This window comes from Microtus oregoni, unplaced genomic scaffold (genome assembly GCF_018167655.1).
Source record: "Microtus oregoni isolate MIOR12 unplaced genomic scaffold, Mior012 000025F_ref0000491, whole genome shotgun sequence".
NCBI lineage: Eukaryota > Metazoa > Chordata > Mammalia > Rodentia > Cricetidae > Microtus > Microtus oregoni.
Window position 1 is genome coordinate 10,208,059 of NW_024543084.1, and position 70,976 is coordinate 10,279,034.

General features: G+C 47.6%; 1 protein-coding gene, 1 long non-coding RNA gene and 2 other non-coding genes across 5 annotated transcripts; 1 reads left to right on the forward strand and 3 right to left on the reverse strand.

Moving 5' to 3' along the window:
- The first annotated feature begins 29,225 nt into the window (after positions 1–29,225).
- Dipk1b (divergent protein kinase domain 1B) lies at positions 29,226–36,934 on the forward strand. Of its 2 annotated transcripts, none has more exons than XM_041674795.1 (5): positions 29,226–29,616; positions 32,932–33,069; positions 35,208–35,315; positions 35,409–35,585; positions 35,999–36,934. In XM_041674795.1, the coding sequence occupies exons 1-5, from the start codon at positions 29,554–29,556 to the stop codon at positions 36,806–36,808; spliced, it is 1,296 nt and encodes a 431-aa protein (XP_041530729.1). In that variant the 5' UTR covers positions 29,226–29,553; the 3' UTR covers positions 36,809–36,934. The 2 variants fall into 2 exon arrangements, with proteins under 2 accessions (XP_041530729.1, XP_041530730.1); XM_041674796.1 differs by having other exon boundaries at positions 29,227–29,616; positions 32,935–33,069.
- Positions 36,935–37,451: 517 nt separating this feature from the next.
- On the reverse strand, positions 37,452–39,978 carry LOC121462993. Its single transcript, XR_005976381.1, has 4 exons — positions 39,732–39,978; positions 39,278–39,451; positions 38,145–38,214; positions 37,452–37,741 (listed from the first exon to the last, which is right to left on the reverse strand). It is a non-coding gene; the product is annotated as an uncharacterized LOC121462993 (long non-coding RNA).
- LOC121463196 lies at positions 37,938–38,080 on the reverse strand. Its single transcript, XR_005976414.1, has one exon. It is a non-coding gene; the product is annotated as a small nucleolar RNA SNORA43 (small nucleolar RNA).
- On the reverse strand, positions 39,085–39,216 carry LOC121463198. Its single transcript, XR_005976415.1, has one exon. It is a non-coding gene; the product is annotated as a small nucleolar RNA SNORA17 (small nucleolar RNA).
- Positions 39,979–70,976: the final 30,998 nt, after the last annotated feature.

Genomic DNA, 70,976 nt, shown 5'->3' on the forward strand with positions numbered 1-70,976 from the left:
AGTTAAATTCCACGTGGATTCATGACATAAAGGACCCAGGGAGATTCTAACCAGAGGATACACGCGTGTGTGTGCGTGCATACACACTCATTCACTCACACTCACACATACACACACTATGTTGGTTAGGAAGTGAATTCATGACTTAACGGACCCAGGGAGATTCTAACCAGAGGGGATACACACACACGCACACATACACACATACCATGTTAGTTAGGAAGTGAATTTATGACTTAAAGGACTCAGGGAGTTTCTAACCAGAGGACACACACACACGCACACACACACATACCATGTTGGTTTTAGGAAGTGGATTCATGACTTAAAGGACCCAGGGAGATTCTAACCAGAGGACACACACACCCCATGTTGGTTTTAGAAGCCCAGGCAGGCACAGATGAGGGCAGGTGTCTGGATGGAGAAGGAAGCTGTCTAGCCTCAGCTATACAAGCTGTGTGCTGTTCTAGCCTAGGGCTTGTCAACAACATGGAGGAAGAACACAGCAGTCCCAGAGCCAGCAGGCTCACTTGTCTGGTCTTTGACCGGCACCACACCCTGGTACCATGGAGGCCTCAACCTCAGAGTCCTAAGTGGAAGCCAATGAGCCAGGTCCTCTCCTGGTTAAGATGTGAGAGGCAAGGTCCAGGAGCTCAACCCTCACGCCACCTTGCCCCGCCCCTCCTAAGCAAGTTCAAGAGTCAGTGCTGGGCTGCAGCATCTTCCTCCTGCTGCTCCCTCCCTAGTTTCTGAGAAGCACCTTCAGTCTTCAGGGTGGCCTGTGCAGTGTCTAGGAAGCTCGCTGGAGTGAACAAAGGAAAGCCAGACCTGGTCTGGCTTGGTTTCAGATGAGCACACATTATTTTTTTTTGGTGTGTGTGTTTTTTTTTTTAAGATTTATTTATTTATTATGTATACAACATTCTGCCTCGATGTATGCCCGCACGCCAGAGGAGGGTGCCAGATCTCAGTACAGATGGTTGTGAGCCACCATGTGGTTGCTGGGAATTGAACTCAGGACCTCTGGAAGAGCAGCCAGTGCTCTTAACCTCTGAGCCATCTCTCCAGCCCTGAGCACACATTATTGTGTTTATCTAAATTCAAATCCCAGCCTGTACTTACCTGGTGACCCCTTGGTTGGAGTCTGAGCTGGGGCAAAAGGCATAGCACACTGTCCTCTATCGGATAGGTGTAGGAGGACAGCAGGCACAGAGTACACCCCCCTCGTCGTCCCCATCCCCCCCCCGCCCCCCCGTCCTCCAGGGCCCAGTGGGCCTGGACTCTCTCCATGTCCAGAAACAGAGGGGCATCCAGGGTTCAGCAGTACCTTGCAGTGAGTGGGCTTGGGTTCTTGGTGACTGCCCTGGAGCTGCTGAGGCAGTGACTAGCGGTCACTATGTAGATCAGGCTGGGTTCGAATTCATAGAGTCCAGGCAGCTCTGTCTATCTAATGAAGCTACAGGGGTGGCTCCAATGGTTTTGGGTGCACTGGGCTGCAGAAGGCCTCTCCTCTAACCCTTGGGTGTACTTTATTTCCCGACTCGACTCTTTACCCTACACATGGGGTTCTTAGCTGCTTGTGAGCAGCTCAAGCACCCTGCCTGTGGACAGAAAGCCCATCCTGATGTTCACACAGGGGAGGATAAAACACTGCTGCCTAGGGCAGTGCCCTCCACCTCTGCCCTCCCTCAGTCTGCTCTGGGGACACTGAGCATGACCTCTGCCCTAGTTTTTACAGCTCCTAGGAGTCACTTTCTCTCCTCCCCCTCTTTCCTCCTTCCTTGCCTTTACCCCACATGGCCAGTGCTCCCCTGAGGAGGCCAGAACTGTGGTGTGTCTTTAGGAGTCCTGGGTCTCTACCTCCACAAAACAGCAAGAGTGCCCCCCGACCACACAGGTGCCAAAGTGGGCAAATCTTCAACTCTAGGTGGCCATTTTTCTTCCCCCCTCACTTCCTTTTTTCTTTTTCTTTGAGACAGGGTCTCTCTATGTGGCTGGCTTAGAATTCACTATGTAGACCAGGCTGGCCTGGAACTCACAGAGATCCTCCTGTCTCTGCCTCACAAGTGCTGGGATTAAAGGTGTGCACTACCACTGCCCAGCCTTTTTCTTTGATTTTAAGAGATGAAACATTTCCATCATCCATTCTGGGTTTGAATACAGCTTAAAATCACTAAGGCCCCTGGCATCAAGCCAGGTTATTCCCTGCCACGCTCCACAGGTGACTGTGTGTGCCTCTGAGATGCTGTGCAGTACCCCTGTGCCTGGGTATCTGGTGGACAAGGCACTCTGTCTAGGATCCACACCCAGTCTGAAGACCTGGGTCCATTCCTCTAAATGGTTGGTAAGAACAACTCTCCAGTTACTGTGTCCCTCAGATAGGCATCTCTACAACCCTATGGGGGGGGGGGGGTGTCAGGAACCTCAGTAGATCTCGTGACCTCTGTCCTAGCCCTAAGTACCTGGGGGAGAAAGTTGAGTGGCCCCTTCTCCTAAGTCTTGCTGGCGTGGGGGGCGGGGGTGTGTGGCATCTCACAGTGCCAGCCTGCTGCTTAGGGATGGTGTTCACCACCTTAGTGGAATTTGCCTAGTCCAGGTTTGCTGGTCTCGAGCTCCCAAGGATACTGGCTCCCTGGTAGCCAAGCAGTCCTGGCTCAATAGTGGGCTCAAGAATCAGTCTCATAAGATTGTTAGACCCAGGGCTCTGCATATGACTCCAGGCAGCTGCTACCTGCTGCCTGTGAGTCCTGGTCTCCTTATCTGCACAACTGTAGGCTAGTAGATCTGAGTCTGATCACTTTTCTGTAAGCGGCTTTCCCAGTCACAAGAGGTCAGTCTCTTAGCTACACTCAATGGTCAGATTCCTATAAGGACTAACAGGGGAGGCCTATAGGCTTATTCTCCAGGGATTGCATTCTTTCTTAGTTCCTTTCCTTTCCTTCTTATTTGTTTGTCTGTCTATTTATTTTTTGAGGTAGGATCTCATTATGTAGCTCTGGCTGCCCCAGAACTGTCACTATATAGACCAAGCTGGCCTCAAACACACAGAGATCTGCCTGTCTGCCTCTGTTTACCTTTGTTGACATTAAAGGTGTGCACCACCATGCTAAGCTGTCCAAGGCTTTCTTGCCTGCTTCCTGGCCCAAAGGTCCTGTGTATTCCCCTGACCTGTATTAAAAAGTTGTTCAGCGCTGGGCGGTGGTGGTGCATGCCTTTAATCTCAGTACTCGGGAGGTAGAAGACAGCCTGGTCTACAGAACTAGTTCCAGGGCAGCCAGAGCTGTCTGGAACACCCCAGAAACAAGCAAGCAAACAAAAAAATTAATTAATTAATAGTTGTTCAACTGGACATGATGGCTCACACCTTTAATAACATTATTTGGGAGGCAGAAGAGGCAGACAAATCTCTGTGGGCTCAAGGTCAGCCTGGTCTGCAGGTGAGTTCCAGGTCAGCCAGGGCTACATAGTGAGACCTTGTCTCATAAACAAAAACAACCTGTTTGGGGGGTTAGGGCTGCAGTTCCACTGGTTAGGGCATGAAGCCCTGGCTTTGATTCCCAGAACTGCAGTAACAAGATGTGATGGGACACATTGGAGATGTGGAGGCAGGAAGATTAGAAGTTCAAAATCATTCCTGGCTACACAGAAAGTTTGAGACCAGCCTGGGATACATGAGGCCATGTCTCAAATTGAACCTTTTTAATAGGACTAACCATGTGTTTGCTTCCACTCCTGGAGTGTCAGGCATTCATGACTGAAATGAGCATGCTCATGAAATGAATGTTTGTCTTTGACTTGGGGACATCGGTCCTGGGACCTGTGCTGGCATGACTGTGCCCTGTGTGAGCACAGGGGGCCTGACTTCTGGATGGGCTCTTAGCACTTTTCATCTTCCTCCCTGGTCCTGAGCCTGTCAGTGTTATAGATCACTAGAGCCATGATTGACTTTTTTGGGGGGAGGGGGTTTGAGACAAGCGTTCTCTGTAGCTTTGGTGCCTGTCCTGGAACTAGCGCTTGTAGATCAGGCTGGCCTCGAACTCACGGAGATCTGCCTGCCTCTGCCTCCCGAGTGCTGGGATTAAAGGCATGAGCCACCACTGCCCAGATCCATGATTGACTTTTAAGAAATACTGTCATTTAGCAGAGGCTTGTCCCTCACGGTGCTAAGGACTGCCCCCAGTGTGATGGTCTGGGCCAGGTACCAAGGGTCCCTTCTATTATTCCTCCATCTGGGCCAGGACATCATTTTGGTGCAGAGAGACAAAGAAGAGGGGTTGGGGAAAGAGACAGGAGAGATACTGAGACCCCCTGTGTCTCAGGACGCTTGCTGATCACTCCTAGGACTGAAATGACATCTTTCTGCTGAGGACCTCAACTTGGTTGCCTTCCTCCCCCAATCCCCCTCCCCAAACCACCATCCATACCTACCCATTGTTTCCTGTGGCTTCTCCATGACTTACTGATTAGAATTCCGAGAACAAGAAAAAATTCCTGTTTGCTGCTGGGACTCAGGAGCAGGCCAGACTAGAGCTACTCTTCTCCCTGTTCTTCACAACCCTTCCACAGGCTGGTCTTGTGGTCCTCAGCCATTCCTAGCCTTCCTAGACACTCCCACTGCCTGCTGGGAAAAGGTGGACCCCTGATTTCCAGCTCCTGCCACGGCTAAGAGACCAGTACATCTCTGCAGAAGGTACCCTGGTTTGAAGGATGCTGGGGTACAGAGGACTGGAATGGTTTGTCTCAAGGGATGGAGACAGGCCAGCTGGCAACTGCTGCATACAGCCCACCACCAGAAACCCAGGCCCTGCAGAGGTACCTAAGGGCCTGGAGAGCTGGGTTATCTGATCCCTCCTCTCCTGCCTACTTCCCTTTCCTCTCCTCTGCTTCTGCCTCCTCCCTCTCTTCCCCCCTCATCTTTTCCTCCCCACCCTTGCATTCTTATGCTCCATGACTTCTGCCCCCAGAGACAAAATCCAGATCCCTTATCTTCTAGACTCGGTTTCACAGGGTTCTGATCACCTGCCAGTGCCTTATTACCAATGCACCCCTGTTGCCTCCACACCCTGTATTCTGGCCTGGGGTGACTGATCATGGGCTAGTCCTCAGCTGCCTTCTTGGCAGGGAGACTCTCACCTTGATCAGGCAGGGACACCTAGTAAGTTGACAATATGTGTCTGCCATCCATCGCAGAGTTCTTGTCTCTCTGTGCTACAGTGAAGCCATCTGACCTGATCTCCTTGCTACCCTGTGAGGTTCTGCCTGCTCATCTTCCTGGCCCAGCTGCTGAGTTATAGAAAGAGTGAGTGAATGAATGAATGAGTGAGTGAGTGAATGAGTGAGTGAGTGAATGAATGAATGAGTGAACAGATGAGGGAAGCCAAGGAACAGTGCTGATGCTTCCGGGACTAGAAGGTCAGAGGATCTTCCAAGGTCACTCACCAAGCCCATGTTGCCACCCAACTGTTTCCTTGCCAGGGCAGCATGCTCCGATTAAACACACAGAGAGGCTGCTGCCACTCAGGACCAGCACATGCCCCTGTCCACGCAACACACAACTCTGTTCCAAAGGGACAGAGGTCACTTATGAATGACTATGACCCCTAACATGGATTCAGATTGCTCTGAGCATTTCGGCATGGAGGAGGAAATGTCACATTTGTTGTTGCAGAATAGAAGAAAGTGGCTGTTGTAAGTGGCTATTGGAAGTGGCCAAAGACAGCCCGAGGTGATTTGGCTTCTCAGTCTGGCACATTCCAGCTCTCCACAGTCACGAACTTCAACAGAGTCTTCTCTTCTCCCTGTGTGTGTGTGTGCCCGTGTACACGTATGAGTGCATGTGTGTGTGTGCACATACAGAGGCCAAGGAAGATGTTAACATAAGTAAATTATAGATAATAATGGGTTTCATTATGAAATTGCTGTGCTGGTTGAGTTCAACTTGGCACAAGCCAGGAACATCTGGGAAGAGGGACTCTCAACTGAGAAAATTCCTCCGTCAGGATGGCCTGTAGACAAGTTTGTGTAGCATTTTCTTTTCTTTTCTTTTTTCTTTTTGTTTTTTTGAGACAGGATTTCTCTGTAGTTTGGAGCCTGTCCTGGAACTCTTGTAAACCAGGCTGGCCTCGAACTCACAGAGGTCCGCCTGCCTCTGCCTCCTGAGTGCTGGGATTAAAGGTGTGCACCACCACCACTTGGCTTGTGCAGCATTTTCTTAATTAATGATTGAGGTAGGAGGGCCCAGCCCCACTATGGGTGGGGCAACCCCTGGACAGGAGGTCCTGGTTTATATAAAAACAACAACAAAACAGGCTGAGCAAGCCGCGGAGAGCAAGTCAGTAAGCAGCATTCCTCCATGACTTCTGCTTTAGCTTCTTCCTCCAGGTTCTTGCCTTGAGTTCCTGCCTCTGCTTCCCTTTCTGACGGGCTGTAAGCTGTGAGATGAAATAGCACCTTTCCTCCCCAGGTTGCCTTTGGTTGTGGTGTTCTGTCACAGCAACAGAAACACTCCCCATTACCCTCTCCGGTCCCCACTCTCTTTCCTGTTGCATCCTTTTTCTCTTCCCAAGCAGACTCACTTCTGCATTCATGCCTGCACGTAAATTCTCATGGAGGGGTGGAGCTCTAGAAGCTCCCTCTACCTTTTTTTTTTTTTTTTTTTTTTGGCACAGTCTCCTACTGAACCTCAAGTTCGGCAATTTGGCAAACTTGGCTGGCTAGAGAGTCCCAGGGATCCTCCTGTCTCTTCTTTCCCAGTGCTGGCATTAAAGGCATGTGCCCCACTCCTGGTTATTTCCGTGGGTGCTGGAGATCTAGGCTCAGGTCTTCTAACCTGGGTGGCAAGCAGTTTTTAACACTTTCTCTCTCTCTCTCTCTCTCTCTCTCTCTCTCTCTCCCTCCTTCTCTCCCTCTCTCCCTCTCTCCCTCCTCCCCCTCTCTCCCTCTCCCTCTCCCTCTCTCCTTTCTTTTTATTTTTTTTCGAGATAAGGTTTATCTGTGTAACAGCCCTAGCTGTCCCGGAACTTGCTCTGTAGACCAGTCTGACCTTAAATTCACAGAGATCCACCTGCCTCTGCCTCCTGAGTGCTAGGACTAAAGGCACAAGCCACCACTGCCTGGTGCTTTTTACTTTTTCAACTGAGCCAGCTCTTCAGTTCCTCTTCGTGTGTGTGTGTGTGTGTGTGTGTGTGTGTGTGTGTGTGTGTTATGTGTAGCACTGGAGCCCAGGTAATGAGGAAGGGAACTGGAGGCTCCAGGTCCATTGGGAAGGCCAGAATTGGGATATCTTGCATGCCCTGTTGGATGGAAGGCCTCCAAGTGAGAGGTCCCAGCTAGGACTTCTAGGGGCAGAGATATTCGTGGGTGAAGTGGCCCCAACAGTGTCTAAAGGTAGTATCTGAGGCAGGTGAGACCATGCCTTACATACAGGTTGGGGAGAGGAGGTGTGCTCTGAGCCTGTGGTCAGAGATCCAGAACACGGTCCCACTGGGTGTGAGCCGAGCAGCTCCTGGACCATGCTCCAAAGTCAGCTGTGATCTTGATGGACTGGACAGGGTTGCCTGGAGTCAAATAGTTTTTTGAGACAAAGCCCAATTGTGTAGCTTCAAACTGTCAACAGTTCTCCTGCCCCAGGCTCTTGAGTTCTGAGATTACAGGTGTGTGTCAGCATGCCCATCTCAAAACACAGCTTGTAATTCTTGCTTTAGAATTTGTGGCTCTCCAAGAATAAGGTTATGGCCCTCCCTGTTCTGTTACAAACACACAAACAACACCTACAAAACCGAAGTCAAAGAAAGGGGAAGCCAGCTCTAACTCCTGCATCCAGGAGTCTGAGACAGGAAGATGGCGACTTTGAGGCCATCTACAGAAGGAGAGCGCATCTCAAGTGCAGCCCTGGGGGAAGGGAGAGTAGGGTCCACTCTGTGCAGTTGCACATCCATAGTAAACTGTCTGCAATGTCCTACGCCTGGGGCCACTGCGACACCACTTGTCAGATTGTGGAATTACAGGTGACTTGATCCTTTTTTTTTTTTTTTTTTGTTTCCAGACAGGGTTTCTCTGTGTCCTGGAACTCACTCTGTAGACCAGACTGGCTTCGAACTTACAGAGATCCTCCTGCCTCTGCCTCTCGAGTGCTGGGTTTAAAGACGTGTGTCATAAAAAAAATTGAGGTCCACTTCGCAAAAACATAAGTGACATTAGAATCCTATTACACTTATTTATTTGCTTGTGAATGCATATATATGTGAATGTGTATATGTGTGAATGTGTATATGTGTGAATGTGTATGTGTGTGAATGTGTATATGTGTGAATGTATATATGTGTGGGCATACATGTGACAGCACCCTGTGGAAGTGAGAAGGCAACTTGCCAGTGTTCTTGCCTTCTGTGGGTTCTAGGGATGAAGTTCACCTCACCAGTCCAATTTTCATAAAAGTGACACTTTGGAGTGTCACTCGGTGGAGATCAAGAACTGACATCGCTTTGCTGCTGAGCGCTGTCCTCTCAAATGATGGCCATTGTCATCCTCATCACAGTGGCTGTAGTCACTTGCATCAGGCTTGTTGACCTTCTCTCATGGAAGGAGGGAGCAGAGAGGGTCCCTCCCTCCTGCGTCTCCCTGCCAGCTGTGTAATTCTGCCCCAGCTGCATGTGGTATGGGGTGGTGCTAGAACCTGTGGACTGAGGAAAGTTAACCAAAGAGGTAACATTCCATCTATGCAGCTATGAAGATGTATCATTATCCTGGAGCCTTTCTAGCCAGTCATGTGACTACTTGGGGGTGTGTCACCTGCGAGTCTATGAGCATGCCTAATAAACTCAGTGGTTCACCAAGCCAGGCTTGGGTGCAGTGGCTACTTTGGTCTGTCCTGATGCTGATTGCTCATGTCCGCAGGAAAAGTTCACGCGACACACCGCAGTCTGCACCCACTAGGCACCCCTCTTCCTGACATTGTCCCAGTGCCTGGTGCCTGCCAGCCTGTCTTGTATCTGGTTCTGCCCATCCTGGACATTTCACAGCAATGGAATCCCACAGCACCTGACCTTTTATGTCGAGCTTCTTTCCTTCAAAGTGGCCTTTGTGCGGCCCACTGGTGTGTGACGCGTGCCAGTGTGCCAACCTTTCCGTGGCTGAACCACATTCCACTGCAGGTACAGACAGAGCACTCCTTATTCGTCACACGACGCTTGGTGGACAACGAGCCTGATTTCACAGTGGGAGGAAGTGGCGGGGAGTTGAGGAAGGCCACCGGTCCAAGTCTTCCACCCTCAGCTCCGGCTCCCATCACCTCCACTTGCCCCTCATCAGCATCATCCCACCAAAGGCACTAGAATTTGTGAGAAAGTCAGAGGCTAAAACTGCACTGGGCCGGGTGGCGGTGGTGGCAGCAGTGGTGGCGCACGCCTTTAATCCCACCACTCAGGAGGCAGAGACAGGTGGATCTCTGTGAGTTTGAGGCCAGCCTGGTCTATAGAGCGAGTTCCGGGACAGCCAGAGCTACACAGAGAAACCCTGTCTCAAAAAAACCAACCAACCAACCAACCAAAAACAACAACAACAACAAAAGACCCACACAAAAAACAAACTCTAAAAACACCCCACAAAAGATTTAGTTTATTATATATGTATGTGATATATATACATTATATATATATAACATATATACATATATATGCAACAAATTCCTGGAACTGGAGTTATGGATGGTTGTGAACTCCTGATATGATGTTGAGAACCAAACTCAGGTCCTCTGCAAGGACAGCAAATGCTCTTAACCACTGAGTGCCCCTCCAGTCCACTCCTGATTTGTTTGATTGTTTTTTTTTATGTTTGTTTTTTTGAGACAGTTTCACTGTGTAGCTATGGCTGTCCTGGAACTCACTACAGAGACCAGGCTGGCCTCAAACCCACAGAGATCACCCGCCTCTGTCTTTATTCCCAAGTGCTGGGATTAAAGGGTATGTCACTGCTCCTGTTTCCACCCTCAGTTCTATAAGCAATGTTTAGAGAGAACCGTGGGTCTGATGCCTGCCAGGCAAGCGCTCTACCACTGAGCTCCACCCCAGACCCAGATGGAGCTCTTCATGGTCAGGGGACAGGGACACCTGATTACCCCAGGCTGCCTCCTTGCATAAAAGCAGAAGGAACTTTTTATTCAGAAAGGGCTGTTTGGGAAATATCTGGATATAACATAAGTTATATCACTATAATCTTGATTTCTAGCTGAGACAAACACCTCCAGAGTTTCCTTGTTGGCCAGGAGTGTTGGAGTAGACATTCCATTTTGGCTTTTAGCCTAGCCTGCAGGGCTCAGTGCAGGATCCTAGACCCAAACAATGGCCTTGTTTTAATTTAGCAGGAGGAAGGGCTCTAAGCCAGGGCCTGAGTCACCATAGGTGGGGCCACCTCACAACCCTCTTCATTTACCACCCATGGTTCTTTCAGTGAACTGAGACAGGATTCCCCCCTCGCCCCCCCTTTTTTGAGACAAGTTTGTTTATAGTTCAGGCTGGCCTGGAACTCAGATATCTACCTACCTACCCACCTCCCAAGTGCTGGAATTAAAGGTGTGTTCCACCATGCCCTGCAGACTTTGGGTCTTCCTGCTCCCACCTACCGAGTGCTGAGATTACGGGTGTGCACCTGACAGTGGCCTCATAATCATAAATTTAAGGAAAAGACAAAACTTTGGACAATAGTAAATATGCAGAACCATTTAACTCAATCTTTTTTTTTCTTTTTTTAACTTTTATTGATTCTCTGTGGATTTCACAACATGCAACCTGATCCCATTTATCTCCCTGTCCCCTCGCATTCACCCTCTGCCCCTGCAACCTCCCCCAAAACAAAACCAAATTTAAAAGAAAACCCAAGAATCCAAACAAAACAAAAAGAGAATCCTGTGGAAGCTGTAGCCCATTGAGTCACACAGTCTACCCTTTGGTCCATTCATCTTTTCTTGCAAGTGTTTATTGCTATGAGTCATTGGTCTAACTCGAGGCCTCTGGCTTCTGCTACACCACCTCCACCGATAATGAGCTCTCACTGGGGCTCCTCTTGGCTGTCTTGTTGTTGTCCTGTGTCATGGAGATTCTGCTGTTTTGAATCTGTAGGTTCTGAAAAGTTTTTACGTCCCAATAAACCTCTCTGCTGCCGCAATAATCCAAATCAGACCAAGTCAAACCGGACTAGAAAAAGGCCATGTTTAATGGATACTAGTGCTCCTGGGTGGCCTTCCAGGCCCTCAGAGAGGAGATGGAAAAGGAAGACCTGGAAAACCACGTGTTTGTTTTCTGGGGTGCGGTTTAAATACCCCGTGGGAGTGGTCTTGAGCATCTCTGGGGAGGGCTTTCTTGGAGGTGGAGTCTGGACTGAGACAACTCCCAGGGGAGGGGGTTTGGGGTAGAACTTTCCACTCAAATATTCCAGACTTTTTTTGATATATGGATGCCAGGAGCTAAGGTGAAGCCTTAACTCAAACATTCCAGACTCTTTGGGTATATGGAGGCCAGGGGCTGGGGCGACACTTCCAACCAAACAGGTTGGTCCCCTTCACCTGCTCTAGCAGTTCCTAGATGAAGTAGATGGTCAGGTGGGTCAACTCATAGCCCTGATTCTGGGCCTGGTTGGTATCTGTGTTGGTCAGTCTGCCAGCTTTGAGCTCTCCAGCACTGCCCCCAGCTAGCTCCCCCAATGCAGCCTGCAGCAACCAGTGGGGCCAGTTCTGCTCTCAGGTCCACAGATTCCAAACTCACACCACCAGGGTTTTGCCCAGGTGAGGTAGCCATCCCTCTCTCCAGATTGCTGGGGGCGGGGCAGATGAGGGGAGGGATCAACTCTCCTGGTTCACCTGTGCAGCTGACAACAGGGTCAGCTCTAGTGTGCTGTCCAGCCTGGGTGCAGGGCCCACTCTCCTGTATGCTGCAAGTGATGAGGAGCAGGGCTAGTTTTCCCACTCCCCTGACCCCAGGGCCAGCTCTCTTGCCTGCTGTAGGTAGCAAGGGGTGAAATGAGGATGGCAGCTTTTCCTCACCTATGCCACCACATAGCAGACGAGGGGGTGGGGTCAGTTCTGTTACTCTCACACCCTCAGGGCTGCCTCACATGCATCCTGAACACAAGGTGTCTCACTGGAAGCTCACTGATTAGGCTGGGTGACCAGCAATTCCTAGGAATCCTCCTGCCTCCACCTCCATGTCTAGTTTTTCTACAAGGGTTCTAGGGATCAAACTCATACTTTTGTGGCAAGTATTTTACCAATCAAGAAACTGAGCCATTTCCCAGGTCAAGGAGAGGGTTTTGAGATGGGCTCAGACAGGGAGAATTTCACCCCAAATCCAGTGTCCTTGAGAAAAGAAGACAGAGGCAGATACTGGGGAGCTGTGGCTAGGGGACACTAGAAGCCACTAGGCCCTGAATAAGTAGGAAGGGTCCTCTTCTAGAGCACCAGTGTGAATATGGTCCTGAACACACCTTACTTCCGACTTCTGGCATGGACCCTTTTCCCAAATGAAGTCGCAGCTCAGGTCCTAGGGATTAGGGTACAGGAGAGACTTTCGGAAAGGTGGCCATTGGATCATTCCATCTGCCTAAGGGGCTAGGGTATGGCTCGGGGCAGAGCATTTGTCTAGTATACACAGGATAATGGATCCCATCCTCAGCACCACACATGTACATGTGTAAACACACATACATGCATATATGTGCATGCACACACATGTACACACAAACACACATATCCATACACACACCTGCATAAATCGCATAGCTGGGATGAACCAGATATTCATGAAAGCTCATTGCAGGCAGGAAATAATAGAAGGGCAAGCACACAGCACATGCAGGCATTTGACATGCGGTGGGTACCCATGCAAAGGCCCTGCTAATGTGGGCATGCCATCTAGAACCATAGTCCATATTTCAATCATGATGTTGAGCTGCCACCTCCCCCCCCCCCCCGCCGAAGGGGGCTTGCAGACTGAAAGCCCATTGGCTGTCTTGACAGCCAATTCTTGGGCTATGGTGGGATTCCACTTGGTTTCAACCAAATTCCTTCCCAATATATGAGGAGATATTTATTATCAATGTCCACGACAGTTAGTGGAACCATGCAGTTACCATAACAACTACAACTTAAGTACAACAGCCCGGGTGAGGCCCTTCAGGAGACCTACCCACGGCGCTGTCATCTTCAAAAGCCTGTGGACTTTGGACAGAGGCTGCACTTTTGGAACAGGAGCAGTATAGACACTTGGCTGGGGAAGGGAGAAGTCTGATTCTGAATCAGTCTGTTATTTCGTTAATTGGAGGCTCTTGGAGGTAAGTTATTTCCTAGTTTTGGGAGGAAGTATTTTCATTTGGTGGAGGAGGCTGGAGGCTCATCAGTTAGGAAATCTACAGATGGTCAGTCATCCCAGAGTCAGGCCTGGAGTGCAGGATGCAGGGGTCCACACCTCTTAGCTTTTGGGAGGTAGAGGCAGGGGGATCAGGAGTCAAGGGCAGCCTTAGCTACATCCCGAATTTGAGCCCAGACTGGATTTGGTGAAGACCTGTTTCAGACTTCCACCTCCCTGAAAGGTGGAACCCAGGAAGAGAGCAAGGCAAAGGACACATATTTTGTTTAAGGCAAGGTCTCATTTAAAAAAAAAAGATTAACTTTTATTTTTATGAGTATGGGTGTTTCACCTGCTTGTAATGGAAATGTACTGTGTGTGTAGCTCTGCCAGAGGTCAGCAAGTGGTGTTGGATCCCTTGGTGCTGGAGTAAAGGGGTGGTTGTGAGCCACCTTGTGGATACTGGGAACCAAGCCCAGGTTCTCTGGAAGGGCAGCAAGTGCTCTTAAATGCTGAGTTGTGTCTTCAGTCCCAAGGGCTCATTTTTAGCCCAGGTGGCCTTGGACTTGCAGCCTCCTGGGATTGCAGATTATGGGTCATCAAACTGGCCAAATGCTATGTTTCTATCCAACATCAGTGAAATATAAAAGTCCAGATAAGCAGATGTCTCCAAGTCCCGCTCTGGTGTGAAAGCCAGGCAGAGTGTCCATTCCTCAAAACCAAACAGACTTACCAACAATTTACACGTCACAATCCGGGTATAGAGTGAAAAGGATATAACAGGCAGTGGTGGTGCACGCCTGTAATCCCAGCACTTGGGAGGCAGAGGCAGGTGCATCTCTGAGTTCAAGGCCAGCCTGGTCTATGGAGTTGAGTGCCAGGGAAGCCAGGACTAGATAGAGAAACTCTGTCTTGAACCCCCCCCCCCAAAAAAAAAGAGCACTTATTGCTCTTCAGGAGGATCTGGGTTCAATTCCCAGCACCCTCATAATGGTTCACAACCATCTGAAACTCTAGTTCCAGGGGATCTGTTGCCTTCTGACATCTGTGGAAACCAATCATATGTGCAAACAGACAAAACTCACACAGGAAATAAATCTAATAATTTTTTTAAAAAAGGAATCTCTAACACATACTACAATCTAAACACCAGGATTCAGATGCTCAGTAAAAGAATCAGTGCTGTAGTCTCTCTTGCTGTGTGGGACAATGGTTTTACCCTGTAAAGATTTGTTTCTTGTACTTGTTTGTAGAATTAAGAGCGGCGGGCTGCATCCTTAGCACCCGGCCGCCTGCATGGCTAGCTTTACCTGAAATAATTACACGGAAACTATATTCTTTTAAACACTGCTTGGCCCATTATATCTAGCCTTTTCTCGGCTAACTCTCGCACCTGGACTAGCCCATTTCTAATAATCTATGTAGCCCAAGAGCTGGCTTACCAGGAATGATCTTAACCTGCATCTGCCTGGAGTGGGAGAATCATGGCAACTCCCTGACTCAGTTTCTTTCTCCCAGCAATCTGTTCTGTTTACTCCGCCTACCTATGTTTTAACCTATGAAGGCCAGGCAAGCAGTTTCTTTATTTTTTAACCAATGACCTTCCTCCATCACTTGTTTAATAAAATGCTGATTGACTAGTAGCCAGGAAGTATAGGCAGGGCAACTAGGCAGGAAATAGAGGCAGGGCAATGAGAACAAGAGAATTCTGGGAAGAAGAAAGATTCAGTCTGCAGTCATCATCCAGACACAGGGGAAGCAAGATGAGAATGTCTCGCTCATGAAAGGCACCAAGCCACTTGGCTAACACAGTCAAAAGTGCTGTAGGAAATCCTACAGCCAGTATCCTTTAAGTTACCCGCCCACTTGGGCGTGGCCTCTTATACTATTTATGCCGATATAAAGCTCGTTTGGCCTCTTTTCTGGCTGTGGGATTTGGTTGCTGTTCTCTATTCCAGCAGAGGATATTGATTTGTGAGTCTACCCCTAAATAAGTAACCCTCTATTATTCTCAATTCTGAGCTAGTGTGGGGTTTCTTCTAAGCACCCTTCTTCATCTGGCGCCCATGTGGATTTGGACTCCACACTAACTGGGTGGATGGCCTACAGGCCTAACTGGTCCACGGCCCAGAAAGTCTCCCAACCCTGCCAGCTTGCCTTGCTTTTACCTAAGCGTTTTTTTTTTTTCTTCATAGAAAGCCTGTCACAGAGGAGCTTACTGTGTGTGGCAACTTGGAAATTTCCCAAGTACACGCTTTCCCTGGTGCAGTTCCTTGCCGCTTGGCATCTCTTGTGCAGCTTCCAGTTTGTGCTCCCTGACCGTGAGTTCTGGGTTTCTTGTTCCATGTATGGAATTGATTTAATTGCTTTTAATTTGTCAGGTAAGGCATATTTCTCAGTTGCTTTTAATTTGTCAGGCAGGCAAGGCATATTTCTCAGTATTTAACCAAGGTGGAAAACTAAAGCGGCTTAGGACCATTCCTGTCACCACCAATTGCATTGTTGCTAGTCGTGACTCTGCAACCACGACACCTGCTGGACAATAAAGATTATTACACCTAAACAATTTACCAGATTGTTATTAAACAATTAATAACAGGCAATTAGTAAATTAATATGGCAGACTACATTAATATTGAAACTTTTAGTAACTTTTTTGCTAATATTATAGATTGTATTCTGCGAGGCTTACATGGTTATGGTGATACATCAATTTATTCGATATTGGGAATCCTTTTTTTCTTCATATTATATCATTAAGAAAGAATGTGGCACTTTTAGGAATGATACAGTCTTTACAGACTAATAATGAACAGCTAGTTGACAGGATTAATACCATCGAAAATCAAAAGTTACCTGAAAAAATTAATAGTATTGAAAAGGGTAATGTTAATTTGACAGACAAAATTGAATCCATATCTAAGGCTGAGAAATTTTTTGAAAGAATTCATACTGTTGAATTTGGTAACCAAAATTTGTTAAAAAGTTATAATAGGCTAGCAGATAGAGTGTCTCTCCAGGATGGCAATCTGCACGCTATCCAAATAATGTCCAAGGATGAGGTGTTATCTTTAAAGGAGAAACTTCAGACCTTGGAATCACATGTGCAGGATGAGGACCAGAGGCTAGGGGCCTCAGTGAAAGCACTAGAAATATATACAGGCCAGGAGATTCAGGCTTTACAAAAGACAATAGTAAAAAGATTTGAAATGACTGAGTAAATTATTGGAGCTGATGAACAGGGAAAGAAGGCACAAGGGCAGGATTCAACATTGCCAGTAGCTGTCAGAGATGACTTACCCAGGATTTTAGCTTCCTACCCTGTAATCTACTCTGACAAAGCATCAATTTCTAAAGGCCCAAAAGGATCCAAAGAAGGTGGATGAATACCTATAGGAATGAACGATCTAAAAGAAATTAAACAAGCTGTCATAACTTACGGCTTGCACTCCACATTTGTTAGGGAGATGATAAAGACTTGGGCTTCTAGCACTAAAGTAACACCACATGACTGGCTTCAGTTAGTTTCAGCAGTCCTAGATGATGGGCCCTAGTTGATGTTTAGATGTTATTTCAAGGAAGATGCTAAAATCCTAGAACAACAGGGAAAAGCAAAAGGACTTGACTTCCCAAGATCAAATTCTTGGTGAATGCACTTATGCTGACCCATAAGTTCAAGCTCTTTACGATGAACAAATCTTGTCCCTATGCCACAAATCAGCCTTAAATGCTTGAGACAGGATTCAAGAACTAGGAAAATGAATTGAATCATACACCAGAGCTAAACAGGGCCAGAGAGAACACTTTAGTGACTGTTTACGAAGATTAACTAAGGCTATACAAATAGGAGTAACAGACTCAGATGCTAGATGAATACTTATTGAGTCTCTGGCTTTTGAAAATGCCAACTTAGAATGCAAAAAGATATTTGGGTCTTTAAAGGTCAGATCAGCACCAATGGATGAATGGATCCTGCATACAATGAACATTGCGACATTTGACTATAATACTGAGTCTTGGGTAGGAGAAGCAATTTCCAAAGGAATGAGGAGACATCAAAATGTCAAATGTTTTAATTGTGGTAGAATAGGACATCTGAGAAGGAATTGTAGACAAGGAATTCCTAGAAATAATATTTCCCCTGGGAGCTGGGCAGTGGTGGTGCACACCTTTAATCCCAGGACTCGGGAGGCAGAGGCAGGTGGATCTCCGTGAGTTTGAGGCCAGCCTGGTCTACAAGAGCTAGTTCCAGGACAGGCTCCAAAGACACAGAGAAACACTGTCTTGAAAAACCAAGAAAAAAATCTCCCCTGGGAATGGCAAGAATAGGAGGACTCAGCCTTCAGGTAGATGTAGAAGGTGTGGCAAAGGCCGGCATTGGACCAATGACTATAGATCAACAAAATATAGACAAGGCAACCTGATACCATCAGGAAACTTCTTAAGGAGCCTCTCACAGGCCCCCAAGAGAAAAGTGGCCCAGTCATTCCCAGTCATTGTGGAGGACATATCTCACCAGAAAATTTAAAAAATCCAGAGCCTTCTGTAAAAGACCATACTGTTCTAAATGATGGCATAAGCATGGAGGATAAATCAAAATTTCCAATAGGAAATAGGAAACATATGTTAGGGTAGACTTCTATAAATGATCAAAGATGAAAGCTAAGAGTGCATATACACAGCATCGTAATTGTTGGTTTGATAGGCACAGGTGTGGATGTGAGTATCATTACTCCAGAATCTTGGCATCCAAATTGACTTCTTCAAGAGGCAGATGTTCAATTACTAGGCATTGGAACCATATCTCAAGTTAAACAAAGCACAAGTTGGGTTGACTGCCTAGGGCCAGAAGGTCATAGAGGGAAGCTGAGGTCATATGTGGCTAATATTGCAATAAATTTTTGGGTCTATGACCTGCTGCAGCAATGGAATACCAAGATTAACATTCCTGAAGTTCCAGGAACTCAGAATTCTGGGAAGGATATTATAAGGTACTATACACAAAGGTCACCAGCCATTCAGGCTGTACAAGAACATAAAGCAACAAGTAAACCTTTAGAGGTACCAACAGCCCTACCTTTAAAATGGTTAACTGAGAAACCAATATGGGCTTAGCAATGGCTACTAACTGAAGAAAAGCTTCAGGCCTTAGAACGGCTGGTACAAGAGCAACTAAATGCTCTCCATATTGAAGAATCAACCAACCCTTGGAATTCTCCTGTATTTGTTGTTAAAAAGAAATCTGATAAATGGAGAATGGTGACAGATCTAGAGCTGTCAACAAGGTAATTTAACCTATGGGCCCTCTCCAATCTGGAATTCCTCTGCCTTTTCTATTACCAAAAGGATGACTTCTTATAGTTATTGATTTAAAAGACTGTTTCTTCACTATACCTTTACAAAAAAGGACAGAGAAAAATTTGCCTTCACAGTGCCTACTTATAATAATTTTCAGCCTACTAGGAAATATCAATGGACTATCCTCCCACAGGGAATGCTCAATAGCTCCACCTTGTGTCAATACTTTGTAAGTCAGCCATTGGAAATAAAACATAAGCAATTTCCTGAGTCTGTAATTTACCAATACCTGGATGACATTTTGCTATCTGATTCAAACACAGATACTTTAGAAAGAATGTTTGAAGAAGTAAAGAAAGTTTTGCTAAGACTGGGATTACAAATTGTTCCTGAAAAAATACAGAATGGAGACTCTGTCAATAACCTAGGATATAGATTTACAGAAAATTAGAACACAAAAGGCACAAGCCCTGTTGCAGACTCTTAATGACTTTCTTTTTTAAATTATATACATATACACACACACATAAAATAATATATATAATATATACAACACACACACACACACACACACACACACACACACACACATATATATATATACCAAATCTCATTACAGGTGGTTGTGAGCCACCATATGGTTGCTGGGAATTGAACTCATGACCTCTGGAAGAGCAGCTAGTGCTCTTAGCCTCTGAGCTATCTCTTCAGGTCCCTCTTAATGACTTTCAAAGACAGTTAGGGGACATTTCGAGTCTACGATTGGCTGTTGGGATAACACCTGATCTAATAATTCATTTATACAAAACCTTAGATGGTAATAAAGACTTAAATAGTCCCAGAGAATTAACAGCTGAAGCAGAAAAGAAATTGATGATTGTTGAGGAGAAATTACAGGAGTCACATATGGATAGGGTGAATCCAACTCTTAGTTGTACTCTAGTCATAGTGCCTTCCAGAATCTCTCCTACAGGAATTTTAATGCAGAGGGACAATATTATCTTAGAATGGATCTTTTTTTTAACACATAAATCAAATAAAAATTTAAAATTTATGTGAAAACAGTCTCTGAATTAATTATGAAAGGTAAATTGAGACTTAGTCAATTAGCAGGTATAGACCCAGCAGAGATTATAGTGCCTTTTACTGCTGATGAAATAAAAAAGTTATGGGAAGACGATGAACCCTGGCAAAGGGCTTGTGCTAATTTTTTGGGAGAAATTAATAGCAATTATCCCAAAAGTGATAGACTTAACCTTATAAAGAGAACTTCTGGGATTCTTCCCTGAATTGTACATGATGAACCAATAATAGAAGCTGTACATTTTATTTTTTTAATTTTTTATACTTTTTAAATTGATATTTATTGAGCTCTACATTTTTCTCTGCTCCCCTCCCTGCCTCTCCCCCAAGGTCCCCATGCTTCCAATTACTCAGGAGATCTTGTGTTTTTCTACTTTCTACTTCCCATGTAGATTAGATCTATGTAAGTTTCTCTTAGTGTCTGCATTGTTGTCTAAGTTCTCTGGGATTGTGGTTTGTAGGTTGGCTTTCTTTCTTTCTTTCTTTTTTTCTTTCTTTCTTTAAAGATTTATTTATTTATTATGTATACAACATTCCTTCCATGTATGCTTGCATGCCAGAAGAGGGCACCAGATCTCATTATAGATGGCTGTGAGCCATCATGTGGTTGCTAGGAATTGAACTCAGGACCTCTGGAAGAGTAGTCAGTGCTCTTAACCTCTGAGCCAACTCTCCAGCCATGTAGGCTGGCTTTCTTTGCTTTATGTTTAAAAGCCCATACATTTTATATTGATGTAAATAAAACAAGGAAGGCAGGTTACAAATCAGAAGAATTAAGTAAGGTGGAACAAAGCTCTTATAATTCTGTCCAAAAGGCAGAATTATATGCTATTCTTATAGTACTAAAGGATTTTAAAGAACTTCTCAATATAGTTACTGATTCACAATATGCAGAAAGTGTTGTCTTGCATATTGAAACTGCTGAATTTATACCAGATGATACAAAATTGACTTCATTGTTCATCCAGGTGCAAGACATAATCAGGAATAGGCTTTTTCCTATATACATAACACACATCCAATCTCATACGGGTCTGCCAGGTCCTCTAGCACACAGTAACACAGAAATTGATCAATTATTGATTGGAAGTGTGTTGCAGGCCTCTGAATTTCATAAAAAACATCATGTCAATAGCAAAGATTTAAAGAAAGTTTTCTATTACATGGCAACAAGCTAAGGACATTATAAAGAGATGTCCTACTTGTTCTTTCTATAATCAAATACCATTGCCTTCAGGGAGTAACCCTAAGGGTACTCAAAGGAATAAAATATGGCAGATGGATGTGTTCCACTTTACAGAATTTGGTAAATTAAAATATATACACCACACCATAGACACATATTCAGGTTTTCAATGGGCAACTGCCTTGAGCTCAGAAAAGCCTGATTCAGTAATCACACATTATTGGAAGTTATGGCCATCATGGGCATTCCTGCACAAATAAAGACAGACAATGGTCCAGCATATATATCTAAGAAAATGAAATGGTTTTTTGTTTATTATAATATAAAGCACATTACAGGCATACCAAATAATCCTACAGGTCAGTCAAATAGTACTATAAAGGATATGCTGAACAAACAGAAAGGGATGGAAAATACCTCCAGAATTAGATTGCATAATGCTTTATTAACCTTGAATTTTCTTAACACTAATGAGAAAGGGACAATAGTAGCAGAGAGACATCAGATAATAGAAAAGTCTTCTGAACTAAATCAATTGGTTTATGTCGAGGATGTGCTGACCTCACAATGGAAACCAGGAGATGTGCTACATTTGGGAAGGGGTTTTGCTCTTGTTTCCATAGGAGAAGAAAAATTATGGATACCATCAAAATTAATAAAGATTTGTTTTGAAAAGGAGAAACTTCTTGAAAAAGAGAAATGACAGCTCATCCACAATGTGACAACCATACAGGTTGGGTAAGGAAAGCCATATTAGGTTGGGGCAGGGTTCTGCTCTTATCTTTGCAGGAAAACTACACGTCATCAAAAATTCAAGAGACCCTAGATGTTTGAATGCTGACAGAATGGAAACTAACTATCCACTAAGGATCATCTAGAAAATAGAATATTAATTATGTATAACGGTACTGGTTACACTTACATTTACACACACACGCATATATATATATATATATATATATATATATATATATATATATTCAGCTGATTTTGGAGTTGGACAGTGGCTCTGTACTTCTCTAAATTCAAGCTTGTTGCCAAAAGGAACATTCAGAGTTTCTGTCTCATATCAGGAGCCATCTGGTAAGGGACAGAAGGGAGACTTTAGGAAAAACTTTATCTTCTCCATGCCTATTTTGCCTATATCATATTCTTCATTGTATGTATGTTATATGATTGATGTTTAAGTTTCCATGATGAACAATAGATTTTCCTGCAGATCCTTCTCCTGCAGTAATCTTTGAAGTTTCCAGGAAGAAGATGGGGCCCCACAACAACCACTCCACCTAATTGAGATGACATCGTGATGCAGAGAATGCTAATATAAGACCACTTTTTTGGGTACCAGATGCTGAAATGGTGCACCTTCTCATATTCTGGCCAGAACTCCAAATGAGAACTCTGAAAACAAAACCTATTGGGCTGGAGAGATGGCTCAGAGGTTAAAAGCATTGACTGCTCTTCCTGAGGTCCCAGTTCAATTCTCAGCAACCACATGGTGGCTCACAACCATCTATAATGAGATCTGGTATCCTCTTCAGGCCTGCAAACATACAGACAGACAGAACACTGTATATCTAATAAATAAATAAATCTAAAAATCCTATTGACTGATTGGAAATGGTTTGCAACTATACTAAACAGTAATTTTGGAACTTAACCACCACTTAATTTTTGCAGGATCCTATTAGGAGAACGTCGCCCCATGACAGCAGGAAGCAATTCTAGAAGACGACACCCCCATCCCAAAAAAGTTTGTCCATAGGGTTGGGAACACTGTTTAGGGGTTGTTGATTATTAATTGTACTAAATAGAGGGTTGTGGTGAAAACTATGTTCGTTCAAAAAAAAGGGGGGATATAGTAATATTGGGTAATAGAGTGAATACTTGTGAGCTATTATTTATGGATAATTTACATTGGTATAGTTTTTGTACATTGATACAAGTTCAAATTATATTTGTTACTTTTGTTTATATTATTTGTACATACATACAAAGTTATTTTGTCAGATTGTATATATGCATGTTTCTACCTTGGTTTAGGACATTTTGTATATTGATACAACTTTTAGGGTATATTTTCATATTATAGGTCAATAGTTGTTCATGTTTGTTGTACATACAGTTAGATCAATTAGGTTTTTTAGATACATAGAGATTGTATTCTGTCTAGATAGGTAATCTTCAACCTCTTCAAGGATCTGTGGAACATGGCGTTTAAATAACTGAGGGTTCTGTTGACATGAGACATGATTGCTTCTGACAGCACCAATCTATTACTGAGAGAATGTTGAGCTCTGAAGACACTCCACTTGGAGTTTGTTTTCTTCTTGGCAAAACTGGCCTTTGAGCAAGGAACTGACAATGCCTCAACCACTGACAAGTAACATAGTACCCGGAAATGGATAAGCAGGACTGTCAAATCTTGCCAAGACAGGGTAAAATGGCTTTGAAAAATTTTCCTGCCTCTGAAAATGATCTGTCAGTTACACTAGGCCTTAGCCAAAGTTGGTTGCTTCAACATTGCAAAATGAGACTTTGGGTGATTGCTCAGGTAGCTAATTGTCTCCTTCATATATTGCTCGCTTTGGAAGCAACTTGATTGTACTTCCTGCCTGCTCAAGTAATATTATCTCCCTTCTTAGGCCTTTGATGGGGTTGAAGATTAGGTAGTTGTAGTTACTGTCCTCTTATGAATTAGCCAAGCCATTTCCTATACAAGACTTAGACTTCATAGGATAGAATGTTTATTAAAATATTTAGCATATGTTCCTTGCTTAATATTGTTTATGCCTGATGTAATTCTAATTATACTTGATATCTCTAATGTATATAGTTTGTATTGGGTTTGGAACTCTCTTATTTAAATAAAAAGGGGAGGTGCTGCAGGAGCACATTCTGTTCCTTCAACCAATAGCCTTTAAGATACCAGCCCACTGGGGCATGGTCTCTTATACCTTAAAAAGCAGCGGGAACTGGGAGCTCTCTCTCTTGCTTCGGGCTCCCGTTCTGGCTGCTAGACTCTCTGTTTCCTGTTTGCACCAAGAGGACTATTGTTTGGGACGGTGATCTGTAAGTTTTTCCCTTTAAATAAATAACCCTTTTTATTATCCATAATTCTTAACTGGTGTGGGATTGTTTTGCAGTTTCATTTCATTGAATATATATGTTTGTACATGTCTATATAAATAATGTTTAAGTTTTCCACAATGAACAATGAATTTTCCTGCAGTAATCTTTGAAGTCTCCAGGAAGAAGATGGGGCCCCACAACAACAACTCCACCTGGTTGATATGATGTCATGATGCTGATAGTGCTACTATAAGCACCTGGGTACTAGCTACTCAAGATGGTTCCAACTTGGTTAGCTAAAATGGTGCGCTATTTTTACAATGTTCTGGCCAGAACTCCAAATAGGAACCTCAGAAAAACCCTACTGAATACTCAAAGACTATTTGCAATTATACCAGACAGTAATCGTGGAACTTAACCATCATTTTACTTTCACAAGATCTCATAGAAAGAGCATCACCCCCATGACAGCTGAAAGTAATTCTAAGATGATGTCCTCTCTCCCAACAAAGTTTGTCCTTAGGGTTAGGGACATCATTTAGGAGTTGATTATAATTGATATAAGGTTAGAGGTTGTATACATGCATGCTTCTACCTCTGTTTAAAACATTTTTGTATATTGATACAATTTTAGGATATATTTATCATATTGCAATGCACATTTCTACCTCTGATCAAGATACTTACACATTGTTTACATTTTGAGGTCATTGTCCTCATTTGTTGCACAGTTGTTTATTGTATATTCTAATATGAAGTCTTAGTCTTTAAGTTATTTAGGTATTAAGAATTATAGATCAATAGTCATCTATGCTTTTCATACATATAGTTAGGCTAGTCAGGTTCTTTAGATACATAGAGATTGTATTCTGCATAGATAGGTAATCTTCAACCACTTCAAAGAGCTGTAGAGTATGGCATTTAAATAACTTAGGGTTCTGTTGAAGTGAGACACGATTGCTCCTGGCAGCACCAATCTATTCCCAAGAGAATGTTGAGCACCGAAGACACTCCACTCAGAGTTTGTTTTCTTCTTGGCAAAATTGGCCTTTGGGCAAGGACCTGCCCATGCCTCAACCACTGATAAGGTCCATGGTATCTGGAAATGGATATGCAGGACACAAGGAAAAAACTGTCAAATTTTGCCAAGACAGGGTAAGATGGTTTTGAAAAATTTCCTGCCTCTGAAAGTATTCTGTCAGTTACTCTAGGCCTTAGCCAAAGTTGGTGGCTTCAACGTTGCAAATGAGACTTTGGGTAATTGCCCAGGTAATCAGTTGTCTCTATCATTTGTGGCATATTTTGGAAGTTGCTTGATTGCACTTCCTGATTACTCAAGTAATATTATTTCCCTTCTCGGATCACTGATGGTGAAGACTAGATAGTTGTAGTTACTTTCCTCTTATGACTTGGCCAAGTTATTTATTATACAAGACTTAAACTCATTAGGGTAGGATAATTATTGAATATATTGTTCTTATTGTATATAATTTTGTATTAGGCTTAAAACTCTCTTATTTAAACAAAAGGGGGAGGTATTGTAAGAAATCCTACAGCCAGTAGCCTTTAAGTTACCCGCCCACTTGGATGTGGCCCCTTATACCATTTATGCCGATGTAAATTGCATCTGGCTGTGGAATTTGGTTGCTGTTCTCCATTCCAGCAGAGGATATTGATTTGTGAGTCTACCCCTAAATAAATAACACTATTATTCTCAATTCTGAGCTAGTGTGGGATTTCTTTTGCACGACCTTCTTCACAAGAATTATATAAATTATAAGAGTTATAAGAAGCCTGAGCTAATAGGCCAACCATTTTTTTAAAATATTTGTTTATTTATTATGTATACAATATTCTGTCTGTGTGTATGTCTACAGGTCAGAAGAGGGCACCAGACCTCATTCCAGATGGTCGTGAGCCACCATGTCGTTGCCGGGAATTGAACTCAGGACCTTTGGAAGAGCAGGCAATGCTCTTAACTGCTGAGCCATCTCTCCGGCCAACCAGTTTATAATTAATATAGATCTCTGTGTGTTTCTTTGGGACTGAACGACTGTGGGACTGGGCAGGACAGAAACCTCTCTCAACACTCTCCTTCTGGGAGGTCCTTTGCTGTGGAACAATCTTTTTGTATACTATGAATATCTACACAGTAGCTAATAAAGGACTGAGTGGCCAATAGCTGGGCAGGGAGAGGTTTGGCAGGATTTACAGACAAAAGGGGAGGGGAGAAGTGTGGAGTCACAAAAGTCACCAGGAGACTGGGAGAGAAACAAGATGAATATACCATGCTGGAAAAAGGGACTGCCACATGGTAAAATGTAGATAAGAAATATAATTTCTGTTGAAAGAGCCAGTTAGTAACAAACATAAGCTATTGGCTGAGCATTTATAATTAATATTAAGTCTCTGTGTGGTTATTTGGGGAGCAGGCTGGCAGGACAGAGATGACCAATGGTCCCCAATGAAAAACTATGTCTACAGTCCTTAGAGGTATCAGCAACTGAGAAAAAGTAGTGGAGTGGGTGTCAGGGACTGGGCATGAGGCAGGCAAGAGGTAAGGAATAGTCTCAGTAGGAGATGAGGATGTTGGTAACCATGGGGATGTGAGTAATGTCTGCTGTGTACACTTATCACAATAGAAAAAGAAAAACAGACTTTCTTGTATTTAAAGACCACACTGTGCAATCAGCAGTTTCAAGCAAGAGTCCAGTGGATGCCTTGTGAGAAGGTAAACAGAGGTCAAGGAACATGGCATACCCATGACCACGATGTCACTTCTGAGATCCATATCAATTACAGAAGGAAGCACAGTGACTTCATGGTTGGAAGACCTGACAGCCCTCGCCCAAGGAACAAAGGAGTGAGTGATGGCCAAACCAGATGTCTCCACTCTGCACTGAGTACTCTCTCCTCCTTTCAGATCTCATGTAGCCGCGGCTGCCTTTGAGCTCCCCTTGTGGTTGAAGATGTCCTTGAACACCTGATCCTACTGCCTCTACCTCTGGGATATTGGGATTACAGGTATATACTACAATGCTCATTTTATATGGTGCAGGGATGGAACTCGGGCTCCGTGCCAGGCAAGCACTCTACCCACCGAATGACATTCCCAGCCCTTTCACTTCGTATTCTCTGACCTTTCTGCCAGACAGGCACACTTGTGTCGTAGACAGGTTTGGAATCCCAGCAACTGGAGGGGCGGAGGCAAGATGATCAGGAGTTCAAATTCATCCTTGGCTACATAGGGAGTTTAAGGCCAGCCTGAGCTATGTAAGATCCTGTCTCACAACAACAACAACAACAACAACAACAACAACAACACAGTAAAAGGCACACTTGGTATTGCATCCCATTCTATCTGATCATCACTTAAATGCCAATTCCCAGGAGCCACGAGCTGGTGGGCAGGAGGTAAAGTTTACTAAAGGACTGGTACCTTGAGAGACTGGAAAGCAATCTTCCCTCAAGGGTGGGATGCGGGGGCAGAGCCTGGGGAAATGACTCAGTGGTTAAGAGCACTTTGTTCTTGTAGAGGGCCTAGGTTCAATTCCCAGAACTCATGTGGCAATTCACATCCATCCATAACTCCATTCCAGGAGATCCAATGCCTTCTTCTGAGCCCGAGGCCACCAGGCACACGTGTGGTACACAATGAGCCTGAGGCCACCAGTGCAGGCAAAACTCTCAGATGCATGAAATAAAAACGAAATAAAAAACCTTATAAAAATAAGATGGAGAGGGGGAAACACATAACACAGACCTTTGGCTTCCACACACACACACACACACACACACACACACGCATGCACACATGAACATGTATGTATACATGCATATCACAGACATTACAGGTGGCCATTGTACCTCAGAAGACCAGACTGAGAAATAAAAATAGAGTTAACCCCATGACACAAGTTCATGTCACCAAGCTTAATGTTTCACTTAAAAAAAAAATTATACATTTATGTGTGTGTGGTGGTGGGGGCAGCATCATGAATGTTTGTGTGCACATGGAGGCCAGAAGGGGGTGTTGGGCACTTTCTTCTATCTGGCTCCATCTTTTCCTTTGAGGCAGGGTTTCCCCTTGACCTAGGGCTGTGTTTTCCCAGCTAGACTGGAAGCCAGCAAGTCCCAGCAACTATCCTGGGCCTGCTCCCATTAAGCTGGGGTTACAGGTGTGAACAGGATGCCTGACTCGCTACCTGGGTGCTGGGATTGGAACTTCAATCTTACGATTTCACAATAAGTGATTTTAGCTGCTGAATCATTTCTCCGGCCTCCCTGCTACCAAACTTAAACTACACTGTTTATTTGACCTGAGAAGTTAAGATTAGAGACATAATAGGCAAACGTCCCAGACAGGGAGAGTGTAATTGGTGCAGTAATGAAATAATCCTTCTATTTCACTTCTTTTTCTCTCTCCTTCCCTCATTCCCTTCCTTGAGGCAGGGTCTCCCTTTGTAGTTCTGGCTAGCCTGGAACTTGAAACATAGACCAGACTGGTCTTGAACTTACATTGATCCCTCTGTTTCTGCTTCTTGGGTTCTGGGATACAGATCTAATGTTATTTTCCTATTGTTTTGTGACCTGCTCTTGGCTCCAGCTCTCTTTGGTCTTTCTTGCCTATAAATCCAACCTCTTCTGCAGGGCTCATGGGACACTTGCTCCACTTTATGAAAAGAAAATTGGCTTGGTCCAGTAATTGCGAAGTAATTAGCATCCTTAAACTAAAACTGTCTTCTAACACCATTTTGCAAAGCATGTATATGGGCAGCCCTGAAGCACAGGGGAAGTCGTTCAGCCTCCGTATTCCCTAGAGTGCAAATGAGAACGCCACAGAACCCCTACCAAAGGTGTGGGTGGGCATTCAGGGCAGCTCGTGCTCATCGGGGGAGGGAGGAGATGAAGTAGCAGACTTTCTGGCCATTGTTAAGTTCAACAAGCCTCTTACCCTGGGGTCAGCCTTCCTAATCACCCTAAATGGGAGTCACATGAGAGGGGCGCATCTGTTGGTGGGCAGAAATCAGGACTCGCAGGAGCAGTTTTTGACCGCGGGGGCTGTTGGTCCTTCCCCAAGCCCCGGTGCAGACAGGGCTGCAGACGCTCGGTGCCAGACAGCGGTGGTGGCCTCACTACTGATCACACGTGCAAACACGGAAGGGCTGGGGGCAGAGCCCTGTCTTTTACCCTTGAAAAGGTGTAGGAAACGCGCAAGCGCAGGCCAGGTCTCTTTAGCGGGTCGCGGAGCCGGCAGGGGCGAGGTCCCCAGAGGGTGGGCGAGCCCGGACGTGGGGTCGCGCGCCAGCACCCCCTGCGCGCGCACGCTCTTCCCATTTGTCTTCGCGCGCGTGCACGCCCCTTCTCGTCTCTCTCCCGGCGCGTGCACGCCCTTCCTCTCCGCCGTCTCCCCGCGCGTGCGTCCCGGTCGGCCGTCAGAAAGGCACGCGCCTCGCCTTTAACGCGGGCCGAAGGCGCGCCGCCCGTATGGCTTGCGAGCCGCGGCCGGTGTGGGCCTGGCCGGGCCTGGGCTGAGGCCGAGCCAGCCGCGGGGTTCCGCAGCCCCGGACGGCGCCCATCATGCGGCGGCTGCGGCGCCTGGTGCACCTGGTGCTCCTCTGTCCCTTCTCCAAGGGCCTGCAGGTAAGCGGTGGCAGGCCATGTGCGGCCACACGGGGAGGAGCTGGGCGTGGGATGGCGAGGGTCGATGGGCGCGTTGCCCACCCAAGACCTTCCTTTCTTTTGCTACTTCAAAATTAGGCTTGTTTTTCTGGGGTAGCAAACTTGGGGCATATCCTGCCCATGGTCATCCCATGAGCCAGCTGAAACCTGGGACTGTGGTGACCTTGGGCCATTGAGGGCCAGCTCCTGTCTGCAGAAGAGGCTCCTCTGCCCGTTCTTTGGGATGATGGGGTCAGGCCTCTGGACTCCAGCCTCTGGTTGCCAGGGTTCTCAGAACCTGCAGGAAGGTGCCAGCTCTTGCCAGCCCTGCCCAGATCTTCCTGGCCTCTCTGCAGGGCAGGTCCTGAGGATGCTGGAGGATACTGCCCTGTGGGCTGCGCATTTGGCCCAGGGCCTGGCCTGCCTTAGATTGTAAAGGATGAAGACTGAAACCTACTGGATGCAGAGCTCTTCCAGGCCCAGATGCCCTTGTCTGCTCTCCTCTGCCAGGGGCTTTAGCGTGTGCCGCGGTCCATGTTTAGCCCCTGACTGGATATGAACTGAGGAGTTTGGGGAACTTCCTTGTGCCAGGAGATGGTCCCTATCCCTAGCTCAGAAGGACAGGCCTGACTCAGCAGTGGGTGGGCCTAGGAATGGCAGGAGAGGGGTTTTGGCTAGTTCCCAGTGGGACTGGTTCAGGGACAGTACTGACTGAGCCTCACCTCCTCTGAGCCCATGAAACACCAGGGTTCCTGGCACATGGCCTGGGCTTCCTGGGCAAGGAGGTCACTGTGTAGCTACCATCCCTGTAATGACTTCTCGAGTGACTTCTCTGGTGCTGGACTATTTATCCCTGCAAAATATGGGCCAAGGGCTTGCCAGTCTGTTCACCACCGAGCGGCAGAAGACTACATGAGCTTCCAGTAGCCACTGTGGTGAGACCTGCCCCAGGGTGGGGATATGCAATGGCTCAGGGACCTTGGGAAAGGGATGGGTCTGTCAAAGGCTAGGTAGACCTTCAGAACTAAACCAGGTAATGATAGCCAAAGGGGTTCAGTGGAGCCCCCTGCGCCAGGGCCCAGTGCCCTGGGAAGGGCTTGCCTGGAGTGGGCCCTGGCTGGCAGGTTTAGCTCTGTGTCACTTGGTCCAGCCTAGGTCAGCTGCTGGCTCTGGTCCTGGTCGTTTGCTCTTGGTGTAGCTTGAAGTCTTGCGGTCTTGTCTCAGAGCAAAGGTGTCCCCTGTTGTTTCTCAATCTTCATGTTTGCATTTTGGACAAGTCTGAAGGAAGCAGCTGATTGCCAGGGCCAGGCGGGCCCCAGGAGGAGAGGTCCACAGAGCCATGGCCCAGAAGAGGGATCATCTATGGGAAGAACCTTAAGAAGAGCTGGGCGTTGATCTTGTGAAGGAGGTTCCTTTCTGCGCCAGCACTGAGGGAACTAGGGCAGAATGTAGATTTGAGTTCAGCACGATTCCCAGATCCAAAAGTGGGGTGTCGGCTGGTTCCCTTCTCAGACTCTCTGGCAGCTGGTAGTCAGGAGGCCACAGGAAGCCCTTGATATCAGTCAGTCTGGTCCTCTCACCCTCCCCGCTGAGCAGATCCAATTGGGACATTTGGCCCTATGTGGCACAGGCTGTCTGGAAATCCAGTCCCTTCTCCCAGAGATGCCATTTGGCATCCAGCTGTCTCTGATTGTCAACTTTGGACCCTGCTTGGGGTACTCAGTGGAGGCCAGTGTGTTCAGCACCTAGACCAGATCCCTCCTCACTCTCCAGTGCTCTCACCTGTCAGCTGGCAGAGAGGGCAGAGGGATGAGGATGACTATGACCTGGAGCCTCTGCAGAAGCGAAGGTCGTAGGCCCATCCTTGTTTTGGGTTGTGACCAGGATTCCCCCCTCCACCCCCATTTCTGTCTTGAAACATTTTTTAAAGAATTAGTTTATGTGTATGAATGTTTTGCCTGAGTGTGTATATGCACTTGCGTGTGTGTCTGGTGCCAGAGCAGGTCAAAGGAGGTGCTGGATGCCATGGAACTGGAGTTACCATGGTTGTGAGTGGGTGCTGGGAACCGGGCTGGTTTCTTCTGTAACAGTACCGCTAGGTCTACAGGAATGTGTCCATCACACACACAGTTTTTTAAAAGAAACACAGAGTGGCTGGCTCTGGGCCTGGCCTTTTGCTCTTGAAGTCTTTCTGTCTTGTCTTATAGCAACAGTGTCCCCTGTTGTTTCTCAGTCTTCATGTTTAAAAGAAATACATTGTGGCAAAATATATCAGGCAGTGATTGTGCATGCCTTTAATGCTAGCACTCAGGAGGCAGAGGCAGGGGGATCTCTTATGAGTTTGAGGCCAGCCTGGTCTACAAAGCAAGTTCCAGGACAGCTGTTACACACAGAGAAACCCTGTCTCAAAAAAAAAAAAAAAAAAAAAAAAACCTAACCAAACCAACAACCCCCCCCCCCACAAGCCCAGCAAAACCCCCAAACCAAGAACCCCCACAGCATGAACTATCCTATCCTGCTCACCTCTCCTTTGTACAGTGGTGAATGGTGCCTTGAGAACTGCTGTGCAGCCCCTGGTGTGGCCCATCCACAGAAAGCTCACTTCCCTCCCCGACCCTGTATTCCCACAGCCTACCCTGCCCCTGGCACTCACTTTCTTCCTGTGCATTTGAAGACTCTGGGGACTCTTTGAGTCCCACAAGAGGTGTCCTTCTGTGACATCTCTCCCGGTGGTGGCAGGTACCAAACTTCCATCCTGCTGAGGCCGAGTGGTATTTCTGTCTTGTGGATGGATACTGCTGTCCACCCTTGCTATAGGTGATCCTGCCACTGGGAATGTGTGTGCATGAACTTGTGTCTTCTCATTGCCTCTCGGGGTGTAATAGAGTTGGCTTGTTGGGCTCTTGCCCTCCTCCATACCCCTTTTCCTGCTGGCCCTGATCAAGGGGGCCAGTGGGAAAAATGAGGGTAACTGAACTCACCCCAGGCCAATGGCTCAGCTGACCTTATTTGGAGGCAGGAATGTTAGGAAATGAGGGCATTTTAGGGGAGCGGGTTGTAAAAAGTATCTTCATTAGACTTCATCTTTTCCTTATTTTGAATGTCTTCTTGTCTCTGGTGGAGAGCCCCTGGATGCAGACCCTGGCATATGCCCGAGAATGGTGGGGTGCTGAGCTAGGTGCTTCTCATTGCTGGAGGTGGTGGGTGCCAGCTGGGTTGGAAGGCTGTGAAAGGTCCAAAGAAGTGGAAACTGCCCGTGGTGATGATGGGCACCTCCTCACCTGATCCCTCCCTCAGCAGGGCCGGCTCCCAAGCCTCAGGGTCAAGTATGTCTTGCTGGTCTGGCTGGGCATCTTCGTGGGCAGCTGGATGGTCTATGTGCACTACTCATCCTATTCGGAGCTCTGCCGTGGGCACATCTGCCAAGTGGTGATCGTAAGTCTGCCTGGGCCCCGGGGCCCGACCATGTGAAGCCCTTAGAACTATGACGGGAGGTGGGCTTGGAGGTGGACCAGTAGAGGACTGGGGGTCTGGGGGAGGCAGTGGAGAAATTACAGTTGCTGCGTGTGTTTGGGGTGCACTCCAGGAATGGCCTGGAGGGGGCTGCCCTGGCCAGTCCTGAAAGCAGGCCATGGGGTGGAGTCTTCTATGCCTTTCTCTCCAGGGAGCCATTGCTGCTGTTGAGTGAGGATGTCGCTGGGGTGCATGTGTGAGCGGGCATGCTTGCATGCCAGTGCCTGTGTGAGTGTGCCCATGAGCCTCATGAAGCTGGTATCTCAGTTCTCTGTTCCTTGTGACTGGTGACAGGGACATAATGTCCCCAAATAGGGGACATTGCTTCTTTTCCAGAGGCCATCTTTCTCCACCCTCTGGTCATACAATCTTCGCTGCTAGCCAGACTCTCAGCGTGGAGGGAGCTACTCAGTGGATCCCTACCTTGGCCCGCTCTAGATGGAGAAACTGAGGCTTGGAGACCTAGGGGCGGCAAGAGTCCTGAGGAAGGCTGAACATGCTGCCCACCTTAGTTTCTTTTTAATTTTTTTCTTTTTTTTTCTCTAAGACAGAGTTTCTCTGTAGCTTTGGAGCCTGTCCTGGAACTAGCTCTTGTAGACCAGGTTGGCCTCAAACTCACAGAGATCCGCCTGCCTCTTCCTCCCGAGTGCTGGGGTTAAAAGGCATGTGCCACCACCACCTGGCTAATATTCATTTATATATATATGTGTGTGTGTGCGCACACATGTGCCATGACCTGTGTGGAGGTCAGAGGACAACTTGTGGGAGTTGGTTCTCTCTTTCCACCTTTACTTGGCTTCTGGGGTTTGAACTCAGGCCATGAGACTTGGTAGCAAGCATCTTTACCTGCTGATCCATCTTGCTGGATCCTACCTTGGTTTCTGTTGAATTTCCTCTCAAACTGTCATTCCTTCTGCCATCTTGGAATGCTGAACAGGGCCAGTAGGCTCGGCTGACTCCTGCAGAGCCATCTCAACTCCCTCTTGAAGTCCTGTGACTGGTGTTGATGGGTTATCAGCAGAGTCCTGCAGTGAAGGACTCCAGGGTGGTGGGGTGACTGGCACAGCCTTGATGTCCCATCTCTAGTTGACGAGCCTGTTTCATGTGGCCACTCTATCTTTGTGGCTCACATGACTGAGTCAGTGCTTCAGATTGTCTCAGCTTCTTGGATGGTGGGGTGCTGGAAACCTCCCTTCCCCCATTTCCTCCAAGCCTGGCTCTGACCAGTGCCAGGCTCCATGGCAACCAGTGATATGTATTCAGAAATTTGCCCAATGAGAGCCAGCAGGCCCTTTACCCCGAAACTAGGGGCTGGGTAGTGCCGATTTTGAATATGTGTGGAGAGGCTCTCCCGCTGATGAGGTGGCCTGGGGCAAGCCTGGCAGGAAAAAAGGTCAGCAATTGTGGGGCCCCAGGATGCCATTTCTTTAGGGATGGTCAGATAAGCCTGACAGTGACCAGTAACTCAAGTACTGGAGCATTTGAGGACCCCCAGGGAGCACCTTAGGAGTTGGTGGCTCTGAGTCCAGCTGGCTCTAGAGGTAGACATCAAGGAGAGGCCCTACCATTGGGCTCCTCCTGCCTTAGCCTACTGGGCAGGCTGTCAGAACAACGGTCACTGGAAACGCTGGATGGTGGGGGAATGTGGACACCTGCTTAGAGGAGTGTCCTGAGCTGCCTTGAAAGTTCCTGAGGCTTAGTTATCGCCTGTGACCAGGACCCTCTCATGGGTCTTGTGACTTTCATCTCACCCTGGTCCAGGCTGTCTTTCTGGCCATAGCTCTGTTGCTGAGGGCCCAGCAGTGGAACCTATCAATGGGGGCCTGCCTGTGGCCCTGGCCACCTGTGTGTTCTAGTTGCAGGGTCTGGCAGTAGACTTGTGGTATCCTTCTCTCAGGAGTCAAGTCAGCGAGAGGAGGGAACAGAAGGGTTGCTCCTGGAGACAAGCCTGTCCCCATGCCCATGCTGCTGGTGCCTTTTCCTTTTCTCCTGGAGATTCCTGGGGGGGGGGGGGGGGGCTGTGACCACCAAGCCCCATACCCTGGTGCCTGTCTCCTCAGTGTGACCAGTACCGCAAGGGCATTATCTCCGGCTCCGTCTGCCAGGACCTGTGTGAGCTGCAGAAGGTGGAGTGGAGGACCTGCCTGTCTTCAGCTCCAGGCCAGCAGGTGTGCAGCTGGGCATGGCTGGCAGGCTGGGTGTGGGCTGCAGCTGGTGGCAAGCTGGACTTCTATAGGGAACAAACCTGTGGCCTTGTCTAGGTATACAGTGGGCTCTGGCAGGACAAGGAGGTGACCATCAAATGTGGCATTGAGGAGGCCCTGAACTCCAAGGACTGGCCAGATGCAGTCCTGCGGCGGGAGCTGGTGCTGTTTGACAAGCCCACACGGGGCACCTCCATCAAGGAGTTCCGGGAGATGATCCTCAGCTTCCTCAAGGTTAGTCTGCTCTACTACAGGTACTCAGACCTTCACCACAGTTGGGATGTCTACAAAGACCCGAGTAGGAGGCAGGCAAGTAAGCATCTTTCCAGGGCTTGTGGGAGGATAGACTGGCAGAGTCTGAGGTGTGGTAAGGGCTCAGGAGACTGAGGACTCTGCACCCAGTGTGGTAACAGTAGGGACTGGTGGGAGATGTAAACAGGGATCCAGGGTCAAGTGATTAGATCTCAAAGGTTCAGCACATCGCGGTGGCCTCTCCTCATCCCTCAGTGACAGAAGCAGGAGAGGGGAGTGAGTGTGTGGCATAGGCAGCAGGCCTTGAGGACATTCTAATGTCTAGAGACTAGGCCAGGCCCAGTCAGTGGTCTGCCAGCTGAGGTGGGCACAGGGCGTGCTTCTCTGCCTTCCAGGCGAACCTGGGAGACCTGCCCTCCCTGCCAGCGCTGGTTGACCAGATCCTTCTCATGGCGGACTTCAACAAGGATAGCAGGGTGTCCCTGGCGGAGGCCAAGTCTGTGTGGGCCCTGCTGCAGCGCAACGAGTTCCTACTGCTGCTGTCCCTTCAGGAGAAGGAGCATGCTTCACGGCTGCTGGGCTACTGCGGGGACCTCTACCTCACTGAGGGCACCCCCTATGCCTGGCATGGGGCAGTGCTGTTGCCTGCCTTGCGCCCCCTTCTGCCGTCTGTGCTGCATAGGGCTCTCCAGCAGTGGTTTGGACCTGCATGGCCCTGGCGTGCCAAGATTGCCATTGGGCTGCTGGAGTTCGTAGAGGAGCTCTTCCATGGTTCCTATGGTACCTTCTACATGTGTGAGACCACACTGGCCAATGTGGGATACACGGCTACCTATGACTTCAAGATGGCTGACCTGCAGCAGGTAGCACCAGAGGCTACGGTGCGCCGCTTCCTTCAGGGCCGCCACTGTGAGCAGAGTTCTGACTGCATCTATGGACGAGACTGCAGGGCCCCTTGTGACAGGCTCATGAGGCAGTGTAAGGGTGACCTCATCCAGCCCAACCTGGCCAAGGTATGTGAACTACTGAGGGATTACCTGCTGCCTGGTGCTCCTGCAGACCTCCGTGAGGAACTGGGCAAACAGCTGCGCACGTGCACGACACTGAGTGGACTGGCCAGTCAGGTGGAAGCCCACCACTCACTGGTGCTTAGCCACCTCAAGACCTTGCTCTGGAGGGAGATCTCCAACACCAACTACTCCTAGTGTTGCAGGCTCCAGCCATTATCGTCCAGCCATGGGTGGGGCACCCACTTGGGAAGTCTCCCCTACCCCTCTCCAGCAATCCAGCAGGTGGGGCCGTTTCTCTGCAAATAAATGGCTTTTATGTGACCCTGAGCATTTGTATCCCTTGTTAAATATGAAGCAGCCTCCTGGCAAGTCTCTATTCTAGGGCTCTTGTCCAGGCACAATGGAGGACATGAGAGATGTGTTATGGGCCTGAGAGCATCTTGGGCTTTTTACACAGCCCTAAGGCATTCGGCATTCCTACCACTCCACTCAACCAATACTGCTAAGCCTATCCTGTCCCAGAATGCTGGGACCTACAGTACTGCTACAGTTCAGCTATGCGACCAGGAAAGGCAGAACGTGGTGTCTCAGTGCTCCACGCCTCAGGGAAGTCACATTCTTTTTCTCCCATGGTATCAGCTTGCCTACAGTACACCAGCAAACTTAGCTCCTGTCAATGTTTTTGGTCAGTCAGTTCCAGCCCAAACCCTTAAACCTCAAGCCTTATCATTCACTCTGGCGGGTTTCATTTTCCAGGGGAGTCGCGGGTAACTCAAATGTGCTGTTCACCCTAAGATGGGAGAAAGCTGATTGATAACAAAGACCGCAAATTTCAAGAAGTAACAAGTTTATTTGTGCCACAGTACCTACAGCCCCCCCACCAATGTGGGGCAATGTGCAGCTGGTTAGAGGGCGCGGCCACCCCTACTGCCAACTGCATAGAGCTAATCCCACCAGTCTCGAAGCAGCAGTTCAGGCCAACACAAATGTGGTCAGTAATTTAGGATGTGGGCGGCTCTGCAGGTCCCTGGGGAGGTCGGAGGCCACAGAGGCCTATGCTCTTATCTGTACCTGTCCTGCTCAGCCATGTGACCAAGAGGTAGGCTTTCTTCTTCCTGGCTTCTGGATCTGAAAAATGATAAAGGATGGATAGTTTCTTGTATTTCCTGACCCCTGAATACCCTACCCCCCCAAAACCAGTTTCAAATCCCAACTCTAGAGTTCTATCTTGCTAAAATGCTGACCACACAACCTTTTGGGGGAGCCCTTGAGGTCTGGCCAACAGCAAAGCTACACCCCAGTACCACCTCACCACGGCTCTGCAAAATGTAAGGCTATAAACCATTCTTAGTGCTCACTGGCTTCTGAACACTGAGCGTAGAAATAGCCACTTGCTCTTTGCCCTGATGTCACAGGCACAGCTGAGTAGCTGTGCTATGCCTGTAGTGCTGACAGATGTAGGACAGCATCGTCAGGGCAGCTGCACGCATCCCACCCTAACATGCTCCAGTGTGTCCAGCCCACCTCTTACCTCAACTGGGCCACTGCTGGGCATTCAACATGAAGTTCACACCACAAGCAGAGCTTAGCAGCCAGCTTTCCTGTACCAAAAAAGAACAATCAGCGTAGCTCCCTGCTAATCCTGAGCCCCCAGAGGCCTGTGTCCTTTCATGCATCTCAACGTCGCCAGCTTCACCCCACTAAACAAGGGCTGCAGCAATGTGCTTGTAAGTTTTTTTTGATTAATACAACAAGCAGGGAAGGGCGCCATGGGGAAACTAGGCAAAAGGGTGGTTTATGCCTAGGGTGGGACAACCTAAGAACTCACGGGTATTATTGCCAAACACAGGTAACTAGTGCACAGTGGCACCTCACGAGAGGGCAGTCATCACCGCCACCGTTAGCTGTGCTATCACACCCCCATATCTCAACTCATTCTCCTTGACCGAACCCATTCTCCTGCACGAACCCACTACCAGACACCACTCTTGGTGGTGCCAGGGTCGGAGACCCAGGCCTGCACCTCACCGCCGAGCTGTACTAGCTCTGCTGGTTTAAAAGCCTTGGCAAGTGCGGGCTACAGAAAAATGGAGCCTGCCTCTCTGGCACCAGGCAGCAACCAGTGCTGCAGACAGCCAGTTTGAAATCAAGACATCTGGCCAAGAAACTCCACTCATCTCAAAGGATAGCTTTGATGCCACTGCTCTTTCCATCCACTGTAGTTTACTGAAGCAGTCTCTTCCTCGTCCTCCAGCCCAGGCTGGGTGAGCATTCAGGATTACACAAGTATGTGCCACAATCCCCTGCTTCCCGGGACCTTTTGAAGGATACTGGCTTTATGATTTCCAACAAGTCAATTTATCTGAAACTTCCTCTTTCCAGACTGACCCCCGCTATTGGTTTGTGCAGGGCCATCGAATTACCTAAACCTGTCCATCAACTAGGAAGGGGGTCCCGCTCTAGCTTCAGGGAGTGTTAGGCTACTAATCATTCAGATGTTCACAGGTCAGAACACTGAGCGTAGACATAGCCTCTCTCCTCTCTGCCACCTACTGACGCACATGCGGCACAGCAGCCACATCTGCAACGCCTCTAGGGGCAGGCTGTTGATGAGCCAAGTACCCGGAACCTCGAATGAATCTTGCAAACTTTGAGTCAACCTACCGCAGACCCCAACATGTCCTCTCAGCCCAATTTCCAGAAGGCAAACGCCCTAGAGAAGGAAAACAATCACGCAGCACACATTCTTGTCAAGATCACAGCGGGGGACTGCATCAGACTTGTATTTTATTCCAATCCCAGTGGGTCCACATGGTTTGGTCTCCTTGTTAAAGATTTCTGTAAGTAAAGTAACAATTGGAAAAAACGTAACCACTCCTTGCTTTCTCCCAAACTCAGTGACACTGCGCTAACCAGGGTCTATTCATATTGGTTCTGAATAGCTGTCCTTCCAGTAAAGACCTCTCCATCTCCTACATCGGCAAGCAGCAAATGCAGACAGGCACTTTCCCTAGGAAGGGGAGACTGGGGTCGAGCCACACTCACGGATGATCACAGAGGAATACCTAGGAAGCTCCCTGCATTGTACTAGCCCAGACGCGAGCCTCGGTTTTCTTACCTGGGCCGGAGGTCCGGGGTGGGGAGTGAGGCCCTCGGGCACATCTTGAACTCCTCTTACCACAGCGTTAGTCTGCGGCACACATTAGGGCGACTGAGCCCTCGGCAGGAAAGCAAGCAACATTTTTTAACAACCGACAGTACGAGACGCAGTCATCCCGCCAACAGGCCGAGAGCTATGGAGGGTCTTCCGCGGCGCCCCAGGTCAACCACAGAAGCGGAGAAGACAAGAACATGCATGCCGCCATGGCCGCCAAGAGGCTGAACAGGATCGCACCACGTCTTTTATAGTAGTGCCTACGGCAGCCCGCGAGGGACTTCCCCTGTCCTCCGGCTGCAGCGCCATCTAGTGGACCAAACGCTCCTCTTCAGGGCTCTTTGTAGCCCCAGCTCCGAGTCTATCTAGATCTTGCCTTGCCAAGTGGATCTCAGCGACTAATTTTGCGTGTTGCCAAGTTCGCAGGACTTTTTCAAACCATCCATAGAGTCCTGCGCCTTCCCAAGAAGCGCCCTGCTTCCCTGGTTCTTGGTAATGCCAAAGCTTGCACGCAGAGGAAGGGCCAGCTCTGATTTACCAGTATTCATGGGCCTAGGGGTGACACTTTGCTTCCTCTTTTACAAGGAAGCTTTGGGGATGGATCAGGAAGGAGCCACCGGGTCTGAGATGCTTCTGACTAGCCCCACCAGGGGGACTGTGTGTGGCTCCGAGTTGCAGGGCAGTCTCTTGAAGGTTGACTGTCCTCTACTTCAGGGTGGCACTCAAAGACACAGAACACACTCAGAAGACCAGCTAACTGCTGGGATCTGGGTTGTGCCCCGCACAAGTACACAGCACACATCTAATGAGTCAGGAAACTCGTGAGGACTCTTGGGTGATGGGTGTGAATTGTGGGCCTGGGGACACATCAGTGAGCCCTGCTCTGCTACCCATGGGCCTGGCCAGCCACACTTGCTGATGGTCATAAATTCTTGAATCCTTCCTTCCTTTCCCTGCCTTCCTCCATTACTTCTTGCCTGACTGCCCTCCTCTCTCCATCCCTCCCGCCTTCTTTTCCTTTCTGTCACCCACTCCTCCCCGAGACAGGGTTTTTAAGGTTGTTCTGGAACTTGCTTTGTAGACCAGGCTGGCCTCGAATTCACTGAGATTTGCCTGCTTCTGTCCCTGGGATTAAAAGCGTGCACCACCACCACCTGACTCCACCCCATACCCCCACAGGGTTGAAACAGTCTTGGGTGTCCTGGAACTCACTTGTAGACCAGGCTGACCTTAAACTCACGGAGATCCACCTGGCTCTGCCTCCTAAGTGCTGGGATTAAAGGAGTGCGCCATCACACCAGGCTCCTTCCTGTTTTTGATACAATGTCTCACATAACCCAGACTACCTTTAAACTTGCTATGTGGTTGATGATGACTTGAACTTCTCATCTTTCAGCCTCTACCTTCCAAATGCTAGGATTAGAGGCATGTACAATCAGGCATGGTCCAAATCCTTGAATCTTCACAGTATGTGTGAGTATGGGCCCATCTCCACTGTCCAGAGGGGAATTGAGACATCAGAAGTTAGAAAATGTTCCCTAGTCACATGGCTGCAATGGCGGGCCTATGAAGGGGCCTTGGAGGTACGTCTGGGCAGCAGAGGTCTGAAGAAGCTCTCTTGACCTGCTGAGCATTGGCCACATTCATCAGTGAGAACTGTTTTCACAACAGGTCTGGAAGGAACAACAAGAGGTGATGTTGCTTCTTGAGTCACTCCTGCTCTAAGGCCCAAAAGATCCGGGTGCCCAGTATATCGTTTGTTCTAGTGTTTGTGGTTGAGCTAGGACCCTGCCAGCAGAGGCTCCTACCTTGGTCCAGAGCTGCGAACACGTCTGGAGCTGTCTCCAGATGACAGAACCAGAAGGAGAAACTGCTGGAGCCCCATCCGCAGAGGTGCAGCCAGCCAGTCCAGAACCAACCCCAACCCCAACTCCAGATTCAGACAGTAGCATTGCCCAGGCCGACCATAGCTCAAGGCTGGCTGTTAACTCTGCATCGAGAGCCAGTTCCTTAGCCAGCTACAGCCATGGCACTGTGCTAGGTCAGGGGTCAATCTCGACCGCAACAAGGTCTCTAAAGCCAGGACTAGAAGGGTCTGGACCGCCACCTCTGCCTGCAAATCCAGCTTTATCACAGACTCCTTTTAAAGAAAGCTCTCCCATCATCCAGCACCGCCTTTAGATGCAGAACCTCCTCAGAGCTCCAGAGAGATACCCCACGTGAGACTCCGAGCTACCAGGAGCCGCAGAAGCACTTCTAGTTCCCGTTCCAGAGCTAGACACAGCTCTGGGAGCCTCTCAGGAGCCAGTGTTGTCTGCACAGAGCCAGTTCCAGTCAAGGGCCTGTGGCAGGCTAAAGCCAGATCAGCCTCCACAGCAGAGCAGAGTCCCGCCCTACACCGCAGTCCAAAGAACTGGTTCCTTCCCGTTTCTTGAGGTGTTTGACAAATCGTCCATGCTCCCGCTTCAAGTGTTTGCTAAGAATAAGCTGTTTTGGCCAGCTGGCTTAGGCTTTTATTTATTGAAGACTTTTGAGTTACGAAACTCTTTCCTTGTTATAAGACATATTGTTCAGGACATATTTCTCCATGACAAGGAACCACAAGATGTCGACACAAAATACTTGGTGGGTAAATATCATCTATCTATTATACAAATAGATTTATATAGATGAAGCATTGAGAGGGACTTATTTCAAAGAAATGGCTCTTAAAGTACGTAATGGCTAACCTTTTCAAAGGTTTATTTATTTTTATTTTATGTGTATGCATGTTTAGCCTGCATGTATGTCTGTGCACCATGTGTGTGCAGGGCCCATGGAGGTCAGAAGAGGGCATCAGATCTTCTGGAACTGGAGTCATAGGTGGTTAGGAACCGCTCTGTGGATACTTGGACCAGGATCCAGGTCCTTTGCAAGAGCAGCCAGTGCTTTGAACCATGGAGCCATCTCTCTCCAGCCCCCAGTGACAGATAATCTCGACTGTCAGCTTGGCTGGGGGAAGACATTTAGGAGAGTAATATACTACTTCTCCGAGTATGTTCGCAAGGGTGTTTCCTAAGAGGATCAGATCACGAGGACCCTCACCCGATCAATGTTTTAATCCATTAATGGATTTGAAATTTGGAGAGACTATTGGGAGACATCCAGCTGCGGGGTAGGGCTTTGTTGGAGGAACTGGGCCGCTAAGAGGGTATGACCTTGAAAGGTATATCTTGGCTCTAGATTACCCTCCCCCCACTTCCTGGCCACAGAAAACATGCCTCCTGTGCTACACAAACAAAGGGTCCCACAAGCCGTTTCTCAGGGATTCTCACAATCCATCAGGCTGGCTTGGCAACAAATAGCCATTTAACAGATGATTACACCAATGCTCAGAACTGAGCAGGACCAGGGCCCTGTGTCTGTAGTTGGCTTCAGGGCTCCTTGCTAACCTTTGTGTCCACTGAGTTCTCTCTGTAGTTGGGGTCCTGGATCCTGTACCTTAGGGATTGCACCCTCAGGCCTGACACCCTTTTTGCCTAGGCTGGGATGGAAGTAAGGGGGGTGGTCCTGGGCCATGGCCTCTCCATGTTCTGGGACCTGTCTCTCTGGGTTCACAGACTGCAACGCTCAGGGTCTCTCTTGAAGCATCTGGATGCAGCCTCCTTTAGTGGGTCTCGTGGGTTTCATAGGATCTAGGTTGAAATCCTGGCTCTGCCACTCTGCAGGACAGAAATCCAGTTCCTTGTGGAGTCCTTGCTTCCCTCTAGTTTTTTCTTTTTCTTTTTCTTTTTCAAGACAGGGTTTCTCTTTAGCCTGTTCTGCAACTAGCTCTTGTAGCCCAGTCTGGCCTCGAACTCACAGAGATCTACTACCTCTGCCTCCCGAGTACTGGGATTAAAGGCGTGTGCCACCACTGCCGGGCTTCAAATGTGTAGCCCAGGCTGGCCTTGAATTCGTGATCCTCCTGCCTCTGTCTCCTTCAGCAAATCCTACTGGCGTGCACCACCACAACCGGCCCCTGCTTCCCTCTGAAGCCTCCTGAGTTGGGGCTTCCACTGTCTACTCTAATTTTCTCTCAGACTTCTTATACTCTAAGTGCCCATCAGAATCACCCATTAATTAAACTCTGCTTCCAGTATTTAAAGCTTTTTCAGACCCAAGGTTCTAAACTTTGACACATTCTTGCTGCAAACAAGTTTCAAAGACCTAGGAAACACAAGGTCATCTTTTTTATTTTATTTTATTGAGGTCTACATTTTTCTCTGCTCCCCTCCCTGCCTCTCCCCTCCCCGCCTCTCCCCTCCCCCTCAACCCTCTCCCATGATCCCCAATTTACTAAGGAGATCTTGTCTTTTTTTACTTCCCCTGTAAATCTATGTATGTCTCTCTTAGGGTCCTCATTATTGTCTAGGTTCTCTGTGATTATGATTTGTAAGCTGTTTTTTTTTTGCTTTATGTTTAAAAACCACTTATGAGTGAGTACTTATGATAACTGTCTTTCTGGGTCTGGGTTACCTCCCTCAATATGATGTTTTCTAGCTCCATCCATTTGCCTGAAAATTTCAAGCTGTCGTTATTTTTTTCTGCTGTGTAGTAAGTACTCCATTGTATAAATGTACCACATTTTCTTTATCCATTCTTTGGTCGAGGAGCATTTAGGTTGTTTCCAGGTTCTGGCTATGATAAACAATGCTGCTATGAACATAGTTGAGCACATGTCCTTGTGGCATGATTGAGCATCCTTTGGGTATATACCCAAAAGTGGTATTGCTGGGTCTTGAGGAAGGCTGTTTCCTAATTTTCTGAGAAATCGCCACACTGATATCCAAAGGGGCTGTATGAGCCTGCACTTCCTCCAGCAATGCAGGAGTGTTTCCTTTACCCCACAGCCTCTCCAGCATAAATTGTCATCAGTGTTTTTGATTTTGGCCATTCTTACAGGTGTAAGATGGAATCTCAGAATTGTTTTGATTTGCATGTCTCTGTTGACTAAGGATGTTGAACATTTCCTTAAGTGTTTTTCAGCCGTTTTAGATTCTTCTTTAGATTCATTGAGAGCTGTCTGTTTAGGTCTGTACTCCTTTTTTTTTTTATTGGATTATTTGTTCTTTTGGTGTCCAATTTCTTGAGTTCTTTGTATATTTTGGAGATCAGTCCTCTGTCTGATGTGGTTTTGTTCCTATTCTGTAGGCTGTCATTTTGTCTTGTTGACGGTGTCCTTTGCTTTACAGAAGCTTTTCAGTTTCAGGAGGTCCCATTTATTAATTGTCTCTCTCAGTGTCCGTGCTTCTGGGGTTCTATTTAGGAAGTGGTCTCCAGTGCCAATACGTTCAAGTGTACTTCCACTTTCTCGTCTATGAGGTTCAGCGTGGCTGGCTTTATGTTGAGGTCTTAGATCCATTTGGACTTGAATTTTGTGCATGACAATAGATATTTGTGTTTATACAAATAACTCCATAGTGACTGAGTGAGTATATAGGTGATATAAAGTGTACCCTATGGATTTACATGCTGATGATACAAAACAGCTGTCAAAAAGGCCAAAGGAATGCTTGCCATAGCCACAGGAGATGAGGGTGTATTTTGACTGTAAGCATGGTTCATAACCTTGTCTGTGAGGCTCTAGCCCTGTGCAGACTCAGATCAGGTCCCTGCAGAGCGGCTCCTTTCTCTTCCTGTAGTCTCTTCATTCTCCTTCTGTTTCTGTCCTGCCTCAGGAGGACGCAGGAGGCACGGAGACTTCACTCAGGTGAGAGCTGAGGTCTGGACATAGACAGGCAGCTCTTGGGTGTCCTTCAGCACCAGGGCTGATCCTGGCTCCTGGGGAGAATGAGAGCACAAGGGGCCCTTGTGTTATGCATTCTCCTGGCTCCAGATTCCTAGGTGGGGCACTTCCTACTCTGAGAACTTTCTCAGCAGACAAGGATCCTCAGAAGTGCCAAAGGCAGTCATCAGGTTAACCCCCCAAATTAGCTCCTTCATTCACATCCATCCAAAGAAAACTGCAATCTCCTGGACACAGTGGGGTGGACAAAGAGTTTGGTGTGTGTGTGGGAGGGCAGAATTCTGCTTCCAGAGCAAGCCACTCTGCACTGACTAGCAGCTGGAGCAGCAGCAGCAGCAGCAGCAGCCGCCGCGGCAGCCCCAGCAAGGCTAGGAACATAGATCTGAGCTGGGACCATGCAGCTGCTGACATTCACCATGGGGCTGGCTCTGCTGTCTGTGGTTGGAGCCATGATGCCTCCGCTGACTCCTGCCCGTGCTGAGCAGGTGATGGCCGGGGGGGGGGGGGGGGGGGGGACGGAACGGGACTGAGGGTAGGAACCTGGGTGAGTCTCAGGTTTACTGATGGGAGCCACAAGTGTCTGCCAAAGTAGAGCCCCGCGTTCTGTGTTTGGTGGAGTTTGTCAGCGGCATGGGGAGTGGGGGCTTGGGAAAGCAGAGTAGCCAGTATCTTTCTCTGTCTCACTTGAAGAACACTCAGAAGCTGAGGGAAGGCTTACAGAGGTTTTGCCAGACAGTCCTGGCCAGTGTGAACCACACAGACATCCACAGATACACTTTTTTTTCCCTCTCAATTTGTGGGCTGGAGAAAAGCTTCCTCCTTTCTACCAGATAGGTTTAATTCAGAATTTCTATTTTCAAAGGACAGGCTCATGCTTGGTCAATTGCATACACACCAGAGATTTTCAAAGATTTTGTTGTTGTTGTTTTGCTTTTTGAAACAAGATTTTACTGTGTAACAGTCCTGGCTGTCCTGGAATTCACTATGTAAATCAGGTTGGCCATGGACTCAAAAAATCAGCCTGTCTCTGCCTCCCAAGTGCTGGGATTAAAGGCATGCGCTACCATACCTGGCTAGTTTTCAAAGTGTTTTGACTGTAAAATGTTGGAGCGTTTTATGAGAAGACCACACCTTGGAGATGACCAACCACCCTTCCAGGCCCTGTGACTGAGGGATGGCGAGCCTGGCTGCAGCTTCCCTGATCTTTCATATCTACACGCTGAAGGTGAAGCTGACTTGGCTCTGAAGAGGTCTCAGGGCTCAGGCTAGTATCCAGTCTACCTGGGTCTCTCTAGTAACTGGTCCAGCCATAGGGTCCTCTGTCCTCACCTCATGGCTCTCTCACAATGACATCAAGTTCTCTCAGCATCAGGAGCTGCTCAATTGTTGGTCCCACTCTTTGCCTCCTGGTTTCCTGTACCCAGTCCTCTTCTTTGTCATTTCCTCTCCAAATTCCTGCTTGGATCCTTCCTGTTCCCTTACAAAGGAACAGGACCGAGTCACCCCAGGCCTCACTCAGTCCCTGAAGCTCTGGACACAGGTCACAAATGATGCAAAACAATGATGTGGACGGGTCCCATGAGCTAGAAACACGGTGGTAGTTGGTGCTGAGGCTGGCGTGGCCTCCGTGCCAGTGTTGATGAGTTCAGTCCTTAGAAAACTGGCAACCATAGGGGAAAAAGAGAGGCCCTGCACTTTGGGGCTGGCCGTGCCCTGGCGGGGTGACTGGAAACTGCAGCTGCGCACACACAGTGAGAGCTCTCTTGTGCTGTCACCTGTAACTGGGCAATTCTGGAGCTCAGTCCTCTCTGGCCCCTGCTCTGCCCTCCTATCTCATCCACTTAAATGGAAAGGTTGACCTGCTCCTTCTGATGATTCTCCTCAGCATCCCCTGGGCAGTTGTATGGGGTCTGATCAGGGTCTCTCCTAGAAGCCCCTCCCCACCCCCCCGCACCAGGCCTGCCTGGCTTTATTTTGATGGAGAAGGACTGGTCCTCCTGATCATCAGGTGTCTCAGGCCCTTCCAGCCTGCACTGAGACCCTAGCCATGCCCCCTATCTCTGTTTTCACGTTAGCTCCAGACTTGGGCCCCTTTCCCTGGTTCTGTCACCGCTACCCTCTGAGGGACAGCTCTCTTCTTCAGATTTTAGGAAAGTGGCATATAAGGAGCTGGGCGGGAAACATGCCTATTCCTTCGTGGAGGTGGAGTGGCCCGCTGCCTCCTTTCTCGTTTGGAAGAAACCATCTTGGTGAATTGGAGTTCAGGATGAACCTCACGTAAGTAGCTTGGCTGCAGATTCCCCTCTCCACTGTGGTGTTGTCTGACCCCAACCCTCCCTTTCCACATGCTCCCTGTCTAAAGCCAGTCTCTACACAACCATGTGGAATCCTCTTGTATTGTCTTAGCAAGCTGACAGACGACCCCCATAACCAAGAGAATGATTCTCACGTTGACATGATGCTGAAACCAGAAGGCTCATGGAGCCAACTTGCTGTGTTCTAGGCTTTGCCCATTGGAATGAGGTAGCCACTGCTGGATGGCCCCAGAGAGGCCACCATGGGCTGCATGGGTTCTTGCTGGTGCCTGTGCTTCTGTTAGGTGCTTTGCTGACTGGCTCCAGCCATCTGTGCCTGTCACAGGGACCCTCTGTTGCCGTCCTCAGCATCCCTTGGTAGCTGTAGGCTCCAGGCTTTGGGCACCTGAGCGTGCATCTCCTGGGCCCTCTGCCACAGAGCTGAAGAGTCCTGGCTTGTTGGAGGTTTCATGCATCAGGAGGTAGTAGGAGGTGACCTCATGGCTCTGGCACCATAACTGGAAGTAGGGAAGAGCTATGGATGCCCTGGGGAAAGCCATACTTGGACCTTGCATTCTAGGAAACCCATTGGCTGCATCCTATTCAAGCTGCCATTATATGAGGGAGAGGACCTTGGCATGTTCTTTACCTGTAAGTAGCTAGGGTCTATTTCTTATTTCAGTAAAGGCCCAAAGGGAGACCTGCTGGTAACATGGCTGTATTGCCCACAGGGTGGAGACACACCATCCATATCCACTTCCTGCCCGGGAAGAACTTCGCCATCGCCTACTTCAGGGGCAAAATGAACTATCAGTACTACCAGATCATGATGCTCATGGGTACGTTCCAGATCCTTCTGTGTTTGAGCATGGACTCCTGAGCATAGGCATGAACCAGGTCTATGTCTTTTTGCCTTGCTTGCTCCATTCTTCTCCTGGGGAGCATTCATGAGCTTCCTGGACTCTCCAGCAGGGGAATTTGTAAGCGCTTGACCTTTTTAAATCTTAATTTCTCATACAACCGATCCTAGTATCAGAATTCACGTCTACTGCTGACCCAGCTAGTCTCTGGTTACTCCCTTCTCCCATTGGTCAGCCTTTGCAAAGGCTCTGCTCTAAACTGGGTTCTGATTGGAGCCCGTTTGTCACTGGGGACATCCGGCCACGTGTGCACTTGCCACGGCTGGAGGGATTGCAGTATTCAGAGAATACTGCAGGATAATCCTGCTGGGTATAGGATGCCTCCCACCCCCACCAAGGAAAGGCCTCTTTTTCCAAGGTCAGCAGGGCCAGGTGGAGCCGTGACTGCTACGTGCCAACACTCTCAACCCAGAGAGCAACATGTCTATCCCGTAGTTCTCACCACACGTCACCTCTGCCAGCATTCTCCAGCCCTGCACTCGTGGTCCTTTCTCCCACGGGGTGGCGCTGGGCTGCCCCCTTCTCTTTCACCCTGCTCTTATCCTCCCATGCTGGCCCCATTGAACACACCAATTGGAGGCTTTGGGCATAAACGTCCCTCAAAGTGCCCTGTGCAGGGTCTTAGGCTACAGCAGGGGCTGAATCACCCTGCCCTTTTGCTCACAGATAAGAACTTCAGAGGCTCGTGGAGCTGCCTTAATTCTCCTTGGTATCCTGAGGTCATTGCTCACTACCCCAGTAGACAGAACTTATCATGTTCTTTCCTCTTTCTGGCCATCATGATATCCCTGGAGGCACAAGGTTTTCTCATAAAGCTGTACCATGGGAAAGTGCCTTGAGCTGGAATTATTATTTTTTTTTAATAATTTTTTTATTAAGAAAAGAAGAAAAAAAACATAAACAAAAAACAAGTTTCCACCTCCTCCCAGCCTCCCATTTCCCTCCCCCTCCTCCCACCCTTCTCCCCCTCCTCCCACTCTTCTACCCCTCCCCCCACTCCTCTCCCCCTCCCTCTCCAGTCCACAGAGCAGTCCAGGTTCCCTGCCCTGTGGTAAGTCCTAGGTCCTCCCCCCTCCATCCATATCTAGGAAGGTGAACATCCAAACTGGCTAGGCTTCCACAAAGCCAGCACATTAAGTAGGATCAAAACCCCGTGCCATTGTCCTTGGCGTCTCATCAGCCCTCATTGTTCGCCATGTTCAGAGAGTCCGGTTTTATCCCATGCTTTTTCGGTCACAGTCCAGCTGGCCTTGGTGAGCTCCCAGTAGATCAGCTCCACTGTCTCAGTGGGTGGGTGCACGCCTCGTGGTCCCGACTTCTTTGCTTATGTTCTCCCTCCTTCTGCTCCTCATTGGGACCTTGGGAGCTCAGTCCAGTGCTCCAGTGTGGGTCTCTGTCTCTGTCTCCATCCATCACCAGATGAAGGTTCTATGATGATATGCAAGATATTCGTCAGTATTGCTCTCGGATAGGGTCATTTCAGGTTCCCAATCCTCAGCTACCCAAGGAACTAACTGGGAACCTCATGTTGGGCACTTGGGAGCCCCTCTAGGGTCAAATCTCTTGCTCACCCTAAAGTGGTTCCCTTAACTAAGAATTGTGGTTCCGTGCTCCCCTATCCACCTTTCCTTTATCCCAATTCTCCTGATTCCCCAAGTCCCCCCTCCTTCCCTTCTACCTTTTCTCTCCCCATCTCCCCTTACCCCCATCCCACCCCACCCCCAAGATCCTAATTTTCTCCCCGGCAATTGGGTCTACTTCCCTTAGCCAAGAGGATAACTATATGTTTTTCCTTGGGTTCACCTTCTTACTTAGCTTCTTTAGGTTCACCTATTGTAGACTCCGTGGCCCTAATTTATGGCTAGAAACCAATTATGAGCGAGTACATCCCATGTTCATCTTTTTGGGTCTGGGACACCTCACTCAGGATAGTGTTTTCTATTTCCATCCATTTGCCTGCAAAATTCGAGAAGTCATTGTTTTTTACCGCAGCGTAGTACTCTAGCGTGTATATATTCCATACTTTCTTCATCCATTCTTCCATTGAAGGGCATCTAGGTTGTTTCCAGGTTCTGGCTATTACAAATAATACTGCTATGAACATAGTTGAACAAATGCTTTTGTCATATGATAGAGCATCTCTTGGGTATATTCCCAGGAGTGGTATTGCTGGGTCCAGGGGTAAGTTGATCCCGAATTTCCTGAGAAACCGAAACACTGACTTCCACAGTGGTTGCACAAGATGGCATTCCCACCAGCAATGGATGAGGGTACCCGTTCCTCCACAGCCTCTCCAGCAAAGGTTATCCTTGGTGTTTTTGACTTTAGCCATTCTGACAGGTGTAAGATGATATCTCAAAGTTGTTTTGATTTGCATTTCCCTGATTGCTAAGGAAGTTGAGCACGACTTTAAGTGTCTTTTGGCCATTTGAACTTCCTCTGCTGAGAATTCTCTGTTCAGTTCAGTGCCCCATTTTTTAATTGGGTTAATTAGCATTTTAAAGTCTAGTTTCTTGAGTTCTCTATATATTTTGGAGATCAGACCTTTGTCTGCTGTGGGGTTGGTGAAGATCTTCTCCCAATCAGTAGGTTGCCTTTGTGTCTTATTGACTATGTCCTTTGCTTTACAGAAGCTTCTCAGTTTAAGTAGGTCCCATTTATTCAATGTTGCCCTTAATGTCTGTGCTTCTGGGGTTATACATAGGAAGCGATCTCCTGTGCCCAGCTCCTGTAGGGTACTTCCCACTTTCTCTTCTATCAGGTTCAGTGTGTTCGGGCTGATATTGAGGTCTTTAATCCATTTGGACTTGAGTTTTGTGCACGGTGATAGATAAGGGTCTATTTTCATTCTTCTACAAGATGACATCCAGTTGTGCCAGCACCATTTGTTGAAGATGCTTTCTTTCTTCCATTTTATACTTTTAGCTCCTTTATCGAAAATCAGGTGTTCATAGGTTTGTGGGATAAAATCCGGGTCTTCTATACGATTCCATTGGTCGACTTCTCTGTTTTTATGCCAGTACCACACTGTTTTCATTACTGTAGCTCTGTAATAGAGTTTGAAGTCAGGGATGGTAATGCCTCCAGAAGATCCTTTATTGTATAGGATTGTTTTGGCTATCCTGGGTTTTTTGTTTTTCCATATAAAGTTGATTATTGTCCTCTCCAGATCTGTGAAGAATTTTGATGGGATCTTGATGGGGATTGCATTGAATCTATAAATAGCCTTTGGTAGAATTGCCATTTTTACTATGTTGATCCTCCCAATCCAAGAGCAAGGGAGGTCCATCCATTTTTTGGTATCCTCTTCAATTTCTTTCTTCAATGCCTTAAAGTTCTTGTCAAATAGATCTTTCACTTCCTTGGTTAGATGTACCCCAAGATATTTTATGCTGTTTTGGCTATTGTGAATGGTGAAGCTTCTCTGATTTCCCTCTCTGCTTCCATATCCTTTGTGTATAAGAGGGCGACTGATTTTTTGGAGTTGATCTTGTATCCTGCCACATTACTAAAGCTGTTTATCAGCTGTAGGAGTTCTTTGGTGGAGTTTTTGGGGTCGCTTATGTACACTATCATATCATCTGCAAATAACGAAAGTTTAACTTCTTCCTTTCCAATTCGAATCCCCTTGATTCCATTATGTTGTCTTATTGCTATTGCTAGAACTTCAAGCACTATATTGAAGAGGTATGGGGAGAGTGGACAGCCTTGTCGTGTTCCTGAGTTAAGTGGGATGGCTTTGAGTTTCTCTCCGTTTAATTTGATGTTAGCTGTCGGCTTGCTGTATATAGCTTTTATTATATTTAGGTATGACCCTTGTATCCCTAATCTCTCCAAGACTTTTAACATAAATGGATGTTGAATTTTGTCAAATGCTTTTTCAGCATCTAATGAAATGATCATATGGTTTTTTTCTTTCAGTTTATTTATATGCTGGATTACATTGATAGATTTTCGTATGTTGAACCAGCCCTGCATCTCAGGAATGAAGCCTACTTGATCATAATGGATAATTTTTCGGATGTGTTCTTGGATTCGATTTGCCAGTATTTTGTTGAGGATTTTTGCGTCGATATTCATGAGTGAGATTGGCCTGTAGTTCTCTTTCCTGGTTGAGTCTTTGAGTGGTTTTGGTATCAGAGTAATTGTGGCTTCATAAAAGGAGTTTGGTAATGACCCTTCTGTTTCTATCTTGTGGAATACATTAAGGAGTATAGGTATTAGATCTTCTTGGAAGATCTGGTAGAATTCCGCATTGAAACCATCTGGTCCTGGGCTTTTTTTGGTAGGGAGGTTTTTGATAACCTCTTCTAATTCTTCGCGACTAACAGGTCTATTTAGATTGTTCACCAGGTCCTGATTTAACTTTGGTATATGATATTTATCTAAAAAAGTATCCATTTCCTTTACATTTTCCAATTTTGTGGCATATAGGCTTTTGTAGTAAGATCTAATGATTCTCTGAATTTCCTCTGTGTCTGTGGTTATGTCCCCCTTTTCATTTCTGATCTTATTAATTTGCAAATTCTCTCTCTGCCGTTTGATTAGCTTGGATAGTGGTTTGTCAATCTTGTTGATTTTCTCCAGGAACCAGCTTTTTGTTTCATTGATTTTTTGTATTGTTTTCTGTGTTTCTATTTTGTTGATTTCAGCCCTCATTTTGATTATTTCCAGTCTTCTACTCCTCCTAGGTGAGTCTGCTTCTTTTTTTTCTAGAGCTTTCAGGTGGGCTGTTAAGTCTCCAATGTGAGCTTTCTCTGTTTTCCTTAAGTGGGCACTTAGTGCTATGAACTTTCCTCTTAGGACTGCTTTCATAGTGTCCCATAAGTTTGAGTATGTTGTTTCTTTATTTTCATTGAATTCCAGGAAGACTTTAATTTCTTTCTTTATTTCTTCCTTAATCCAGCTATGGTTCAATAGTTGACTGTTCAGTTTCCATGACTTTGTATGCTTTCTGGGGGTAGCATTATTGTTGAATTCTAACTTTAATCCATGGTGATCTGATAAGACACAGGTGGTTACTAATATTTTTTTGTAACTGTGGATGTTTGCTTTGTTACCGACTATGTGGTCGATTTTCGAGAAGGTTCCATGAGCTGCAGAGAAGAAGGTATATTCTTTCCTATTTGGATGGAATGTTCTATAGATGTCTGTTAAGTCCATTTGATTCATTACCTCCACTAATTCTCTTATTTCTCTGTTAGGTTCCTGTCTGATTGACCTGTCCATTGGTGAGAGAGGAGTGTTGAAGTCTCCTACTATTAGTGTGTGCGGTTTGATGGCTGCCTTGAATTTTAGCAATGTTTCTTTTATGTACGTGGGTGCTTTTATATTAGGGGCATAGATGTTCAGGATTGAGACTTCATCCTGATGAACTGTTCCTGTTATGAGTATAAAATGCCCCTCTCCATCTCTTCTGATTGATTTAAGTTTAAAGTCAACTTTGTTAGAGATTAGTATGGCCACACCTGCCTGTTTCTTAGGACCATTTGCTTGATAGGCCTTTTCCCAGCCCTTTACTCTGAGTAGGTGCCTGTCTTTGTGGTTGAGGTGTGTTTCTTGTAAACAGCAGAATGTTGGATCCTGTTTTCTTATCCAATCTCTTAGCCTGTGCCTTTTTATAGGTGAGTTGAGTCCATTGACATTAAGTGATATTAATGACCAGTGGTTGTTAACTCCGGTCATTTTTTTTTAGTCGTAGAGTTTGTGTGTTTCCCTTCTTTGTTTTGTGTTGGTGAAGGGTCTCTAGATGTCTGAGGTATTGTGGTCATTGTTGGACTCCTTGGTTAGTGATTTTCCTTCAATTACTTTCTGTAAGGCTGGATTTGTGGCTGCGTATTGTTTAAATTTGTTTTTATCCTGGAAAATTTTATTTTCTCCATTTATAGTGAATGAAAGCTTGGCTGGGTATAGTAATCTGGGCTTGCACCCATGGTCTCTCAGTTTCTGCAGTACATCTAACCAGGACCTTCTGGCTTTCATGGTTTCCATGGAGAAGTCAGGTGTAAGTCTGATAGGTTTACCTTTATAAGTAATTTGGCCTTTTTCCTTTGCAGCTCTTAATATTCTTTCCTTATTTTGTATGCTTTGTGTTTTGATAATTATATGGCGAGGGGATGTTTTTTTTTGATCCAGCCTATTCGGTGTTCTGTATGCTTCTTGCACCTTCATAGGAAAATCTTTCCTTAGGTTGGGAAAGTTTTCTTCTATAATTTTATTAAATAGATTTTCTGGACCATTGAGCTGCCCTTCTTCTCCTTCTTCTACTCCTATTATTCTTAGGTTTGGTCTTTTTATTGTGTCCCATATTTCCTGAATGTTTTGTGATGAGAGTTTGTTGGACTTGCTGTTTTCTTTGATCAGTGTGTTTATTTTCTCTATGGTATCTTCACAATCCGAGAGTCTTTCTTCTATCTCTTGTATTCTGCTGGTTATGCTTGTTTCTGTAGTCTCTATTCGTTTACCTAGATTTTCCATGTCCAGACGGCCCTCTGTTTGTGTTTTCTTCTTTGCCTCCATTTCAGTTTTCAGGTCTTGAACTGTTTCCATTATCTGTTTGATTGTTTTTCCTTGGTTTTCTAGGGTATCATTCACTGATTTATTCAATTCTTCAAACTTTCTGTTATATTTCTCATCCATTTCTATAAGGGCGTTTTTTTACATGCTGTTTAAGGGTGTCAATCACTTTCATGAAGTCAATCTTTTCTCCTTCCTCTTGATTAAGGGGTTCTTGTCCTCCCGTTGTGAGGTCGCTTGTTTCTGGTAGCTTCATGTTGCTTTTCAGCTTGTTGGGCGAATTCTTGCCTTGACGTCGGCCCATCTCTTCTTCCAAATGCTCCCTATGGATCTTCTTTTACCGGATTAGGTCTCCTTGCCTACCAAACGCTGTCTCTCCCCAATGTTGGCTCTCCCAATGCTGGGTCTCCTGGCACCGAAAGATCAGGCCTCCGTGCTGGTTGGGCAGCTCGCAGACAAAGCGCCTACCCCGCTTGGTGCAGGCAGGCCACAGAAACAAAGGAACTGCTGCCCCCCGGGAGCCCCGGCTACTCGGACTAAGCGCCCAGATAGGCTGGGCTGGGCGATGCCACGCGCCAAAAGAGGGCAGTGGGGGCGAAGTGGGGAGGGCTCTGGACGGAAGCTGGGTGGGCCAGGAAGAAAGAGGCAGCACCCGGGGAGTAGAGGCCCTGCAGAGAGCCCAAGCAGGACAGGGGGCCAAGAAACCCCCGAGCTCCCCGTCCCAGGCTGGCGCCGTGGGCCAGAAACTCACCCCAATGCTGGGTCTCCTGGCGCCGAAAGATCAGGCCTCCGTGCTGGTTGGGCAGCCCGCAGACAAAGCGCCTACCCCGCTTGGTGCAGGCAGGCCACAGAAACAAAGGAACTCTGGAATTATTTTTTTTTTGAGACTGGGTTTCTCTATGTAGTTTTGGAGCCTGTGCTGGAACGCGCTCTCTAGCCCATGCTAGCCTTGAACTCACAGAGCTCTGCATGTCTTTGCCTCCCAAGTACTGGAATTGAAGGTGCCACCAGCATCTGGCTTTGGGTTGAATTTTGAAGTGATGTGCTTGTGTCCTGTCAGGAGGGACATCTGAGATCCAGTACCCCAGAGGAGAGGCCTGAACCAAGGACTCTCTAGGGGCCCTAGAGGAGATCAGGGCATACAGGGACCCTTCTGCTGCAGGATAAGCCTTTAATAGGTGGGGACAGACTTTTATGGCCTAGGCTGGAAGATGGGGTTCCACTAGGAGGGGCTGGGGCCTGGTTTTGAGGGAGGAGGGAGGACAATCTGAGCACTAAACCATTTCTTTGTCTTCTCACCTGCTGTTCCTTCAGTTATGGCGCTCAGGGCTATGTCCTTGAGGGAATGGGACAATGTGGGGCAGGGCATCCCTGAACCAGGGAAGAGTGGCTGTGCAGAGAATCCTACATCTGTCCCCTGCTCACCAGGTCTTGGAGTGTGGCAGGCCTGTTCTATGGAGCCTTAGATGGGCGCTCTCTTGGGGCTTTCAGTTCCCCAGCTGTTCCTTCAGGCTAGTGGCTGGCGTCCCCAGCAAGGGGCAGGCGATTGTGCCTGAAGGCTTCCCCTTATGTCTGGGTTGAAGAGATCCCACCCTGGATACCCTTGGGAGAGTAGTTCTTGGGAAGAACTACCTGCTTCCAGCCTGGAGCGAGGCTCCTCCCCTCTTCCCCATGTGGGTCTACCACTCAGGGGAACCCCATGTGCCTTGCAGGCCGCACCCTGGAAGCAGATCTAGATGCTGTGAGGATCTTCAAGGAGTTTGTGGAGAGTAAACTCCCAAAGACAGGGAAGATCATTACCCCTCCCCACGTCGGTAAGAAAAGGGTTCCTCACGTCCCCTCTTCTCCATTCGCCCCCCCCCCCCAGGCGTGTGCTCTGATATTTCTTCTGTAAAATGGTGACCATATGTTTTTCCTCATGGCTCACTCAAGTTTGCTCTGCCCTTTGTCCTTCTTGGTTCTACAGAAGCCTGTGAGTTGGCCCAAGATTCCTAGTACACAGATAGTGTGCTGCGAAGTCCACGCAGGAAGTGGGAGGTGGGACCCTGGCTGACCTCTGCTCCTGCAGGCAGAACTCACAGTGCCAAAGAGCCCAGAGCCCAGTATCTACATCTCCGAGAATCTTCATTCAATAAAGTTGGTGGATGTCCACTGATCATGTGTCTCCTGGGGGGGTACAGTGGCCCCCAGTTTTGTGTTCATCAGGTGTGGGTAGATGCTCAGCCGTGACTGTGATCATCAGGAAGGAAGGACTTTGATTTACACTTATAGGTCCCCAAACAGGTGCCATGTCTCAGCACATATGGCCACAGCAGGGGACAAACTGGGCAGATGGAGAGAGGAATGGTGGCAGAGCCTGCATGGTGGTTGGCGGCTGAGGAAGAGGTGGCAGGGTACAGGGAGGCAGAGGTAGGTTGACTAATGGAGGGCACTGCAGAGCTGGGACCTCAGGATGTCTCTAGTGGTTGGGCACTGGTGAAGGATGGAGCAAGGCGGATGTGGGTTCTGTGCACAGGGATGGCAGGCCTTGCAGGCGAGGGACTCACTGGCTCTAGAAATTAACTGTATGGGCATGAGACCCTCCATGGTCAGAGATCCCAGAGACAAGAGCTCCAAAAATTCAGAAAATAGAAAACACACACACACACACACACACACACACACACACACACACGGCTCGGTCCTGGTTATACAAGATGAGAAACTGATTGACATCTTCACAGACGTTCCCACAAATATGCCCTGTGTTTTCACGTTGTAGCCTTTCTCCTGGGCACAGTCAGGCTACATTCAGAGGATACCCAGAACCCCTGAGAATGTCTGCCCAGCACCAGGGAAAGGAGTACGACAGAAGGACCCTGGACTAGCTTTGCTTGACCTGGGAATGAGGTTCCTTTGGGGTCAGTGCCTTGTATAGTTGGGGCCATTTAAGAAGCAGCTGCAGTGAACTTGCTGAGTAGAGGAGGGAGGACCTCAGAGGACCAGGACGGACCGTGGGTGAGTATATCCATTGTAGTGGTATTAAGTAAATAAAGTAAATAAAGCTTGCCTGAAGATCAGAGAGTAAAACAGTCCCACTGGTCAGACCAGGCAGCGGTGACACACAGTTTTAATCCCAGTAGCCACACTAGTTAGCTGTAGAAGCCAGGCGGTAGTGGTGCATGCCTTTAACCCTAGCCCCAGAGAGGATTATAAGACGGAGGAGACAGCTCACAGACACAGTCTCATTCAAAGGATTCCTGGAGGCAGGATCGCCATTTCGGGCTGAAGTCGAGGTAAGAGCTGTTTTGCTTTTCTGACCTTCAGGTAGAATCCCTGTCTCTGGGTTTTTATTAATTATGCTATAGTCCATGGGCCAATCTGGAAAGTGACTCTGTCGAGAGGGACCAGACTCAGAGAGAGGATCCTCCTCCTCCCACTGTGTTGTCCTCTCCCGCTGTTGGTCCTGAAGCACCAGCGGAACTGTGAGTCAGGATATCCTTGAGTCCAAGATGGATCCGTGTAGTGAATTCTGCACCCTTGCCTTGACATAGACACAAATCTCCACCCTAGAAATAAAATTTCCAGGTTTGGGGGGTTGGAGAGATGGCTCAATGATTAAGAGCACATGTTGCTTTCCCAGAGGATCCGGGTTCAATTCCCAGCACCCACATACAGCTCACAACTGTCTGTAAGTCCAAGATCTGACACCCTCTCACAAACATACATACAGGCAAAACACCAATGCACATAAAGTAAAAATAAATAAATGTAATTAAATTTTTTTTTCCAGGTTTGAAACCTGTTGTTTTCCACTTAGCTGCTGGGGCAAGGGCAAGATGTTGACAGTAGGTGGCGCTGGAGCGCTGTAGGGACTCTGCTTCCTCGCCTTTTTTTTTTTTGTCCTGTGTATTCTGGAGGGCAAGTGTCACTACTACATTCTCTTCACCCTGTCATTCCCTTCACCCAGTGCAGAATTGTCTCTGGTTCAGTTATTTCTACCTTCTCTAATGTGTTAGAAAAAAAAAAAAACCTGGCCGGGCAGTGGTGGCACACGCCTTGACTTTAATCCCAGCACTTGGGAGGCAGAGACAGGTGGATCTCTGTGAGTTCGAGGCCAGCCTGGTCTACAAAGTGAGTTCCAGGACAGCCAGAGCTACACAGAGAAACCCTGTCTCAAAAAACTGCAAAAAAAAAAAAAAAAAAAGGAAAGGAAGGAAAGGAGAAAGGAAGGAAGGGAAACCTGACTATATTCAAAGATGCTTTGAGTCGGTTTAGATCCAACTACAAATGAACAGAAAACATCAGACCCCTGCGAATGCAGGCTAGTCTAGCTACCTCTCTCCCCAGATCTGGCAAGCTACCCCAACACACCCAACTCTATGTTTAGAGTGGAAAACTGCTAACATGTAAACTTGCCTGGACTCTGCTGGGATTATTCTTTGGTCCGTTGTTGGTTCCTGATTTGGGGTGAACAGAGAAAAGTCTCGCCTAGCAGCCTGTCTCCCAGGTGACCCTCGATCTCATCAGGCTGACAGTGGAGATGAACCATCACATCCCATCTAGGAACTTCAGCTAATCTTTCATCATGCTGCATTCACATAGAAGCAAGGTTCATAACCTTGTCTGTGAGGCTCTAGCCCTGTGCAGACTCAGATCAGGTCCCTGCAGAGCGGCTCCTTTCTCTTCCTGTAGTCTCTTCATTCTCCTTCTGTTTCTGTCCTGCCTCAGGAGGACGCAGGAGGCACGGAGATTTCACTCAGGTGAGAGCTGAGGTCTGGACATAGATAGGCAGCTCTTGGGTGTCCTTCAGCACCAGGGCTGATCCTGGCTCCTGGGGAGAATGAGAGCACAAGGGGCCCTTGTGTTATGCATTCTCCTGGCTCCAGATTCCTAGGTGGGGCACTTCCTACTCTGAGAACTTTCTCAGCAGACAAGGATCCTCAGAAGTGCCAAAGGCAGTCATCAGGTTAACCCCACACGTTAGTTCCTTCATTCACATCCATCCAAAGAAAACTGCAATCTCCTGGACAACAGTGGGGTGGACAATGAGTTTGGTGTGTGTGTGGGAGGGCAGAATTCTGCTTCCAGAGCAAGCCACTCTGCACTGACTAGCAGCTGGAGCAGCAGCAGCAGCAGCAGCAGCCGCCGCGGCAGCCCCAGCAAGGCTAGGAACATAGATCTGAGCTGGGACCATGCAGCTGCTGACATTCACCATGGGGCTGGCTTTGCTGTCTGTGGTTGGAGCCAGGATGCCTCTTCTGACTCCTGCCCGCGCTGAGCAGGTGACGGCCCTGGGGAGGGAGGACTGAGGGTAGGAACTGGCTTCTGATGTCTGACTGTGGCCTGAGTGAGTCTCAGGCTTACTGATGGGAGCCACAGGCGATATTGAAAAGGTACGCTCTCTTATGGCCTTGATGGGATATTTTGGGGTAGGAGTGGGGCTTGAGCGTGCATCCAAGGTCACAGTCACGCCTTTCTTCTCACTATGGGAACTTAGAAGCTAAGAGACTGTTTAGGGGGTTCTTGCTAGAATGGTCCCTGTCTTGGCTGTAGCCAACACTGATTTCCAAGAACAGGCTTCCTTCCTCTCAGTTTGTGGACTTTAGAGAAACTTCTTCATATTCTTCCAACAAGTTGATTCCAGAGTCTCATCCATTTCAAGGTCCCTGTGACTGTTGTGTATCTGTGGAGCTAGCACTAACTGTTCAGGTGAACACTGATGAGTTCCTTAGAGGAGGCAGCACAAACTGGGGAAGGAAGCAGGGGCAGGAGTCTTGGGGCTTGTCACACCTTAGCAATTTGACTCAGTTGGTGGAGTCACATTTATCTCTGGTGGCCTCCTCAGCGCCGTCCACTCTGCCCTGTTGTCCTGCTCAGCACTCTGAAATTAAAGGTCAACCCTGTCCTCCAGATGACATTCTGCAAACCCCTCTGAGTGGCTGTGCAGGGACCATGGTCAAAGCTCTCCCCAGGAAGTGTTTCCTCCCAGGAGGCATCTGTCCTGCCTGCCTGGTTTTAGGTACTGATGACGGAGAGGGACAGCCATGGCCAGGACTCCTGCCATCCCAGCATCTCAGACCCCTCCATCCTGCACCAAGACTCAACCACATTCTCCTCCTGCCTCTGACCCTTTTCCTGACTCCCTCTCTCTCTGCAATCGTGTGTCCTTGCGGCCTCCTACTCCAGCTTTTAGGGAAGTGGTACCTAAAGCGCTGGGCAGGTGACATGCCTATTCCCGAACGGAAATGGAGAGACCCGCTGCCTCCCTTCACTTTTGAAAGAAACAATTTCGAGGAGCTGGAGTTCAGGATGAACCTGACGTGAGTAGTCTCTGTGGAACCAACCCTTTTGGTTGCTGCTAAATAACTCCAACCCTTGCTACGCACATACTGTCTGACCTCAGCTAGTCACTCAGGGACTATGGCGTTCTTTTGTGTTGCCTTGACAACACATCAGCTGATCTCAGTAACCATGGGAAGGATGCTCTCAGGACATTGGGTCAGGGGTCCCACCTACTGCATTCTGTGCCAGTGTTCAAACAGGATAAGAGGAGAGGAGTTTCCAGCACAGCATTGCTTGCTTCTCCAGAATTAGGAGTAAGGAAGGACTGTGGATGCCCTGGAGAAAGCCACACTTGTCCCCTGCACTCTAGGAAACCCATTGGCTGCATTCAGTTCAAGCTGGTTCTGTATGAGGGAGAGGACCTGGGCACATTCTTCACCTGTAAGTAGCTTGGGTCCAATTCTTATTTCAGTAAAGGCCCAAAGGGAGACCTGCTGGTCACATGGCTGTGTTGCCCACAGGGTGGAGGCACCTCATCTACATCCACTTCCTGCCGGGGAAGAACTTCGCCATCGCCTACTTCAGGGGCAAAATGAACTATCAGTACTACCAGATCATGATGCTCATGGGTGCGTTCCAGATGCTTCTGTGTTTGAGCATAGACTCCCGGGCACAAGCATGTACCGGGTCCATTTCTTCCTGCCTCACTTGCCTCATTCCCTGCTCCCTCCCCCGGAGCCACTCCTGTACTTCCCGGATTTGGTGTGGTGGGTTGTAAGTCCTTGGTCACCTCATTTTCAGCTCTCCCATGATCTGTCACTGTGACTGTTGCCTTAGGTCTGTTTTGATCCATCAGCGTCTCATCGCCTCCTACACCCCTGACCCACTCAGTTTTTGGTATGGTCCTGCAGGGATCTGGTTGAGGCTCATTTGGCTCCAGGGACACTGGGACATTTGACCATCCATCTAGACATCTGAAGGCATGCGCAGTTGCCATGGTGGAAGGGGAGGAGATAAGGCATTCAGACGGTGGATCTTGGCACATTGTCCAATGCCTTGCTCGACACAGGCTGCTCCCAGGGAGAGCACTCTTTTCCAAAGGTTGATAGGGCTAATCTGGGAGAGTCACATGTCTGTCCTGAGTCCCACAACTCTCACCAGACTTTTAGCTTCTGTCCGTGTTCTCCAGTGCTGGGCCCTGGACCTTCATGATGTATAATTTCACAAGGCTGCCTCCCTGGCTCTGACCAGCAGTCTTTGTTCATGTCCCCGAGCTACTTCTTGTCTTTAACCTCATGGAGGCTTTGGGTCCACAGGTCCCAATAAGGAGCAATGCTGGGTCTTGATATGGATCAGGGGGATAAGGACAGAAACACATGCCCACTTGCATTGCCTTAAGATTATGAAAAGAACCGTGGGTTCGATTTGGGGGTGATGCAGATAGGTCTGGACAGGCGGGACTCAGGGTACATCCTCTGAGACTCAGTATTCCAGGGGAGAGAGACCAGGGATCTGCCAGGGGACCCTGGGGGAGCGGAAGATATCACTCTGAAAGATGAGCCTTTCTTGGATGGGGGATGGGCTCCTATGGCCCAGAAGATGGGGGTTCCACTAGAAGGGGTTATGGCCTGATTTGAGGAAAGGAGTCACAGATGCCTTGGCTCTTTCTCGTCTCACCTGGTACACCTTCAGTTCTGGAGTTTAGGCCTTCTCTCCTGGAGTTGTGGGAGCTGGGTGGGGGAGGGCATCTCTAAACCCAGAAAGAGTGGCTGTGCAGAGAATCCTACATCTGTCCCCTGCTCACCAGGTCTTGGAGAGTGGCAGGCCTGTCCTATGGAGCCTTAGACGGGCGCTCTCTTGGGGGTTTCAGTCCCCCAGCTGTTCCTTCAGGCTAGTGACTGGCATCCCCAGTAAGAGGCAGGGCGATTGTGCCTTAAGGCTGCCCCTTAGGTCTGGGTTGAGGAGACCCCACCCCTGGATACCCTTGGGAGAGTAGTTCTTGGGAGGAACTAACTACCTGCTTCCAGCCTGGAGGGAGGCTCCTCCCCTCTTCTCCGTGTGGGTTTGGGGCCCTGCCTTTCTAACTCAGGGGAACCCCATCTGCCCTGCAGGCCGCACCCTGAATCCAAACATAGAGTCTCTGAGGATCTTCAAGGAGTTCGTGAGGAGTAAAATGGGGCAAACAGCGAAGACGAAGAAGCCTCCCCATGCTGGTAATGAGTTGTCCCTTATTTCCATCCCGAGCTCACAGGCTCTCTGTATGGCGGTGACTACACAAAGCCTATCTAACCCTCATCTCCTTCTGGGTCTATAGAAGCCTGTGAGTTGCCCAAAGATTCCTAGCGCAGGAGTTGCGCGCTACAGAGACTGCGCAGATGCAGGAGTGGAGATCCTTACTGCTTTCTTCATCTTGGCCAGACTGAGACTGCGCAGATGCAGGAGTGGGGATCCTCACTGCTCTCTTCATCTTGGCCAGACTGCTTAGTGTCAAGAAAGGAAAAGGGAGGACCCAGAGCCTACACCTCTTCCCAGCAGGCCTTGGTTTTAAATAAAGCTGGCCAGTGTCCCCTGGCCATAACATCGGATGGGCCCAGGCTTAATTTTTTTAACTTGAAAATTTTTATTTGCATTTCATGTACGTGGGTGCATACCTGTATGTGGGTACATGTGTGATTTGTGTGTGTGCCTATGTAGAGGCCAGAGGTCACCTTTAGGTACTGTTTTTCAGGTGCTGTTCACTTTAAAAATGACCTATTTTATTTTTACTTATCTGTATTTCTGTGTCTGTATGAATGCATGCACATGTATATGGTTTCCGCAGAGGTCAGAGGAGACTATTAGATTCCCTGGAACTGGATTCCAGGCAGTTGTGCGCTGCCTGATATGGGTACCGGGAACCAAACTGGGGTTCTCTGGAAGAGCAGAGCTGAGTCAAGCTGTCTCTTCGGCCCCCACTTTGATTTTTGAGACAGGGTCTCTCACTGGCCTGGAGCTTACCAATTCGGCTAAGCTTTCTGGGTAGTAAGCCTCAGGGACCCTTCATCCCTGCCACCCTAGCATTGGACTAGGTGTGCCTGCTCCCCTGCCTGATGGTTTATGTGGATTCTGGGACTGGAGTCCAGTTCCTCATGCTTCTGAGCGAGCCCTTTACTGGGACGTTCCTTCCGCCTCCCTGACTCCATTTTTAAAAGTGTAGACAAACACCCGGTTGTGAACATGATCACGGACTAGGAAGGGAGGCCTTCCCTTCATGCTCTCAGGTCCTCCTCACACAGGTGGCATGCCACAGCACACAAAGCCACAGGGCTCAGCCTGGGAAGATGGAGATCAGGATGGGGTTGGAGCCTGTGTGGTGGCTGGTGAGGGAAGCCAAGGGTAAGCAGTGTCCCAGGGAGGTAGGTGTAGGTGGCTGGTGTGGGTTACTGCAAAGCTTGAGCTCTTGGGATGCCCCTACTGGACTGACACCTGGTGAGGAATGGCGGCCCAGATGTGAGGCCACGAAGGAGGGTGGGTGTGGGCTCTGTGCACAATGAAGGCGGGGCTTGCCGAGGAACGAGTGAACTTTGGAGGATGTGGCCATCTGGGGACAGGTTACCAAAAGACTAGAATTACCAAAATGTAAAGCAATAAGTAAACACAAACACATGTAAATATACACAGAACTGTAAAAGTATAAGAAATAGAAAAACATAAGCCAAAATCAAACAAAGAAGAAAATGTAAGACAAACCACGACGAAGTCAGATTCAGGGGTAAGAGGTAGAAAGCCCATTTTCCCACAGAGAAGTCCCATAAATGGTGTCCAGTTGGTCCATATACTGAAAAAAGGAACTCTGGCTAGCCTGGGCCTGGCAAACATGGCTCTGGCAGCTTTTGCCCTTCCCCCCATTTCCTCTGCCTTGCTAAAAACTGGTAATTACATTCCAAAAGCTAGCCACCAAGGTCTGTTCCCTTATTTGGCCATGTCCTCCTCCTGAGACTGACCATCAAGGTCCACCTATCAAAGTATTGAAGTCCAGCAATCAATAGACCCTTTTTGTTTACTTAATTAACGTGCCCAATTAAAATTAAACATTTCATTCTAACATGGGTTTTCCCATTTACCTGTATAAGCTGGTATCTGCCAATGTGGGTGTCTGTCTCCCCTCTATTCAGTGGCAGTCCTTTGTCCTGCCTGGACAAATATCCCTTCTTCCTCTTCTCTGTCACCCTTTGTCTCCTGTCTTTGTCTCTTATTCGCTGCCTCTGTCCCTCTGGGGCAAATAAATCTCCTTGTGCTGAGAACTTGGCCTTGGGTGTCCTGAGCAGACACCTTTCATTCTCTGAAGCCTTTTCTCTGAGCACAGCTATTTGCCTCAGAGTACACTCAACTGCTCCTGACCGCCTCTAGGGTTGGTTTGTTTTTCTCCTCTTGTCTCCTCCCTTTTCCTCAAATTTGTCCCTTTGTAGTGGCCCTGAATCCTTAACAGCTATAGTACAAAAACAAGACCAGGCCATAGGCCAGACTGTTTACAGACCAGGAGTCCCTTCTAACAAGACCGGCTAAAACTAGCAGGGCTTGGAATGACCACACACGTGATCTCTGTGTAGCCCAGGCTGACAATGAATCCTGATCCTCTTGCCTCCTCATTCTGAATGCTGGGATTTCAGACATGCACCACCACGGCTGGCCTGTAATTTCTATTGGGCCCCAAATCTCTGAAGATCCAAAAGTAAACAAAGACAAAGGAGGGAATCAATGAGCAAAAAAGCTGCATCCCATAATATGTCCTTACTAAGACCCCAGAGTCTGCTCACGTGTCTGTCACATAGTCTTTCAGCAGAGCGGTAGCATGTGCTTTTAGCAGACTTCAACATCACTGATCCTGGAGGCCACTTGGCCGGGCTGTGTCCCTTAGTCTCCCACCAGCCTGGCTGTAAGATAGCGCTTCTGCCTTGCGGGTTCTGAGCACAGTTCCTAGGTTTAGTTTGTAGGTAATTGAAGGCTGCATTGGTAAAAACACAGACTTTACTGGGGCCTGCCGATGGCTGATAGGACCTAATGTAGGATGCAAAACAAAAACCAAAACCACTTCGCACTGGATCTTTCACACCTGCTGTCTTAACCTTTGGGTCATAGACACATTGGCCATTGGAAGCATTGTTTTGGAGTTGGAGAGATGATGGGTCCATGGACACATAAGCGTGAGAACCTGAACTTAGGTCCCCAAAACCCACTTAAATACCTGGGCATACAGCTGGACTGGGACTGAAAATGCATGGGATAAAACTGGACTCACTGAATATGGTGGACAATGAAGGCTGCTGAGAAGCCAAGGACAATGGCACTGAGTTTTGACCCTACTGCATGTACTGGCTTTGTGGGAGCCTAGCCAGTTTGGATGTTCACCTTCCTAGACCTGGATGGAGAGGGGAGGACCTTGGACTGCCCACAGGGCAGGGAACCCTGACTGCTCTTTGGACTGGAGAGGGAAGGGGAGAGGAGTGAGCTGTAGGGAGTGGGGGGAGGGGAAGGGAAAAGGGAGGCGGGGAGGAGGTGGAAATTTTTAATTAAAAAAAATTTTAATAAAAAAAAACCTGGTCGTGACGTTGTATGTCTCTTCCCCGAGTACTTGGGGGTGGAGATGACTGGTAAGAGCTCACTAAGCGGCTAGTCTATTAAAAGGTGTCATAGGTGAGCTCCAGGTTCATTGGAAGACCTTGTCTCAAAAACTGAAGTGGTGAGTGATTGAGGAAGATCCCTGACGGGGCTATCTGGCTTTCATATATACACATACCACCCCCAAAGTCAATGCTGCAGCTGGTGCCGCTGTCACCGCCACTGCCACCACTCCTTCTCCTCTGCTCTCTTCCCCCAAATGCAAACTAGAACTTAGTGGCCCAGGCCTGTAATCACAGGATGGGGGAGGTGGAGCTAAGTGGATCCCTGAGCTAAGTGGATCCCTGATACTTGCTGGACTGCCATTCTAGCCCAGTTGGTGAGTTCTAGGGTCGTTGAGAAACCCTGTGTTTGTTGTTTTTTGTTTGTCTTTGTTTTTTTGTTTTTTGTTTTTTGGGACAGGATTTCTCTGTGTAGCTTTGGAGCCTGTCCTGGAACTTGCTCTGTAGACCAGGTTGGCCTTGAACTCACAGAGATCCAAATGCCTTTGCCTCCCGAGTGCTGGGATTGCTGGGATTAAAGGTGTGCACCACTACCACCCGGCTAGAGAAACCTTGTCTTAAAAAGTAAGGTGGTGAGGGGGCTTAGAGAGATGGCTCAGAGGTTAAGAGCACTGGCTGCTCTTACAGAGGTCCTGAGTTCAATTCCCAGCAACCACATGGTGGCTCACAACCATCGGTAGTGAGATCTGGTGCCCTCTACTGGCACGGAGGTGTGCAGGCAGGAGGAACATTGTATGCATCATAAATAAATCTTAAGAAAAAAAATTAGGTGGTGAGTAACTGAGGAAAACACCTGATGACCTCTGGTCACCAAATGCATTCTCACACACGTGTGTGCACCCTCTCTCTCTCATACACATATATACATGAAGATACACACACAGAGTGATGTTTTTTTTTAATATTTTATTTATTTATTATGCACACAATATTCTGTTTGTGTGTATGTCTGCAGGCCAGAAGAGGGCACCAGACTTCATTACAGATGGTTGTGAGCCATCATGTGGTTGCCGGGAATTGAACTCAGGACCTTTGGAAGACCAGGCAATGCTCTTAACCACTGAGCCATCTCTCCAGCCCCACAGAGTGATGTTTTACTCAGGAAAGGTACAAACTGGCAGCTTACATCTTCTCCTCTGGCGGCTCCATGGCGGCTCCCTGACTCCGCCTTCTTTCTCCCAGCATTTACTTTAGTTTTCCCCACCTATCTCTATTCTGCCATGCGCAGGCACAAGACTGTTTCCTTTTTTTTTTTATTGATTTTTATTGAGTTCTACATTTTTCTCTGCTCCCCTCCCTGCCTCTCTCCTCCCCCTTTAATCCTCCCCCAAGGTCCCTACGCTCCCAATTTACTCAGGAGATCTTGTCTTTTTATACTTTCTACTTCCCATGTAGATTAGATCTGTGTAAGTCTCTCTTAGGGTCCACATTGTTGTCTAAGTTCTCTGGGATTGTAGTTTGTAGACTGGCTTTCTTTGCTTTATGTTTAAAAACCACCTATGAGTGAGTACATGTGATAATTGTCTTTCTGGGTCTGGGTTACCTCACTCAAAATAATGTTTTCTAGCTCCATCCATTTTCCTGCAAAATTCAAGATGTCTTTTTTTCCTGCTGTGTAGTACTCCATTGTGTAAATGTACCACATTTTCCTTATCCATTCTTTGGTCGAGGGGCATTTAGGTTGTTTCCAGGTTCTGGCTATGACAAACAATGTTCTGGAAGATAATCATGATATGCCAGGAAATGACCACATTCCATACATTCATAGGGCTTTTCTCCAGTATGTGCTCTTTCGTGTATTTGGAGTTTAGAGCATTGTGTAAAAGTTTTATCACATTGATTACATTCAAAGAGCTTCTCTCCAGTATGTGTTATTTTATGTTTTTGAAGGTGACCATGACTGCATTGATTACATTCATGGGGTTTCTCTCCAGCATGTGTTCTTTAAAGTAATTGGAGACAACTACGACATGCAAAGGTCTCATATTGGTGTAATCAATGTGATAAAGCTTTTTCAACTAAACTAAATGCTGGGAGAAAGAAGGCAGAGTCAGGGAGCCGCCATGGAGCCGCCAGAGGAGAACACATAAGCTGCCAGTTGGAACCTTTCTGGTAGGCCATGAGCCTCATGATAAAATATAAAATAATAGAAAATGCTTAATTTAATATGCAATGACTTGCTAGGAATATGCTATAGTGATTGGCCAAGCAGTGATTTAATTTAAAAAAAAAAAAGGGCGGCCTGGAAATGAACAAGCAGCCTCCTACAACACCTGGGTCTTTCTACTCCTGGGGCCAGGGATTCACTCTCTTCTTCTGCATTTCAGACAAGCTTCTATCTGTTCATCAAAAGGAGTAATATTCAGAATTTTTTTCTTAAATTAAAAAAGATTTATGTTATTTTATGTGTGAGTGTTCCTCCTGCATGTAAGCATGAGTACTACATGTGTGCCTGGTGGCCACGGAGATCAGAAGAGGGCGTTGGATCCCCTGGAACTGGAGGTACAGATGGTTGTAGTTACCAAATGGGTGTTATGTATCGAACCCGGGTGCTTTTCAAGAGTAACAAGTCTTCTTAACCACCGAGCCCATAGTCAGCCCATAGTCAGGATTTTTATTTCCCATAAAAGGGTCATGCTTGACTGGTGACATAAATCTGGATTTTCTAGAATTTTAACTTGACTTTATTGCAGTGTGTTTCATGATGAGACATACGGCTCTGGAGGACCAGCCGTCCATGCACCCATCTGTGATGGAGAGTAGAGGCTGGCTGAACTTCTGATCTGTGATGTCCCATCCTGGAAGTTAAGCTGACCTGGTCCAACAGGTCCAGAGACAAGTCCAGTGTTCTTGGTACCCTGGCTCCCTCTAGTGACAATTCCAGTGTTTGGAACCATCTATCTCAAAGCTTCAGCCATCTCAAGGTGACCCCAAATCCTCCATGCCTCTGTCAGAAAAATGTTCAGTTGCTCGTCATGTTCTTGACTACTTAGTTCTGGGGCTCCCCCACCTTCCCTCTCTGCCCTTTCTACCCCAAACTCATGAACTGTATCTTCCCTGTGTTCTTACAAAAAGATAGATGTCAGTTGTCTTAGGCTTCATTGCTGCTCTAAGGACCAGCCTTCAGCAGCTCAGGAATTGAAGGGAAGCCACAGAGTTGGTTGCCTTTTCTCTCTGAGGGAGTAAAACTTTAACTCTCTGTGGCCAGTGAGTGGGGCGAAACTTAACTCTCTAGGGCCAGTGGAAAAGGGAAACACACACACACACACACACACACACACACACACACACCCCTTCAGGATCTCTCTATCATTTCTTTGTCTTTATTTTTCCTTTATATCTTATCTATCCCAGCAAAATCTTTCAAGCAACATAAAAATTACAGCATTCTATTTTTCAGGTGAATGATTACAATGAATACAGGTGAAAAGCAGCCTGTTTCCCATGTCCCTTACATGATTACATTTTATGCTTTACAGGCGAAAAACAAATTAGCCCCACGAACCCACATACATTCATCTCCAAGCAACTTATTATAGATTAACAGAGTGTAAGCAAGCAAGGTATGCTTCCCAGTCAGTTCTTTTACTGGCGGGTTGCGTTTTGCAGCTACAAAGAAAGGATCAATTAATTTTTATTTATCATAAAAGATAATCTTATAAAAAATCTTTGAAAGAGTTACAAATCTAAACTTTTACATGTAAAAAGCAATCATTCAGCTCTACTTTAAATCCTCAGGGAGCATACCCAATCATCAAAGCTTTTTATATCAGAGGCTGAGGGTAGAA

Bases quoted from the DNA above. Each gene is read 5' to 3' on its own strand.
- Dipk1b (XM_041674795.1), top strand. From the start codon at position 29,554: ATGCGGCGGCTGCGGCGCCTGGTGCACCTGGTGCTCCTCTGTCCCTTC. The intron at 29,617-32,931 runs GTAAGCGGTGGC...TCCCTCCCTCAG, and splicing joins CCTTCTCCAAGGGCCTGCAG to CAGGGCCGGCTCCCAAGCCT. The intron at 35,316-35,408 runs GTGTGCAGCTGG...GGCCTTGTCTAG, and splicing joins CTTCAGCTCCAGGCCAGCAG to GTATACAGTGGGCTCTGGCA.